Raw genomic sequence first — 71735 nt, 5'->3', positions numbered from 1 at the left:
GTTTGGACTATAATGATTCAGATTTAGTTTTCTCTCTCTCTCTCTCTCTCTTTTTCTTTTTTTTTTTTTTTTTTTTTTTTTCTTTTTTGATGCCAGGGATTGACCCCAGGGATGCTTAAACACTGAGTCACATCCCCAGTCCCTTTTTATATTTTGTTTAGAGACAGGGTCTCCCTAAGTTGCTGAGGTTGGCTTTGAACTCGTGATCCTCCTGCCTCAGCCTCCCAAGTTGCAGATTTAATTCGTTTAATACTCTGATTTTTCTATTCACTAGAGATGAGAGCAATACCTCTCACGCAGATTGGCTATGTTCTAATGTTTTTGTCATCCAGGGACTACTGCCTGAAAAGTTTGGTTGCCTGTGACTTGAAAAGTGATTTTTCCATTGAGCAAGGAGCTCCCAGGACTGGGTTTCTGGGTGTGCCTTTCTATAGGACAAGTAGCTTTAGCAAGGCCACCAAGAGTGACAACTGTTCCCTATCTACCCAGCACATGCCTGGCACACAGTAGGCCCTCACCAAATGTTCAGCGGGGATGGAGTGGGAGTTTGCACTTGGGCGGAGTTTCTGGGTTGTGAGGTCTTTCTTGGATGGACAGCTTCTGCTAGTGTCCTTTTGGAGACCATGCCTTCTGGACACAGAGCTTCCTTATACTCTGTAAGAGTCACACGAATGGGAAGAACCTATAGTTTGATAAGTGCACTGTACTGATCAAACTAGACTCAAAAATGTAGCCTCCAGGAAGATGACCTTGCCTTTAGTTCAGGAGAGAAGCGAGGAAGCTGGTCTAATGACAGCGGCAGAGGAGACAGCAGTAGAGTCCGGGCAGTGCGCCAGGCGCTGCACTAAGTGGACCCTGCCCACGTCCATCCGCTGGGTCCACGCCAAGATCCGGTTGCAGCCGGGTCAGCGGGGCTTGCCCAGGTCCTCTCAGCTAACCCTGGTGCTAGCTCAAGGAGCGCAAGCCGAGAGGCGCCGGGTTCATGGCGTGTGCCCTTACCGCCTTCGCCAGGCTTCACGCAGATACCTTGCAAAGGTGCTGCTTGTAAGCTCGGTGGGCTCGGCGGCGGGACCAAATGTAAGCTCGGCGGGGCTCCGTGAGCCGCCAAATAAAATCGGACAGAAAGTGGCAAGCTTTATTAGAATTTGGCTCTCGGGGGAAATTCCCAGACTCCTGGGGTACAGCTCAAGTAGGGTCCCGGAGAAAATCACAAGTGGCCCTGGCCCTGGCTGCCCCGGGTTTTTTGTTTGTTTGTTTGTTTGTTTGTTTTTGTGGTGCTGGGGATGGAACCCAGGGCCTTGTGCTTGTGAGGCAAGCACTCTACCCAGCTATATCCCCAACCTTTGCCCAGGGTTTTATAGGCTGCCATGGGAGGGGGTCCGGTTGAGTGACAGGTGGACGTGAAGTGTCAGTGGAACTTTCTAGCCCACTTGATGGTCACCTTTGACGGACTGGCCCTTGTTCCAGCTGCTCAGCTCTGCCCCCACAGTTGCCTAAATTTCCGACCTAACACCGGCTTCCCTAGGACTCAGAGCCACAGGGGGCCGCTTCCTGGAATGAAATGCTGGCATAGATACAAATCAAAAGCAGCTTCTCTTCTGAAAACTGGCGTCCAGAGAAAATGCACATTATTGTGGTACTTAAAATGACGCGAGTTAGCAGAGGCATAAAGAAGAGTCAGTCAACCTCACTACTGATGTCATATCTCAAAGAATTCAGAGCTAAATAGCTCCTTTCTTTTTTTTCACAGATGAGGAAACAGAGGATCTGAGGGTGTGAAGTGACTGGTCCAGGTATTATGGTTTGGATCTTAAATGTACCCAAAGGCTCAAATCCTAAAAGGCTTAGTCACCGACCTGTGGTACTACTGGGAGTTGGTGGACCCCTGGGAGGCGCGGCCTGGCGGAAGGAAGTTAGGCCATTGGGGATGTGCCTTTGAGGGGGATGCTGCGACTCCAGCCCCTTCCTATCTCTTTTTTGCTTCCTGGCCACCCTGAAGCGAACAGCTTCTTGTGCCACTGACTCCCACCATGGTGTGCTCTCCTGCCACAGTCCCAAAGCAACCATGGTGGCCAAGTGACTGTGGACTGCAAGCTCTGAAACTGTGAGCCAAAAACAACCCTTTCTTCTTTTTAAACGGTCTCTCTCAGGTATGTTTTCAGAGACAGAAAGCCAACATGCCAGTGTCACACAATTCCTACCAAACCTCAATGATAGCCTAGATATTCTGACTTCACTTCTCTCCAGGAAAAAATCTGCACTATTTTTTTGTCCCAAACTTTATTAATGATACAGCATTTATAAGATGTTTACCTAGGTTATTTTGAAGTGAGAGTCAATTGGAATATTTTTATCCCAAAGATTTTTTTTTCAGTAAACCAACAACAACTAACAAACAAAAAACTATAAAGTTTTCACTTGCTCATGCCATAACTTCTGACTTATCCTCGATTCCTCGCCTTCTGCCCCACCTTCACCTCCAACATCTAACCTGTCGAGAAGTCCTGTTTGTTCTCATTTAAAAATGCATTTCAATTATGACTTCTGTAGGTAAATGAATTAGGTTGGAGAATATCATGCTAAGGGAGATAAACCAATCCCAAAACACCAAAGGCCGAATGATCTCTCTGATTAGAGGATGATGATACATAACGGGGAGGGGGGAGGCAAGAATGGAGGAAGGATGGACTATAAAGAGGAAAAAGAGGGAGTGGGGGGAAGGAAAAATAACAGAATGAGACAAACATCATTACCCTATGTACATGTGTGAGTACACAAATGGTGCAACTCTACTTTGTGTACAATCAGAGAAACAACAGCAGTACCCCACTTGTGTACAACGAATCAAAATAAATACATAAATTAAAAAATTCATTTCAAATTCTTCTCCCTCAGTACACCTACCTCTGTAGAACTTTGGTTCTAGGCCATTTCTTGCCTCCCCTGTTGCAAAAGCCTCTCATCCATTCTCCATATATTTTAATCTTGAAATCATTACAGATTATAAGAAGTTACAAAAAGGGGAAATTAAGAAAAAAACAATATACAGGAGAACCCATGTATTCTTCCCCGAGTTTCCTGTCAATGTTAATATCTTGCACGACTATAGATCAATATAAGAACTAACTAGGAGATCGATAGGTGTGCCACCCAGAGAGTTTATCAGATCTGTGTGTGGTTCCCCATACCAATGTCGCCCAAAGGTGTCGGTGTGGGAAGCCTGGTCCCCAGTATGCTAACGTGGGAGCTGATGGAACTTTGACAGGTGCAGCCTAGGGGCAGGTCACTGGAAGTCCCATTCTCTGAAGGGCTTGACAAGGCTTTGGGGGACCCTGGTTTAGGATCTGCACGTTGTCCATGCAGGCACCTTGTCAGCTTTGTTCATGGCTGTCTTTTCAGAATTGATTCCAGACCGGCCACCCTGTGGGATGAGGAAGATCCAGGCCACACCACCTCTGAATGCCGAGTCGGCAAAGGCAGCTCCAGGGCAGGATGGACTTGATGGGAAAAGGACCAGAGCATGACACACACAGAGGGAAACCTCGTGTTTTAAAAGGAAGAGTTTCCTTGTGCTGAATTCGAGTAATACTTTAAGACTACAAAGCATAAACCTTTGTAATTCTTTTTACAAGTTCTTATCCCATACTTTGAGGTGCTGAAAGGAAAATTGTACTTGCTCTTCTTTATCAAATTGCTTTTTTGGTAAATGTTTAGGATAATTGTTTCTTTTCTGGGTTCTATTTTCTATCCTTAAAAAGGGTTTCAGACGCATCTCTTCATACATAAACATCCCAAATAATGCGATGCTGCGTTGAGGACCAAAGTGCATGGCCTCGTTTGCCTCCATTTCCTTGGTTACTTCTACGCAGGAGGACTTCATGACCAGGGACAGCTTTTGGGTTTAGTCCTGAATGAATGGCTGCAGAGTGCCCTTTAGTTAAGCAAACACACTGAGGATTCTGTGCTGATGGCCCATCCACAGGAGATAACAGCAGCCAGCATCCATCAGACCCCCATAGACCATTTTGTCTTCATCTGAGCCCTCGGGATGCATTCATATTGCTTTAAAATATGGAGCTTAGTACAACAATTTCCAGCTTTTCTCAGTTACGCTGAAAGATGCACTTGAGTAGTCAGCGTATTTAGATAAGAGCAGTTGAATTATCTTAAATGCTGCTCTTGTACCACATGGAACACCGGATCCACCTGGAAAGAAGGTTTTTTTTTTTTTTTTTGGTAAAACTCAATACAGGAGCCCTGTCTACAATTAAAAGTGGCATGTTTGTTAATTCCAGTTTCATTTAATAACCTGTAAGGCATGTAAGTTGAAGTTTTTGTTTTTTTAAATTAATGGGGAAATTTAATTTTTTTAATATATGGACACAATACCTTTATTGTTTTAAATTTATCTAGCACCTCACACGTGCTAGATAAGTGTTCTACTACTGAGCCACAACCACTGTCCTAGTGGGGAAATTTTAAGATGAGGAAATTCTTAGGCCTTGGTTTAAATCTTTCATGGCATTGTGATTTCCTCCTATGCATATTGTTCTAAGCAAAACTCGTCAAATACCTCTTCCTGAAAATTGCAAAGAGAAAAAACATATAAACTCATTTTTCTGTGAAGGCCGGATGAGGTCCTGCCATTGGGTTCACCCCTCTGCAGCGGGGCTTGGGCTGGGGGGACAGGCTTCCGTTTACACTTGGAACTGAAGTAACACGGGTCAGCAAACCGGGGGTCCTGTGAAGGGTTGCAGGTCATGTCCCCCTAGTGGTCACCCTTCTGTGTAGGAACACTCTGGAAAGACTGAGAAGAAGGCTGCCCTTCCGGGTCTACACATTTCCCACTTCCAGGCTGCGAAGAGGTCGCTCATGACTGTCTCTTCCACCTGGTCTCTGTCAGAGGCTGGCGGGCTCTGGTCAGCGGTAGCGCTTCTCGAGGCAATCTGGACTTCAGAGCTAATCCATTATTCCATTAAACATCCTTTAATTGATGCTGTTGTGGGTCTGGCATTGTGTGAGAGCCTGGAGATGCGAAGATAAAGGAGATGGAAGTTTAGGCCTTCTAGAAACTTCCAGGCCCAGCAGGGGGAGTGCAGGTAACGAACAGGGAATTGCAGTAAGACTGGTGCCAGCCCTATGTATATTATGCAACCAAGGCTCACCGAGTTCGGTCCCAGTAAAGAGGAAAAGGAAATCATTGTGAGCTCTCGAGAAGGCAAAATTATGTGAGCAAAACTCACAGGTGGCAATTAAGAGCTCGTGCAGACAAGTTCTGTGACAGACTCTCTGGGGGCCAACCTCGCCCCTTTCCTCATGAGGCAGCAGGTACAGCAGAGGTGACCAGGGAGTAATGGCAGCTCTTCCCCAAGTCTCCTCAGCCCCCCATGGAGGGGCTTCTCTCTTGCACTTCCACCTCCCTGATAAACTCCAGATGTGGCTGCAAGGACAGGAAGCTCAATTGGGGCCCAGCAACCGCCAGAGGGGTCCCCGGCTGCGGTCTCAGAGTGTACCACCCTCCCACCTGGACCAGGTTCCACCTGCCTCCTCACAGAAGCCTCCTTTTGCCACGTCTGGGTTACCCCCAGCTTTATTTAAATATTCACACTCTGTCATTTATTTTATCTACTTAAAAATGTTTTCTTAATTGGAATTTAAAAATTAGTAAAATGTAACCTATTCGTTCTCCCTTTCTCCTGAAAAGGAACTATTGGTAAAGGACTTAAGCTCTCGCCCAACACTGCAATTGCTCTCTGTCCTCCAGGGTGTGAGATTTCACCGAAGATAAAAATCTCATTACTGGGAGTAAATCGTTCTTTTTCTCTGGCTCAGGTCATTGTGTGCCGCAGGGACAGCCAGGGCTGCTCAGAACGTAGATGCACCAGCATCTTCCCGCAGGCATCTCAGGGGAATTAGGAGACTCCTGAGGTTGAGGAAGAAAGAGGAGGAGGAGGTGCCTGAGACGGGGCTTCTGATGCTGCATCTGCCCACCTGACCTGGCTCTCCCTGACTTTGCTCAGCAGCGGTTTCCTCGTCTGCAGAATGGGGCAGTTAGGGCCTGAATGACAGGGAGGGTCTAAGTACCTCTGTGGCCCTGAGCCCAGAGCCTGGCACCAGCCGTCTCTTCTGAAATGCCAGCTCCAGTGCTTATTATCCAATTTGCTGTTCTTAAATGTGGACAGAAGGTCAAGTGGAGACAAAGAAATGCTAAGATCACATGGAACGCTTTCTACGATCATCTCTGCACCTAAAGAGAGCATCACAGCGCTACCGAGCCGCTCCTCCCCGGCCGCGCTACAGCTCCAGGACTTGGCTTCTGCCTTGGTCTTGGCATCCTACCTTCTGGGCGATAATCCCATCTGAATCGGCCCCAAGCCTTGGCAGCTCCTGAAGCCTCCTGGCCAGGGATGCTCCCAGGTGAAGCCATGCTGCTGGATGGACGAGGACCTGCTGTGTCTCCGCCGGAGCCAGGCGCCACTGTGGCCGAGTCTTCTCTGCATCTGAGCCTTCGAGTGAGCCTCCTTTTCGTCCAATCCTTGGGGAGGCCTCCGAACGTCAGTGCAGAACAAAGCTGCTCCTGTGTTCTTGCAGCACATGAGTCAAGTTCCTGCACCATACAGATGAGAAAATGCAAAACAAAGAAGGCCAGAGGCCATGAGCCCAGGCTGGGAGGGAGCAGCGCAGAGAGAAAGGGGAGTTTGGGAGGAAGGAGAGGCAGGCAGGTGGGGGCGCCCGCAGGGCCCAGTTCCAGCCGGAAGCACGGCTTCCTCCTGGGTCTGGCGGCCTGTCTCCTGGGCTGGGGTCACAAACAGTGCTGGCTGCCCTCGGCATTCGCATGAGAACCATGCGCTGCTTTCCTCATCTGCTTCCCTCTGGAGCTGCACGAATGGGAACACCCCGCCACGCGTGGCCTCTGTTTTTGGGGTATCCAGTTGCGGAATTCTCTACACGTTGAAAAGCTGCAGCCCTCTTGCCATTCCTTCTGCAGCTTCTGCACTGCGGGTGCAGAGAAAGGTCCTGCCATTCTGTGGCACCTTTGATCTCAGCAGTGCCTTCCCCTTTCCCCGTCTGCACCTTCAGGATCCAATGAGCCAGAAACTCTGCCAGGATCCATGACTAAAAGAGAACTGACAAGTGGACAAATGTTCCCACTTGCACAGAGCTGCCATCATGGTGGAATGACTAACGCTAAATATGCAGCGTCACTTGGTAATGAGTGCTAAGAATAAGAAAGCAGGGAGAGGTAAAAAGTTTGGAAGGGTTTGGGGTGGTAGCTGTAAGCAGGGTAGTCAGACAAGGCCTCACTGAGGGGGTGCCATTCAAGCAAGGGCTTGAGCGAGGGGATGAGGAGTGAGCCTGCAGATACTTGTGCTAGGAGACATGCACCTCTGGTCAGAGACACAGCAAGTGCAAAGGCCCTGAGGTTGAAGGGAACCTGGCCGTTTCAAGGAAAAATCAAGGAGTCCCAAATGGTTGGAGCAGGGCAGAAGAAAGAGAGGACAAGGTTTAGCATAGGGATGGGAGAAGAAATCATATAGGAACTTGTAGGATTTGGGCTTTTCTTCTGTGTAAAATGAGAAGCCATCTGTGTTAGCTTCTCGTCTCTGTGACAAGTACCCAACATAAACAACTTAAAGGAAGAAGGATTTATTTTGGCTCATGGTTTCAGAAGAGTCAGTCCACTGGCTCTGTTGCTTTGGGCCTGAGGTGAAGCAGAGAGCATGTGGCAGAAGGTTGTGTGGAGGAAGGTCGTGTGGAGGAAAGCTGCTCAGCTCACACAGCGAGGAAGCGAAAGAAGAGAAAGTGCAAAAGGGGCTGGGGATGAGAGATGCCCCTCCACTAGCAGGTCCCCAGTGACCTGCCTCCTCTAACCAAGTCCCACCTAGTCTCCACGCCCCAGGAGTCCACTCACTTAGCAGTGGATTAACCCACTTATGAGGTCAGGGCCCTCATGAGCCAGTCACTTCCTGGAGCCCCACCTCTGCACACTGCTGCGCTGGGGACCTCGCCTTCAGCACGGGAGCCTCGGGGGACCTTCCACATCCAAGCCAAAACACCACTGGAGAGTTTTGAGAATGTGGTAGTTTTGAGTTAAAAGACTCACTGACTGGCTCCCCTGAGAACAGACTGGGCAGCCAGGACAGAGGAGGGAGAACGGGTGGGAGACTCTTGCCTGAGGATGATGGTTGGACACGCGTGGGATGGGAGGTGGTGGAAGTGGGTTAGCAGGTGCCACTTCATATGTGGTGAGAGGGAAGGAGAGAGGGAGAGAGGGGGAGAGACAGAGAGAGAGAGGGAGGGGCATGAGAGAGAGACACAGAGAGAGAGAGAGAGAGAAAGAGACAGGGAGAGGGAGAGAGAAAGAGAGGGAGAGAGAGGGAGAGAAAGGGAGAGAGAGGGAGGGGGAAGAGAGAGAAAGAGAGGGAGAGAGAAAGAGAGGGAGAGAGAGGGAGAGACAGAGAGGGAGAGACAGAGAGGGAGAGAGAGAAAGGGAGAAGGAGAGAGGGAGAGAGAGAGAAGACAGGGAGGGAGAGGGAGAGAGGAAGAGAGAGGGAGGGAGAGGGAGAGAGAGAGGGGGGAGAGAGAGGGACAAAGAGAGAGATGGAGGGAGAGAGAAAGAGAGGGAGAGAGAGAGGGAGAGAGAGGGAGGGAAAGGGAGAGATGGAGAGAGAGGGAGGGAGAGGAAGAGGGAGAGGGAGGGAGGAGAGAGAATATTTCCTGGGGTGGTGCAAACTAAAGCAAGAGCAGTTTGGGGCACCCAGGTTTCCGTGTGGCCCTGTTTGAAGAATCCCTGGGCTTCCCCAGGGAGAAGCCTGGAAGGCCCTGCCTTACACAAGTGGCACTAAGAATGGCCAGTGTGTGATGGCATCTGAAGCCATGGAGCATGCCCTGATCCAAATTGGAAATGCATTAGGAAGGCAACGCTTTAGAAAGGCAGAAAAACAGCAAACAAACAGAAGAAGGCTGCAGAGAGAACGCCGAGCGCGTGGCGTCTGGGGGGCTCTCTTGAGGTTTGGCGGTTCCATCTTTTCTGCCATCGTCGGTGCCTGCTGTCTCTCCTGCAGTGTTTGGAATTCTCTTCCTCTTATTCCAGGAGGAACAGGGGAGAAGAGGATTGGAGACAGTCAGAAGGAGCGTGGGTCTGGGTTCTTGGTACATTCGTTTCTCTTGGTACATTCGTGAACACAGAAGACAACTCTGCTTCGAGGAACGAGAAAATGGTTTAGTCTGAGCCAAATGAGTGGCCATGGCCTGGGACACAGATTCCAGGAACTTGAAATGCCCTGGCTTTTGTGTGGAAGAAAGTAGGCGGGTGTGTCAAGTAGGTGGGGCGAGGAAATGTCTACCTAGGATCTAGACGTTGTCTTTGGCAAGGTGGGAAAATCCTTTTAAAGGATTCAGATGTTAGCACATTCTTAGCTGTAGGGCTGGTGGAGGCCAGGGGTCCACCAAGCCTGGTGTACATTGCAAGAGTTTTGTCTAGCAGTCACAAGAATGCTGGGTCAGATACAGAGGTGGATGATGAATGGCTATTCCAAGGGACTAAAGTAATAGACAGAGATCTTGATCCTTAACATGCCATCTCGCCACAATCACACCGTCCATCGGTCAAAGAGATCAAGGTCAGCGGACTCTCCAGTACAGAGGTGGCTTCTATGGAGAACTTCATTCTCAGACTGCGATACCTTCAGCCTGATTTTCCTGTGGAAGTCCTACAGGAAACCGAAAAATGACCTCGCAGGTTTATTGAGCACCATGAATTTTGATTTTCCTTTTCTTTCTCTTTTGGTGATGTCACTATTTAAAATGTCCCCTGAAGTGCTGTCCGTTGTTGCCATATCTGGGAAGGCAGTCCTGTGCCTTATGAAGAAATCACAGGCCTCAGGTCAGCTTTGTTCAGGCATGAGTGATGGTGCCCTTGGCCCTGAGTTCAAGGTCAATGAATCGAAACTATACATTCAATAAGATGCATTTAAGCAGAAACACATAAAACAAGGTTATGTATTGGCCGTTCCTCAAAAACTGTGTGGTTAGAGAGTCTCAAGAACCTAACCCTGTACTTCCTGTAGAGTGGGGTATTTGCTAATTCAGTGACTTTATAGAACATGACTGCATAGTGGGAATTGGCTAGAGTTGTTCTACTCAATCGAAAGATTGCTGCAAAGGTCACATGAGAATAGTGAGTGCAAACTTGATTTCCAAACAAGAGGAGGGAGAGGAGGCACCCTGTTGGGGTGTCCACGGCCTACCGAGTGCTGTGACATTCACCGTCCCACGTGATCTCCACCGCAACCCCGTGACACAGGGTTTGTTGTTCTTATTGTTGTGAATGCTCCAAATATTAAAAACAAAAACAAAAATCAGGAGCCAGGAGAGGAGAGGGGCCTGCCGAGGGCAGCGGAGTGATGGATGCGCTTGTGTCTCGCATTTACTGTGCCCCTCACGCTGGCCCTCATCCTCCTGAGGCCTCCACCCGCCTGGGTCGGGAGGACTGGCAATGGACGGCAGGAAAGCAAAGAGGAGGTTTTTCGCTGAGTCTCTGGATTTCCTCTTTTGGGGTTTTGGCCGTGAGGAAGCCATCTGAGATGACAGAAGTCAATTGATTCTGACCTCTGACTAATTCGGGAACTGGGGAGAGGCTGACTTACATTAATATGGAGGCAGGCAGGGCTCACGGTAGCCAGTGAACGAAGACTCTGAGGAATGGCTTGATTTTTAAATTTATTACTATTATTATTATCATTATTATCATTATCATCATTAGCAGTACTGGAAGTTGAACCCAGGGCCCTGTGCATGCCAGGCCAGCATTCTTAACATTGAGCTACATCCTCACCCATTTTTAAAAATTTCATTTTGAGGCAGCGTCTTGCTAGGTTGCCCAGGCTGGCCTTGAACTTGTAATTCTTTTGCCTCAGGCTCCCAAGGAGCTGGGATGACAGGTGTGTGCTCCCAGACCCAGCTCGGGAATAGTTTTATCAAACTTCTGACGATGGTTTGGAAGACTCATGTGTTGAAGTCCCCCGTGTCGCTGTGCTCAGAGGTGGGGCTCTTGAGATGTGATTGGGTCCTGAGGGCTCTGATCTCATCTGTGAGTTAACCCACTGATGGTTCAAAAAGGAGGGTACCCTTGGGAGGTGGTGGAAAATGTAGGAGGCGAGAGTAGATCGCTGGGGGAGCGCCGTGGAAGGGAGTCTCTTGTCCCTGTTTCCCTCTTCTCTTTCTCTGCTTCTCCCTCTCCACTACATTCTCCCACCTTGTTTCTGCCTCATCTCAGGCCCAGAGCAATGAAGCCAGCTGACGGACTGAAACCTCTGAAACCACAAACCCAAATAAATCTTTCCTCCTCTAAGTTGCTTTTCTCAGGTATTTTGTCACAGTGATGAGAAGATGACTAAAATATTTCCTGAGTTCCTAAGGTGGCTTAGGTAGGCTATGGGCCCTGCCAGAGGAGAACTCTATTCCCGGGGCCACAAGATGTGTTATTATGGCTATGTGACCACAAATAAGGCCAAGTCTTCAGGTCTCTGAGGGGCCTGCTACAGTGAGTTGTGAGGTGAGGATGAATAGACCAGGGACAAGCCAGTGACAAACCTCAGCGCTAAAGGCCCCAGGGCAAAGGGGTGGGGCTTACCTAACAAGGTCAGTGTTTTTATCAGAGAGTGATCATTGCCCCAGAGGGCTAGTCCCCGCATCTTTACAATTTCATGTGTAGGGAGGTCGCCAGATGATCTTACAAATGAAGATTCTGTTTCAGTAGGTTGGGGACAGGGTCTGAGACTGGGTGCAGACCACACTTTGAGTAGCAAAGCTCTGTGTTATGGGATCAGATTACACTTACACTGGACTGGAATGTTGGTGGTTTATTTTTCTTTCTATTAAGTAGTGGAGAAGACTCAAGAGAGAAAGAGATTAATCCACCCAGAATAGAAAAAAGGTATATATTTGCATTCACTGGGATTGTTCAGAGAAACATAAACCTTGGGGATGTATAGAGAAACATGAGTTAAGATTTACTACGGGCTTTTTCCCATCTTGCAAGATGGTGGGTGAAAAGGCTGAGAAGTCGGACACCAAGGAGAAGAAACCTGGAGCCAAGAAGGCTGATGCAGTTGACAAGGTTGAAAAGGATAAGAAACCCAAGACAGGGAGGCCCCACTGCAACCGAAACCCTGTCCTGCTTGGAGGAATTGGCAGATACTCCCCATCTCCTATGTATTCCTGAAAGGCCCAGCACTGAAGGAAGTACTCAGCTGCTACTGTCACAAAACCAGTCCGCGGTGACAAGAATGGTGGTACCAGGGTGGTTAAGCTTTGCAAAATGCCTAGATGCCATCTGATTGAAGAAGTGCCACCAAAACCATTGAGCCACGGCAAAGACCCTTCAGTCAGCATGTGACAAAACTGCGAGCCAGCATCACTCCCAGGACCATCCTGATCACCCACGCTGGGTGCCACAGAGGCAAGGGAGTGGTTTTCCTGAAGCAGCTGAGCAGTGGCTTGCTACTTGTAATGGGGCCTCTTTCTCTCAGTCGAGTTCCTCTGCGTAGAACACACCAGTGTGTTATTACCGCCTCCACAAAGATCAGTATCAGCAAGTGAAAATCCTGAAAAAACTCACTGATGCTTACTTCAAGAAGAAGTCGAGGAAGCCCAAGCGCCAGGAAGGTGAGAGGACACAGAGGAAGAGAAATAGGAGATCACAGAGCAGCCCAAGGTGAGCAGAAAGCTGGGACTCACAAATTTCACCCCAAATCAAAGCCATTCCTCAGCTCCAGGGTGACATGTGATCCATTTTTGCTCTAATGGAATTTTCTCCTCACAAATTGGTGTTCTAAATTTCTTACCAAGAACCTAATTAAATAACTGAAAGGAAAAAAAAAAAAAAGATTTACTATGGGAATTGGCTTATTCAGTCATGGAGGTGAGAATATGTAGTCTGCGAGTCACAGAACCAGGAAGGAGAAAACCAATGACCCGGGAGAATTTCCTCTTTCTCTGCCTTTTGGTTTGAGTGGGGCCCTCAACAGATAAGATGTTGGTGAGAAAGGATCTTCTTTACTCAGTCGACTAACTCAAGTGCTTATCTATTCCAGAAATGTACTCACAGATGCCAAAAATAATGCTTTGCAAGTGATCTGGGCATCTTCCAGCCTAATCCAGTTAACACAACGATGAATCGTCTCAAGTCCACCTCTTATCAACTGGGCACCAAGATGCATCTCCTACTAACAGGACCATAATTCCTCCTCACTTGATATAATAACACAACCTTCAGATGAAATGCACTAGGCCCTGCTGAGGAAGAGTAGGTAAAGTCTGTGAGTGAATGCTGTTCTTCTGATATCCCATCACTTAAATGCTGTGATGTAAAATCAACAGTGCTGAAATCTTGATATAAAGTCATTCTGTCCTATGTTATACAAGGAGGGCATAAGAAAGAAAGGAAAACACAGATCTTCGCTAAACACAAGTACACCTGTAAATGGGTTGTAATTGCACAACCGGCCATTTATGCTTCCATTCACTTGGCCTGAAACTTTTCTGCTTGTCGAGATCAAGTAAGAATTTAAATAGGCTTCCGAGCTATCTCACCAGTGGGGGCACCCCCACCGTCCAGCCAGTGCCCAAGTCTGAGTGCATCAGACTCTATCGAGTGCTGTCCATCCCATCGAGGTCCAGTTCACCATTGGTACTGAGTGCTGTCACTGCCACCAGGATCTAATTACTTGTATTACATTTAGAACGTTCAGCTGAGTGGTTATGGTTCCCCCTGGAAGGTCTGGTCCCCAGAAAAGACTTATGACAGAGCTCTCCCAGCGTGCTGGGGCTCCCTCACAATCTAACTTCTCAACCATACGTCTTCTGGACCCTCCCAGTGTGGGTGAGTAGGTCTCAAAATGACAAATCCACTCCCACCCTGTGTTTCCTCTGCTCTCACAGCACAGAAGACTTCTGTGACCCAGCAAGCCAGCAAGCTGTTCTGCAGCAGTGGACACCAGTTCTGACACCAGCTACCTGGGGAGAGCGTCAGATCCCACAGGCTGAGGGCTCTGTCCCCAGGGCTGTCCACCCCCCCACCACACACACACAATACACCATCTGCTGCTCCCAGGCCCCAGGTTGCTTTCCCTGTGTTTCTGACCCACAACTGTCAATCAAGTTCCCACAACCACACCTCAGTTTCAGCTAATTTGCTAGAATGACTCACAGAACTCAGGAAGTGTGCTTACCAGTTTATTACGAAGGATACACATGAAGAGCGGCATAGGGCGAGGTGTGGGAGGAGAGAGGCACGCCCTCGCTGGCCTCACCACTCTCCAGAGACTTTGGTTATCCAAAGCTCTATGGAGACTTCATTACCTATGCATGAGTGATTAACTCCTTGGCTACTGGTGATCATCTTCCTCTTTCTGTCCCTTCCCCTCCCTGGACCCTTGGTGTAGGGTTGAAAGTCCTAACCCTCTAATCCCACCTTGATCCTTCTGGTGAACAGCCCCAGGCTGAAGTTGCCTAGGGGCTTCCCGCCACCCGTTGACTCATTAACTTGGAAAGACTCTATCATTTCGGAGAGCCTAAGAATGTTAGGAGGTCCATGCCAGGAAACAGGAGAAAGACCAAATTTGCTTTTCACGGGATCACGCTTTCCCATCTCCCAGAGTGTTTGAATCCCTTCCTCTACAGGAAACTGAGGGAGACGAGCAAGTGTTTCCAACTCACAATGGGCCTCTTTGATTCATGGTCCCGCCAACCAACCAAGCGCACCGTCGGCGCCCCGCCTACTCTCAGAGCAGTGATGCTAGACGCAGAATCCCTTCTTAGTGGGCCCCTATGAGGAAACTTGGCCTGATCCAACTTCAGGTTCCTCCCCCAAGTCCACCCATTCCCACACACATTCCTTGGTTTCCATCTGTATAGACTGAAAACCCCAAGTCCCTCTTTTGCAGGATAGCACATCTCATCACAGATCACACTTGGTACCTCCCTCGGGGGACTTGGACTAGACTCTAGTTACAAGCCTAGAAGCCAAGAGAGGGGGCAGTGGTCCCGAGGAGAATCCCTAGTGTCTTACATGGCAAACTCCTGAAAGAGGTCATTACCATGTGCTCTGGGGATGTAGGGTGATCTCAGAAGAACTGGAAAGGCTGACCCACTTGGAGTGAGAAGGCCACCTTTTCTGGGGTTGGGAAGCTGCTTCTGCTGGAGGCGGGGCACACACTTCCACCGGCAAAGATTCATCAGGATTTAGGGGCTTGAGTTCCCCAGCTTTGTCAGGGTCTTCCCACACGTCCCCATTCCAACCAAAACCTCCTGCTCTTTCTTAATCAAGCCCCCCCCTCCCCAAACAGTGGCCCCTCCCCCCAGGGGGAGTTCAGCTTGCTTGTGATTCATCTGAGCGCTGTACTCCCAGCCAGTTGGGCCTGCTATTTTTTATGGATCTTTTTTTTTTCTGTGATTCTGGTTGGACAAGTGGGCTTCACGCTGAAAGTCAAAGGGGCACAGGTGTAACCTCTGTCCCTCAGTTGTGCCCACATGGCCAGCTCTAGGCCCAAGAGCAGGGCTTCTCAGTGCCAACTCCACATTCTTTCCACTCCTCTGGACTGGCAGGTTCTCAGAGCACAAGGCCTGGAGGCATGCCAGACTCCTGTCAGTCCAGGAAGCCACATCCCAAAGGGAAGGACCCAGGAAAGAGGTCAGAGAGGAAGGGTGTCCTCACGTCAGGACTCGATGGCTACAAGATGGCTATTCTTGGTGATGAAACCTCAATCCAACAAGCACTTGCTGAGCCCCTTTCAAGGTGTGCATGCTCCCAAGTGCCATCGATCCATGCAGGACACAAGGATGAGAGGAGACGGTCCTGCCCCAGGGGTGTCCTACCAGATGGGGCAGATAGGCACGGAAATATTCACACGTCCAAGTTCATGTTTATTTCCCCTTATTCAAACCTTTGGCAAATGAGGTTATTTAGATAGCCTTTTATAAGACCATGTAGGGTCAACTGTCTAACAGGGAATCCTAGAGTGGACAAAGAAAATGTACACTTCTGTATTTCATGGAAACTGTCACAGCCTGATTTGGCCCTTATTGTACCACTTGCGCCACCTGGTGGCCATTTGTTTGAATTGCAGTGTCAGTTCAGTGAAGCCCCTTGGAACTGAGTCTGCAAATCTAAATGTATTTTGAAAGGTTAGTAAACACCCTGGAGGACTATCTACTCACTCTTGAATGGGGCATCTTTCTCACTTTGGAACCTGGAAAACCCATCCCTGGCATTTTGCCCATCTTTGTTGAAATTGTGAAAATGAATACATTTTGGCTTAGAGTTCAGTGAACTGATGCTTAAAGAGGAGAGAGGTCTCATTCATATTTCTTTCCAACCATGTTTTGGTGAACTAAACTGCCAGAGAGGGGTAAGGAGAAAAGAGGAGGGATGGGGGTGAATTAAACCTAATAAAATACAAAGAGTAAAAAAAAAAAAACAAAAACAAAGAAAAACCTCACAACTATTTCTGAAAATACTAAATCTGAAATAGCATAAAAATAAAATATATTGTCCCATATATATGGAAGGAAGTATACAGCGATCCCATTTTGAACTTCTTTAGATTACTATATAGTCATTTGATCAAAATGTTTATTAAATACTTTATTTAAAATAAAGTGAATGATGAAGATTGTGTTAATTCTGAAGGCTTAAAATAGCAATGTCATCATTAAAATTTATCATTATTCTGGGAGGGAAGGAACTGAAAAATTCAGCAGTTTGTTTGAGGTCGTAAGTGGAGGGAATGAGAACTTAGTTCCAGTCCATGCCAGGGACTGGAGCACAGGGGCCCTGGCTTGCACGGCAGAGTCCTCTTCAGTCAGTGTCTCCATTCTGTGATGTTGACATTTGATATTTTGTCCCCAAACTCAGCTTCAGGTCCTGTCTTCCAACCTGTCTTCCAAATGGTCGCTTCTAATTCTCTTCAATGGAAATTTTAAGGCTACGGACATTTCGGCCTTGCCTAACACCACTTCTAGAAGTCAGCCTAAGGTCTCCTCAATACTTGCTCTGGGATGTGATTTTGGGCCCCGAAGAGAGCTAGCAGGAGGACTGAATCTAGCAGGAGGACTGAAGAACTCTCTGGCAGGTGGCTGCCGCTTTGACAAGGTGCTCATCACCTGGGTGAATGAGCTAGTTAAATCCACTAGTGGGCCTCACAGACCTGCCAGTCACTGAACAAAGCAGCCATTCACGGTGGTTAGCCACGTGGTCTGTAAGACCAACACTACAGTCGGTTTCCTTCAGCTGGAAATTCCATGCAGTTCAGATTTCTAATTCCCATGACCCTAGGACTGCAGTCCAAAGCGAGGTCAAAAAGCAGCCAAGATTCCAGGTGGGAATGCATAATTCATACGTAAAACAAAGCCTTAGTAAAAAGAAGAGAAGGAAATCATCTGAAAGGGCCGGGTTAACCATAGCACCCACAAATGAATCAATGTCTATCAAAATGTAGCAAAGAGCTCCTGAGTGCAGCCACAAGAAGTACAAGAAGCTGAGGGAAAACTTAAAGATGGTAAAGAAGAAGGTTGTTTACTATGCAGTAGGAAATATATATCTCATTGATAGATGACAGATATAAAAGTTAAATCAGGTGGGCTCACAGAGAGAGAAGAGCTGAGAGCCAGGAGAAGGAAGGCAGGGTAGCTCATTCATTCATTCATGCATGCATGCAGTTCAGCATTTGAGTGCCAAATTAGCTGCAAGGCAAGAGTGATATCAAAACCAGTCTCTGTGTTTGTGAATCTTACTTCCTAGATGGAGAAGCAGGCACGCAAATATTATGTGTCAGCTGGGGCAATGGCTACATGGGAACAGGGGTTATTACGCTGTGCCATGAAATTACTTCTCAAGGGACAGATGAACCCAGAAAGGTTCTTGAGAAAGTGACACTTGAACTGAAAGGTGTTGATTCCTAGAGAAGAAGGTAAGAGTCTTCCAGATAAAGGGAACAGCATGTGCAAAGGCCCTGTGGCATGAAAAGCCCAGTGAGCACCAGGACTGCAGAAAGATCAAGGTGGCTGCAGTGCAGAGGGGCAGGTGGTGCAGGTCAGTGGAAGTGTGTGGGAGCTGGAAGAGTGGGCTCTGGGGTCATGTGGGGAGTGAGTGGATGGTGTGCTATGCTCCCCTGCTGCCTTTCGAGGGGCTAGGAGCGCTCTTGTTCATCCCTCAGAACAGGAACGTGATGAGGCAGAGGGCAGAAAATAGCTGGCAGGGCTCTTCCTGGCTTTGGTTTCCATAAAGATACTAGGGAGACGCAAGGGACCTAGCTCAGGAGAAGCTCATAGGGGACATTTTCAGATGAAGATGTTCTTTCCTCAAATGGGAAGTTTCCTTGGGGACAGAGCAAGGAAAAGAAGGATGAGGAAAGGGGACAGGATAATGGGTATTGAGGATTCTTTCCACAGGAATTCTGCTTTCTTCTTTTCAGATAGGAGCCAGGGATGGGCAGGGGGCCCAGGAGAGCAAGGGAATGCCCCTGGCAAGTTCAGGGGGCTGGGGCCTAAGGCCAAGAGCCTCTGGGCCAGGAGAGCACCTGGTCCCATTTGAGCAAAATGGTGGACACCTCAGAGGTGACCTGAGTGGACCAAGACAGTCTGGGCGTCTGTCTGGACCCGTCCCACCCTGGCTGGACTCCAGGCCAGGGGAGGCAGAGTCGAGGTGTGAAATCTCTGGAGTAACTGGAATTTGGTTCCTACAAATGCTACCAAGATAATATAGAAGAAGAAGCGCGTGCGGGGGAGCAGCTCCGCCCTCCGCGCTGTTGGAACTTGCGTCTTAGAGTAGCTCTGGAGTGAGCGGCAGGTGGGCTGTTCTGCCCTTTGGGAAGGAGACGTGTAACAAGGGAGATAAACTTCTTAGCTCCTAGTCCTTTGAATTTTATGTCACATGCTTCTCTTCCCTGTTTTCAATAATGCGCTGAGTGTGAAAAGGTCTAACACTAGGAAAGATGGATTCATATGCTTTTGGTGAGGTGCTTTGTTTGCTTTGGCAGAAAAAAAATTAGAACCTGGTGTTTTCACCAAGCGCCACCAAGCTGCCTTTTCTGGGGACAAGGGCATATTACTTTAGGTAAAATCTGGTCCCTGTCCTCCTCAGTTTAAGACCTTACTGTATCTTTGTACCTATGTCGTTGGAAAGCTGTTTCAAATCTTTTTGTCGAGAGTGGCACAAAACCTAAAAGAATAAGAATATAACTTAAACTTTCTAAAACATTCCCCAGCACCACCAGGAATATAAATGTATTCTCATCCAAATCAAAGTGTGCTTCAAATCCTTCAAAAGAAATAGGGGATGCTCGACTCTCTCATTTCTCAGTACCACTGTGGTGGATGGCATGTTTTATTTTTGATACTTAGTTAATTATACAATATTCAAATTCTCTAGTTAAAATGGAATAGAGGAAAGTATGTCGATGGGAAATGCTGAGAAACATTCATGGCGTCAGGAACAGAGTTTGGCACCACTGACCTTTACAGGGTTGGAACCTTGGAAGGACAGGCTAGGAGGGACAGGTCACTTGTGCCGGGGGTAACTGATGGTTGGTGTCTAGTGACGAGATAGTTGGACAGACTCCCCTTGGATGGGGGCCCAGATGATTTAAAATATATGGACCTTCATCTTGGATGAAACCTCCAGAGTTTAAGTTGTTTGCAAGTGACATCAAAAAGTAGGCTTTGGATCCCGTGTAGACTGGATTGTGGCCAGCTCTGTGTCTGCTTTGACCCTGCCGTGCGGGAGCAATCTCGTAGCTCGTGAATGAGCCTCCATAGCTGCCAGCGTCTCCCTGCTGCTGGACTTAGCTGTCCTCTGTCGTCTCATCTGAAAGAAGGATCCAACAAGATCACCTTGCCTTCTTCCATTAAACTTCCCGTATTAGGGCTGGGGACGCAGCTCAGTGGTACAGTGCTTGATTCACATGCATGAGGCCCTGGGTTTATCCCCAGCAATGCAAATAAATACATAAATAAATAAAATAAAAACTTTATGAAGGAAATCATAGTCTGTAGCTGAATTTGTTATTTGGAATTCCACAAACTTCAGGGCTGTCCTGTTGTGCCATTGAATGAGACATGGGTGAGGGGTCTCTGAGTTCTCTTCTAGTGTGTATTAAGTATATTTAAATTCTGAATGCCGTCCCCCCAAATTCATATATAGTCAAGCCCTAACCCCCAGCACCCCAGAATGTGACTCTAATTAGAGATAGGGCTTTTAAAGATGTAACTAAGTTGAAGCAGATTCATTAGGGTGACCAGTATACCCAAGTGTCCTGATAGGAAGGGGAACTTTGGGCAGATAAGTGCACATGCAGAGGAAGGACCCTGTGAGGATGCGGTAAGAAGATGACCTTCTAAGAGCCAAGGAGAGAAACCTCAGAATGAACCTCGCTGACACCTTGATCTTGCATTTCTAGCTTCTAGGACTGTGAGAAAATAAATTTCTGCAATATCCAGGCAGTGGTAACTTGTTATAGTCGCTCTGGCAGACTAATACACCTTCCAACACTAAGATTCATTTATTGTAGAAACCCTTCCCCACCGCAGTAAATAGTACAAGAATACATTTTTATCTCCTACCCAGACACACAAAAACACGTAATTGTTTTTATCCAACTAAGAAACTACTAGAGAGTCCTAGCTGTACCTGGAATCCATGGGGTCTGTAGGATTGTTTCTGGTTTAAATTGATGCAGTATCATACCAACTTGGTAAAACCAGGCATATTATGGGATTCTGTTGCCTTCTGGCTTTTTTTTTTTTTTTTTTGCAGCTCCTTCTACTAACAAGCAAGTAGGTGGAACAACCTTGAGCAATGGTAAACAGAACATACCATTTGTGTGTGATTGCATGGCAATTACTGGAATTGATATTCCAATTTGATGGAAATGTATGACCTTTTCTCTCCCTAAAAATAGATGTCTTCCTCTAGAGCAGAAGACCAAGTATAAGAATAAAAATATTGCCAGTACAGGTGGCACATGCTTGTAATCCCAGCAACTCTGGAGGCTGAGGCAGGAGGATTAGAAGTTGGAGGTCATCCTCCGCAACTTGGTGAGACCCTGTCTCAAAAAAAAAGAAAAGATAAAAATGACTGTGGATATAACTCAGTGGTAAAGTGCCCCTAAGTTTGATTCATGATTCTATTTGGCTCTATATCTGTGGATTTTCTATTTGCTCTTAGGATCCAAGGAGGGGTCTCAAGAGTCTGTAGTAAAATGATGGACACCAGGTTAGTTGTGCAATTCATTTGGGTTTCAAGTAGACATTTTAAAAAACTAGTTTCATTGCTAAGTAATTTTAATCGTGAATATTCCCTAGTCATTAATTTATTCCATCAATAAATACTTACTGATGCCTGTTGTGGCAGGTGCTCTGCTAGATGGCTCCCAGCTCCTCAGTTTAAGGGGTATTCAATCTCAGTCTGGTATTGGAATAAAAGATGACACAGCAATAATGCTTCTTTATTGTTGCATGCTTTTAAATGGAAACTATTATTGGGACTCTTTTGCAGAAGGGAAACAAACTGGAGGAGGATGGTTGGCATCTTCCAGTAACTCTCCTTGCTCTTACATTTTGGGTTAAGGTGCAAGTCTGGCTAGAAGGATGGGCAATGGAATCCGTGGTGTAGAAGGTGGCCTTATGTCCTCCATGCTTTCTCTTTTGCCATTAGGCAGGTGCTAGTGGAGGATGGAGGCTTCGTAGAGGTGGGAAAAGGGAAGTGGTGCCATGTTCTTTTCAGGAATTTTGATAGCAAATCTGATGGAATCAATTCTGATGTATCTGCTGCCCAGCAGCCGGACATTCCTAACCATGTCAAACTCCACACAATAAGATCTTAAAAAAAAAAAAAAAACCCAAAGATTGTGTATTTTTACTACTGTCTTTCTATCAGGAACTCAGGAACTCTGGGGTCTACCATTTTGACACTTATCATCTGCAGAAGGAAGCCCCACTGTCGCGAGCAGTGAGTAAGAGAGGAATCAAGTGTGGTTCCAACAAGTGGGTTTTATTCAAGCAATGCACACCCAACTTAACATTCCTAATAATAGCAAGTCACAAATACATTGAAGATTCATTCCCTTGTTCACCTAGAGTCCAATCCCCAAGGACTTACTCAATGCAACATCTCTTAGCCAAGAAGTCAGTCAGCAAGACCAAGGGGATTCTTCTCAGCCGTAGCCTCTCTCAGCTCCTCGGATGTCTTTGGATGTCCTTGGGTGTCTGATAAGCCGGAGGCTGGGTGGCAGTCATCGCCGCAGGAGAGGTGGTCAGTCATCTGGCCTCAGTGACAATGGTCAATCAGCAATCAATGATAGAGTGGACAGCAGCCGGGGCAGTCAAGAGACAGAGCAACGTGGAGTCCTCTGGTCACAGTGCTGCTGACAGTTTGCTCCAAAAGTCCAGGGGTTTAGGTAGTGATTCTCAGCCCAGTCATGCTCTGGTCTTCATGGATAAAGACCAGAACACGGTTATACTAGGAGCCTCCACTCAAATCATAAATAAAGGATCATATTGGCATTTTTCAGGTGTGTCATCCTGCCACACAGCATTTTGTCACCAGGTGCCTTTAGTTTTACAAGTTCAGGCAAATACCAAATACAGCTTATTATTACTGCATAACACATGACTACAGCAACTCCTTTATTTCCTTGTCTCATTACACCCACCCACAGAAAGGAAGTCCTGTCCACAGAAAGGACGTCTCACAATCGACTGAACAACCACTCTGTGAGGCCAGAAGAAAGAAAAGCTTTTACCCTCGTCTTCATTTTATGAATAAGAAAATGAAGATTGGAGAGGGTCAGTGATTTGCCCAAGGTCATGCAGCCTGAGGGTGGTTGAGAGGAATATAGTTGGGGGTATGATGCAGGTCTCAGGGGAGGACACTGACCTGGGATCAAGGGAGCTGGTCAGTGTTTTAGATCTGCCTGCAGCTACTGGACAAGTCCACTTGTCAACTGGAAGTAGGAAGTTGGGTCCATGAGAGATCCCTCAAGTTCTGTGCTTCTCTCTGCTGGTGGGAAGTGTGTCCATTCATTTTCCACCTCCCAATATCTCAAGGTATGGGAATTAGGACTATAGGTTTAATAATTTGCAGAGAGCATACATGGCTTTCCTGTAACTACAGACATAAGAACAATATAAGGGAATCATCAAAATCCCCCAGTATTCCCAAACCTCCTTAAGTAATTTGTGCCTCTTAAGTCCAAAATTAAGCTCTGGCTTTGTTCTAGGCTGCTGGCAAGTGTCCAAATTACAATCTGACTGGGATCTCCTCGGTCTTGCAGAACTACTAGCTTTACCTGCAATTCATCTCCCAGTGTGAGCAATGAGCTGGTGTTACAAAGGCTGACCTCTGGGTATTGTAGATACTTTGGACTTAATGTCACCTCCTGAAGTCACCTCCACATTTTCTTTGGTAACTTTCCTGTCAGAACGTATGACCCTATGAATGAACCTGTTCCCCACCAGTAATGAGATTCAACTCCCCAAATTCCTTGATTGCTATGGTAACCCACCCACCAAGACAGGAGAAACAAGGAAAGGAATACATCCGCAGCATCTAAACTGTGTATCAAACCCGTGGGAAGAAATGAATTTGTTTGGGTGAGGCAGCCACCGTCCTCAGTTCCCTGGAGTCCCTGAGTGCCACCTGTCCTCAGCAACACTGCCTCTTCTCCTGGGACTGCCCTGCTTTGAGCATTGACCTGTCATTCCTTGTTTTACTGCAGAGTGGTGACAATTGATGTTAATGCCCTATTCAACCCACAGAAGGATGAGCCAGAAGCGTTTTAGTTAAAAGACAGTTCACTTCTGTCAGGCTTGTTGGAACACACTGCCCTCTGATTTAATTTCATTCTGCTGGAATCCAAGGGATGACCACTCTGGATTCTCAGCTGTCATTTGCAAGGGTACGCTCCCTAGAAATGAGATAAGTCCCCTCTTGGGCCCTTCATTCCACACAGATTAGGTTTGTGAGGTGAGGGTCTTAGGAGTTCTCTGTTGCCAATAGACAAATGGGTGGTCAGCCTCGTTGGCAGGTGACAATAGAAGGGAACAAGGCATTATTGATAAAAACCTTTAAAGGTACCTAGCTAGACTCGCAGGTTCCGCTGCTCACCCTCCAAAGAAAACTCAGGAGACACAAGTTGGTAGAAGAAAACAGGTGTATTCAAAGTCAGCCCGAGGAAGACGGGAGACTCTGTGCTCCAGATCTCTGTCTTTAGGGGCTCTTTGGGGTGTGACCAAAGAGAGGAGAGGAGGCAGTGTGGGACAAAAGGCAGGAAGTCTGCCTATGTAGATCCAGCCAGGCTGTGGTAGAGAATTATGGAATGATTCTTGTTTTTCTACCCTGGCTGGTGCCCACCCAAGGTTTTGGGGACTGTTTCTCAGTTTCCATTCTCGGCATAAGGAAATTGGGATGTAGGCAGGCAATTAGGAAATGAGGAAGCAAACAAAACAAAACAATTTGGGGCTTTTAATTTTAAAGGGGCCCCATTACAGTATAGAAATCTGAATGGATGCCAGAGTCCAGACCTCTGAGCGCTACAGGGTTTTCTCTGAAATACGAGCTGAGTGTCGGGCTTCTTCCTTTCTGCAGGGACATCTGAATGTAGACTGATATAAGAATACACCAAAGAATAGGTAGAAAAGGGCCCAGAACATATATTTGTTAGGATCACTTCTTCTAAGTAATATTCGAGGTTAGCGTGTCTCCAACCATTGACGTCCCAGGCCTTTGGGATGCTTTAGAGAAATTGTTATTTTTTTTTCTTTTTTTTTAGCATATGAAAAAACTAGTTTTTAAAACTTTAAGATAATTATAGATTCATATACAGTTATAAGAAATAATACAGAGAAATCTCATCTACCCTTTACGCAGCTTCCCACAATGATAACACTCTGCAAAAGTCTGTGGTACAGAGCTCCAATCAGGATATTGATTTTTTTATTGATCTAATTTTTTAATTGGTGCATTATAGTTGTACATAAAACTGGGATTCATTGTGATACGTTAGGACATGCGCATGACATGGTTGGTGAATTTTATTCTGCTATTCTCCCCTTTCTCATCTCTCTCCCTCCCCCTCATCTTCTTTGTCTACTCTATTGATCTCCCTTCTATTGTCATGAGATTCCTCCAGGCCCTTTTTTAAATTCCTTATTTCTCTCTAGCTTCTGCATATAAGAGAAAACATTCAACCCTGACCTTGGACTTTCAGAGTTACTCTTTTTTTAAAATATTTTTTAGATGTAGATAGACCTTTATTGTATTCATTTATTTATATGTGGCGCTGAAAATCGAACCCACTGCCTCACACATTCCAGGCAAGTGCTCTACCACTGAGCCACAACCCCAGCCCCTCAGAGTTACTCTTGAGAGAGATATTCATTTCTTGGGGCTGCTATAACAAAGTACCACAAGCTGGGTGATTTAAAACGAGAAAAAATTATTGACTCACATTTCTGGAAGCTACAAGCCCCAAATCAAGGCATCGACAGGGCCATGCTCCTTCTGAAACTTGTAAGGGAGAATGTTTTCTTGCCTTGTCCAGTTTTGGTGACAGCTAGCAATCTTTGGGTGGTTCTTGGTTTCTGTCTGCACCACTCCAGTCTCTGCCCCCACCTTCACACGACTGTCTCCTTGTGTGTGTGTGGGTGGGATGTGTCTCTGTGTCTTTTCCCCTCTTAGAAGGATACCACCATATTGGATTTGAGGCCACCCTACTCCAGTATGACCCTATAACAATGAATTAGAAACTGCTTTTGCTAAAAGCACTGACTCTTCACCAAGGCCTGCCAATGCCCAGAGGGTAACTAAATGCAGGGCAGAGCTTGGCATCTCTGTCTTCAATTTGGGTTCCAGGAACAGCAGAGCCTGGCAGACAAATCACCCCATGATATCATGCCACCGAATAGAAGCACTTACCCCATGGCAGGAATCCAGACTGTCTCCCCAAGCAGGACTAGTCGTCTCCTGGGAACCAGAGTGCCCCCCACATGATAAAGACTTCTCCAGAGCCACCTGAGACAACGACCAACCAGACCTTGGTCCCACCAGGATGACTTGCTCTGCCAGCCATGCACACCCCCAGCCACGCAAGCCCCAAGCCCTGTCCAGGCACACCCCTATTTTATATAAAGCGTCAAAGTTTCTGTCAGTCGATTGGAGGCAGGTCTTTGGTCACTGGACCCCTTTATCTGTTGTTTCCAATATGGCCCTGCTGACTGGACCTCCTCCCTGCCCTTCACCGCTGCTCCTCTCTTTGATTGGCACATGGGAGGGGCACGAGAGCCTGCTCTGTTGGGCCCACCACTGCCGGGGGTGTCACCCAAGCTCTTCAGTGACGGCCTAATCTTAATTGACCTAATTACATCCGCAATGACCCCATTTCAACATCAGGTCACATTCTGAGGTACTGGGGGCTAGGACTTCAGTGTACCTTTTTAAGGAACATAGTTTAAATCATAATAAAAGAGAATACAGAATCCAAGGTTTCCTGGACTTACGTGTCCAGAGAACTTTCTGATCAAAGAAAATGCGTGGCACTGCTGTCCTGTGGAGCAGGTGGCATGCGCTCCCGGCCCTGTGCCACGCAGGCGCGAACTTCTCCAGCTCACCTCGACCATTAGCCCCAACGCTGCCCCCAGGTCTTCAAGGCTCTGACACTAGGATTGTTCAACTTGAACTTGCTGGAGAACCCTGGCACTTGCCGCCTGGAACTGCTCCTGCCAAGTCTGCTGACTCCTGCTCCCAGCTGGCAACGGGATCCTCTCTAGATTCGTGTCTGCCATCTTGTGCTGGGGTCCGGTTTTCTCATTTTGCTTGTTGTTTTAAAGCAAAATAGAGCATTTTACCTCTGCTGAGGTTGATGCTGCATCAAAGCCCAACTACCTGAGGCAGCTCCTGACTCCGCTGCCGAGCATGCTCCGGTCTTCATGCTGGTCTGCGGAAGCCTAGCCTGTTCTGTCCCTGCAACTTAGGGGTGTCTCTGACCCACTGACTACTTTACAACATTACCCTCCCTCTGTTCTGTGCTGCTCTTAGTTCCTTCTTGGGACATCTTTTCCTGGTTCTGACTATCTAACCCAACCTCTAAATGTTAGTGTGTCTTTCCAATTACCACGAGACCAGTGGCTTTCAAATTTTTGTGAGCAAGATTTACAGGAAGAAGTCTGCTTTTAATCTGGAATACATACAAAAATAGTTTAAGTTACTTTAAGTGTCATGAAACAGTATTTACTCCTACAGAGTGCCATGTGCACAAGCTTCTATTTTATTCTATTCTCGTTTGGGCTATTTCACTGACAAATGATAAAAACCTTTGGTCACTTTACTGCCTACTAAGAGGTTGCAACTTGTACCCAGAGGAGCAGTGGTGGGGATTGAGACAAGATCTTTCATCTACTCTTAACTTCTCTCCAGTGGTTTTTCACCCAGGGGAAAGGGCAATCTTTTCACAACCTAAATTAGATCAGGTCTCAGCACTTAAACCCTCCAGCCCACTTAAAATTAAGCTCAAACTCTTTACCATGGCCTGCAAGCTCACTGATGGAAAGATCCTGTGTTAGTCAGCATTTTGTTGCTGTGACCAAAACATTTGATCATAACAACTTAGAGGAGAAGTTTATCTTGGCTCTCGGCACTAGAGGTCTCAGTCCATGGTTGGCTGACACCATTGTACTGGGGCCTGAGTGAGCCAGGACATCATGGTGGAAGGGTGTGGCCGAGGAAATCTGCTCAGCTTATGGAAGCCCGGAAGCAGAGAGAGAAAGAGGATTAATCCACCGATGACGTTACAGCTCTCAAAATCTAGTCAGTACACCTCTGAACATTCCTACACTGCCTAATGTGACCTTTTGGGGGGACAGCTCATAACCAAACCATAACAGGCCCCCTTCTAACCACACTCAACTTGGCTTTCTCTCTTGCAGTGGGCAACCTTCTCTGTTTTGCAAGGTCCTGCTCTCCTTGGCTTCACCCTCTCTGATGATTTGTCATTCGGTGATCAACTCCAAGGTCTTCTCAGAGAGACCTTCCCTGACCACCCTATCACTTCCTGTCAGTGCTTAGCAGTTTACCCTATTTTATGTTCTCCCTAGTATAGTTGTCCGTCAGCATCCCTGAAGGATTGGTTCCAAGATCCCCTTCCCAGATACCTGAATTTGAACCCCCAAGTCCCCCATGTAGAATGGTGTGCAATTTACACATAGCCCAAGCGCATCCTCCCATCTTCAGTCATCTCTAGATTATTTATAATGCCTAATAGAATGCAAATGCTATGTAAATAGTTGCTCTGCTATATTGTTTAGGAGATAACAATAAGAAAGAAGTCTAGATCTATTCAGTACAGGTGGTTTTTATTCCCCGAACATTTTTGATCCATGGTTGGTTGGACCCAGGGATGCAGAACCCATGGAAATGGAGGGATGACCATACTTACTGTTTTGTTTCCCTCTGGCTCTCCACTAGGGTGTCAGCTCCATGGGAGGAGGACCGTCCTAGTGCACAGACCTTGACCAGGAAGAGCTCCTGGGGTCAGCAAGTGAAGGGAAAGGGCAGCAGGACTGGGCAGAGGAAGGTGTTGGGCCATGATCCCATCACACAGATGCTCCAGCCTCCTTGTAGGGAGATCTGAATTTGGGTGACCCCGTGGAGCTGTCCAGAACTAGGTGGACATCTTTTCTTTGGTGATCCATAGCTGGCTGCAGGTTGCCCCAGAAACGGGGTAGGATGTGGGCAAAACCCCCCAGATCTTCAGTTAGTCAAGACCCAGTGGGGATGACAACCGGGCTGAGTGACAGTAGCACTCCCTGGAGGGAGAACCTGTTACCCCATGACCTGGAGTTCCAAACAAATCCTGTCACCTCCCCTCCTGCCACTTCAGCTCCCTAGTTAGGTCTCCATGACCAGCCTCAGTATGCCCTTGCTCTCTCCAAGATGCCAGCATCTTCCCTTGAATGTGACCCTACTCCCCTGCTAGCCACCAGCTTTTAAGGTCAGGAAGAGACGCTCCCAACACCTACCTCAGGCCCGGTGCTAGGATTCCTGGGCCGGCACCTAAAGGTGAACAGTCCTCTCTGTTCCAACAGCCCTGCGGCCCTTGACTCTCCAATGCCTTGTGTTGCCAGCAGGGGTCGATGTTGCTTCAAGGGCAAAAGAACACCACGTTTCAGTGAAGAGTAAAGTGACTTTATTTGGGATTTATTAACATCTCATTGGCCATGATATTTAATAATAATACTACCTTTTTATGATGATATTGGTGCTGACAATGCACATATTTTCACAGACTGACACGGCTGGGTAGGTCACATCTGACACTGGGAATACTCTAAAAGGTGTAAGGCCAATGGTCTCTTCCTTTACAAACAAGTAGCATGACTCTGAAGTATGGTGGAGCTGGGGTCTTGGTGGGGTGCAAGGATATGTGGGGAGGAGGTAGTAAAAATGTAAAAGAATGACAAGAAATGGGCCTTGCTTGCAAGGAGTGTGCAATCTAGGGTGAACTTTATCTTCCTGTTCTGTAGAACAAGAACTATCACTTCCATAGGACTTGCTCCGTGCACTTTACCAATATCAACCCAGTTACTCTTTGCAATAAGCCTATGGCCTGGGTATTGCTATTACCCCTGTTTTACAGAAGAAGAAACTGAGGCATGAAGAGGTCAGATCACTCAGGGTCATCCCTGCTGAGTGAGTAATACAGGACAGGAACCCAGGCAGTATGGCCCCAAGTGTGTATGACATGATACTGTCTCTCTTCATAAACGGTTCCAGACCCTACCATGCTACTGAAGGAATTTTTAAGAGAAATATATTTTTAAAACTGGGGATGTGGTTCAGTGGTAGAGGGCTTGCCTTGCATGTGTGAAGCCCTGGGTTTGATCCCTAACACCAAAAAAAAAAAAAAAAAAATCTTAGTTTTTAAACTTTATAGAAATATTATGTATTGATTGTTGAAAATATGGAAGATATTAAAAAACATAAAAAGGGGCATTAAATATCAAGAACTACTCAGAGCTCACCATTATTAATACTACACCTACTCTAGCTTTTTCCATGCATATTTCTAATGCTTACATAGCATTTGCTTTGAATTTTGATACTGTCCTAGAGGCTGAATGTCAAATGTTTCAATGTGATTTTTTTGCACCTAATGTTTTCAATTGAATGTTAATTTATTTATGTAATTTTCCATTCATTTTCCTGTTATTAAATATTCCTCAAGACATAATTTTAATTTGTTTTTTAATAATCTATTGCAACTTATTCAATCTTTTTTTAGGATTATTGTCTTCAATTTTCTGCTATTTCAAGTGGTATCACACACACACGTAAAAGAAAACCTCTTTTGTGTTTCAGATTCTTTCTTTAAGGTTTATTCCTAAAAGAGAAAATTTTGGTTTAAAATTACTCTTCAAAAATGCTTATGAATATTGGAAATGTTCTTTTTATCAAAGTTTTAGCAACTTCCATGCCTCCCTTGTGGATAAAATGAGAAAGGTCATTTGTGCTCTTGCCAGACTCGAGTCCTGCAGTAAATATGATTCACTGTCAGGGAGGGGGATCTGGTTGGGAAATACTGAGCAGGGAAATCCAGTATGGATTCTGTGTTAATTCACATTTACTTCCTCACTATGGAGATTAGGCCTGTTTTATATGTTTATAGACTAATGTTATCTGTCACTATTCTTTTATCTGTTTTGCTGTTGTGCTATTGGTTTTCTTAGATGAATTTATATAAATTTTAAATACATAAAATATATTTTCTCTGTCCTATTTAACTGTGCTCTGATTTGTCTTCAAATTCCATTTATGCTATTTTTCATATGCACATTTTGAATTTCTATGCCACCAATTTTATCACGTTCCCCTTTTCACTCTAGTGCTCTTGCATAAAGAGTGTGGGTGAGAGCCCCTCAGCGCACTGCATCCGGCCCTCCCAGTTCCTTCCCGCCCGGCTCTCAAGGATACTCTTCAGGGCCCTTATTGCAGAGGGGGTCCCTACAGGGCAGGGTGCTGGCAAAAGGGTTCCAGCTCAGCCACCTTCTGACCCTTCTACTTGACCCACGGGAAGCTCACCCATCCAGGCAAAGCTGCTTTGAGTGTCCCCTGTGATGGCAGCGTCACAAGTTGATGAAGATGGGCATTCATTAACAGAAACTCCTGTGGACAAAAACTCAACCTCAGGCTTTCCTGAGCCCCCCACTTGAGTAGGTCTGTATTTTGGACTGTCCTTGGCCGGCTTAGTCCAGTTTTAGCAGGATCCTGCTGAGTCAGTTCAGTGAAACTCCCCACTCTCAAAACCTGACAGAACCCGTCTTCCCCCACTCTTGGTGTATTATCGCCCTGGCCCACCTTCTGCATGAATCCTGTTAGGAAGGTCAAGCAAGAGCCCCCCACCCCCACCCCAGCCACCCCCAGCCTTGATGTTTCCTCTTAGTAATTTTCCATCCTCTTGCCCCCAGTTTCCTCTTTGGCTATTAATCCCCACTTGTCTTTTGAAGTTGAGGCCAATCTCTGTCCTCTGTATCAAAACCCCCATTGGAGTAGAGTTTTGAATTCAGTCCTCTTTCCCGTCTTTAACAAGTATCAGAACTAATTTTTGTCTTTAAGGTTACATCAACTAGTAGGATTGCAAATAGATCTACACTCAGACATCCTGTTTGGCATTGTTTTATGAAGCAGAGCCTCTGTTTACCTGTGGCTCAGCAAGTCCCCTTCACTCTTCTCAGGGGCACTGGGGCCACTGCTGTCCCACTGTAGAACAGAAAGTTGTGCACCGTGCACTGGGAAAGGTGCCTGTTCACATCACAGGTGTTGGTGTGAGCTCAGGGACCTGACATGGAGACATAATCAAGGAAGTATGTGTATGTTGCTTATCTCTTGAATCTCAATTTCTTTTACAAAATAAGTATCAAAAATGTACCCACAGTGGGGCTTGCATGTGACTGTTAACCACATCTCTCTCTGCTGCTCCAAGTTCAGACATAGGCCCAGGAGTTAGACAGGTCAAACCAAAACATTAGTTTTATTACGGATGAAGCTCACTGGAGAATGTGGCTGAATCAAATTCCTACTTATTCTTCCTCCAACATCCAAAATTCTGTTCCACCTCCTCCCATCACCACCAACCCCAGTTCTGCTCCATCCAGTAGGCTTACCACTTGGAGGATCAATGAATGGACAAAGCGACAGGAAAACAGAGGTTCAGAAGCTTGTGAGCCACAGGAGCACCCAGGAGGGTGGGCTCCTTTGCTAAGCCGTGAGGAATGGGAGGCCTGGGCACTGAAAACTCAGGGCACCGTTAGCGGACAAAGCAAGCTTTATTGGAATTTGGCTCTTGGACGAAATTCCCAGCCCCGGCCACTCCCCCCCCACCCCCCCCCATACAGGAGCAGGAGAAAATCACACGTGGACCTGGCTGCCCAGGGTTTTTATAGGCCAGAATGGGAGGGGGTCCTGCTGAGTGACAGGTGGATGTTAAGGGTCAGAGGAATCTTCCAGCCCACTTGATTGGTCACCGTTTTGCATGTTGTCCTTTGTCCCCGTTGCTCCACTCTGACCCCTACAGTCACCCAACTTCTGACCTAACAGGCACCAAGAGGAAATGCCCTTCTATTCGTGTGCAAATGCGGGGGGGAATGCTTTGTGACACCCACCTTGAATTGAGGATTAAATGCTACACAGAGATGACCACAGTGCCTGGCCAGGGGGAAGGCTCAGGGAGCATCGGCTACCATTTTGTGTCTATCCTCATAGCTGACTAAGCAAAGCCAGCTACTGTCCCCTTTGCAAATCTCTGTTCAAACCCTCTCCGAGATGATTTAAAATTCTCCACACTTCTAAGTTCTTAGAGTACATTTCATTTTGCGAATGAATGTTCTGGATCATCACAGTTTAACTAGTACTTATTTAGCATGATTTAGCATTATTTAACTAGTAGGATTTTTAAAATGTATTTAAAAAATTGAAATGTGCCCCTTTTGGACTTCAGGCCTTCTCAGAGCCCAAAGATAGATCTAGACCTTGAAAATGGGAGGGGCTTTCCTCGTCCAGTATCTGTATCAAGCAATCTCAAAGTCCCAGATGAACAGGCTGGCCACTGGTGCATCTTTGCCCTCAAAGGGAACAGATGACAGACAAGTTGGTTGAAAGAACATCTTCACAGAGATAAAAATGGCTGAAATTCTCCTGCTTCCTCTATTGGCATCAGATCTGCTATTTTGCTGCTGCCATTATCCTCCCTCCCCCACACCACTTTACAGCCCAGATTGTTAGCCCTTGAACTTCCTAGTCAGTCATTGGTCCAGCTTGTTAGCGCGCAAACCTCCTCGCTAGTCATTGGTCCATTGTTATTAGCCCCGGAAATTCCACTACTTAAGAATGGCTCCACCCTCATTCTTTCTCCTCTCTCTCTCTCTCCCCCCTCCGCCTTGCAGGCAAACACTCTGCCTGTCCACTTAATAAAATCTCTTGCGACAGTTCCCACATGCAGAGTAGTTTCTGGGTGCTTTCATCCCTACTTTACAATTAGTAAAATCTGGAGACTCTATATAATTGGATTAACATTTCAAAATTAACATATCCTCAGTAAAAAAGGGCTGAAGTATTTTACCTTTATCTTACCAGGTGTAATGGGTTGAACCATGTTCCTGAAGAGATGTGTTCAAGTCCTAACCTCACGCACCTGTTAGATTGACTTTTTTTTGGAAGTTGGGTCTTAGCAGATACAATCAAGTGAAGATGAGGTCATTACGGTGGGGCCCTGATTTAACATGACTGCTGCCCTCCTTATGGGATTCTGGCACTGAGAGACAGGGCACCGACATGTGCATTCGGTCAGAAGCAGTGTTCATCAGTGCCAGCACTGATTTGTATCCAAAGGCTGAGCACCAAATGCAAGAATTGTCTTATATATCTTTGTGAGTTTCCTTTTTCACTTGCCAGATCTTTGTCTCCCATACAAGGTAATAGGCATTCTGATTGGGCATTCTATTTCTATACTCTAAAGTAGCGACAATGTTACAGCTGAGTTATAAAAGGCTTACATTGATTCTGATGGCACCATGTTGTCTTTCCTCTGTTCTGAGAAAGTCTCTACCACATCCTTACAAGGAGAGAAGAGCCACAAAGGGATGATGATGTGAAGGCGTGCAGGGAGAACACCATGCAACCACAGAGGCAGAGACTGTGGCCCTATGTCTAGAGTCCAAGGAATGGTAAGGATTTCCAGCAAACCCCAGGGGCTGAGAGAGGTGGAAGGGATTTTCCCTCAGAGCTCTCAGAAGGACCTAGACTGTGAATTTCTGGCCTCCAGAATTGGGTGAATAAATACCTGTTGTTTTAAGCCAGTTTGTGATATTTTACTACAGCAATCCTAGGAAACTAATATACCTTAGATGCCAAGGCACCAACGCTTTTATAAAGAGCATTGTGTTTCATGAAAAATATGCCTCATAATTTATTACTAAAGGCGAAATGCCATGGAGAGATAATCACCAATTCTGATGGTAATTAGTATTTTTTATTTGCAGAGACGCAATAATAAATCTCTAAAGACAGCAAATACAGTATTGATAAATGCTAAGTATCACTGCTTTGGAGCATGCCATTTTTCTATTTTGGAAAATGTGTGACTAATACCACCATAGGGTTTCTGCCCTCCAGTCTAGAATGCATGTCGACTCATTTGTGGCTGAGCTCTTCCATATAAGGCATTGATTTCAAAGGATAACATAAAAAGAGTTTGGAGAATTAACATCATTTTCCCTGTGGGCCACAGCCCATGCATGGAGCAGCACTGTTTGGGTACTGCTGGAGAGACAAAGCACCTGGGAAGTCCTCCAGTCTCAGAATTAATGTTTCTTTAGGAGCGAAGACAGTCTTGCTTGATGACTCGCACTCTTGCACAATCCCCAACTCTGAGCCCCACATGTTCTGCCAAGGTTTTTTCATGAGAGCTCTTTAGTGGAGAGCCTGCCCCTTGCAGAGCCCATAAACGAGTCCTCTTCGATACTCACTGGCTTATCATGCAGTAAGCCTGTGAAATTCCAAATTCTTTCCCCAGAGAAAGTAAGGAGCGAGACCAAGTACAGATTGGAATACCTGGTTTGTTTCCTGGAGAAAGAGGGATGTAGCCGTATCTGGACATTATCACTCTCATCAACACCAAATTCTGTGCAAACAATCCGTCTACACAGCTGCACAACTTTCTTCCCAGAAGACCCCTGCTAGCTCTCACCTGCACTGCCCAAGTGGCCTTGGACTGCTTTCCTAGTCACAGGCTTGTTGGCCCCTGATTTTATGGGCCAATAATAATTGTATTAAGATTAATCTTCATATAATTTTAACAATATCATTTCCATTTTTAAAATCTTCAGTTCATATTTACTGGGAATTTATTATCTATAAAATTCTTTGTATAATTGAGACATCCCTTAAAAAATGTTTCAGTATTCATTTGGTATTTAGAATGCTTTATTCCTCTGGATGGTGCAGGGGCTTGGATTTGGGGGATCAGAATTTGGGGTAAAATGGGGGATGTGAGGAAAGAGTCTTTCCTCTAGACTGGTGGTCCTCAAGCTTTAGCTACCATCAGAATCGCCTGGAAGACTTATTGAAGCAGACTGCTGGTCACTGCGCCCAGGGTGTCTGACTCTATAGGCCAGGGGCCGGACCTGGGGACTGGCATGTCTAGCAAACTCAGGACGCTGCTGACGTCACTGTCCAGGCCCGCACTTTGAGTCCCTCTTTTTATCTCTTCACGAAGCGTGTACAACATGTACAACTCTTCATTTCCTCTTTTCTTCAGGGGAGTGCAGTGTCCTCTAAAGTGCTTCGTCCTGTGAACTCGAAAGGATAATGTAGAGAAAAGTCAGCCCAGTGCTGGCACAGAGTAACTCATGACCAATGTCAGCAGCATACAGCAGGCCACAGTCAGGGAGATCATGAAGACCCTCTGGTGGGATTGGTACTCTGGTGTTGGTTGGTTATAGGTGAAGCCAATGAGGTTTAGAAGCACTTGTGAATTCCTTGTGTTTTTCCAGCTTCACACCTGAACCAAGATAAGATTCTGGGGTGAAACCCAGGCCTATTTTGCATCTTCAACTTGAACCCTTGACAGCACTTCACACTCGATGTAAATGCGTGATACCAGCGCGCTAGTGTGCACATTAGAGCTGCGTTCGCTCACTCAAAGCCCCAAGCGCCTTTCCTACAAAGTCCTCTATCAAACTTGTTTTACTCCTGCAAACAGACATTTGAGATGTTGGGAAGCAGGCAGCAGGAAGCTCTGTCACAGAGCTCACTAGGTTTAACATCAGCGCTGAAAGTTAAAAACTATGTATATGTGTTTGGGAAATGTGTCTTTTGGGACAGTACCGCCTGCAATGTAGTTCACAGGCTGGTGGATGGTCCCCTAATGATTAAAATGGACAATAAGTCTCAAGTGAGTAATGACAACTAACAACACTCAGTGTCAAATGTCTCACACCATCTTCCCTTCCTCAGGGCTCCTTCCCTTTCCTAGGAAAATAAACTGAGAAACCAGTAGCCCAGGGTGCTTTAGAACTACTCAGAATAGAGGCACATTTGGGCCTTCCAAATTAGCAATATGGCATCTCTTTGACCCCGGGCCACAAGCTGTTTCTCAAGTACCCTGGCCTGAAACCGTGGTAACAGCAGAAAGCTCTACTTCAAGGCTTGGTGGTGGGAGAAGGTTGCTGTCTTGACATCGTCATGAGTGGGTGGCCTGGCCATGGAGATGGTGTTGGACGTGGAGGACATGAAGACTCGCTGGGCCCAGCTCAGTTGCAGGAATTCACAGAGAAGGGTCATGGCCTCCAGGACACCCAGGAACAGGAGCTCTGGGGAGCGGCAGTGTGCTGAGACCTGAAGGTACCTTGGGACAAGAGGGGGAGTCCCAGAGCTCAGGCCTGCCGTCTCCAGCAGTCACCATTCACGGCCTCAGTCGTTCGCTCTGCTCCTGTCACCCTCTTGCTGGCAACAGCTGCCACATTCTCCCCTGTGCTGTATGTACTTCTAAACCCCCTTTCTGTGTGCCTCCTAGCTGCATGTGAGCCTCTGGAAGCCAGTGCTCCCACCTTCCACGCCCACCCAGGCTGGTTGGACACCAGCAGGCAAAGGGTTCTCCTGGCCCTGCGGAATCAACAGCATGGGTCCTTTTAGGCACACACACTGGGGCTATTTCTGGCCTATTTGTAATACTGACCTTAGGCATGTTATTTAATGTGCCTGCACTTCATTTTCTTAATGTGAAGAATGGGGCTACTTACGGGATCAACTCTACCGGGTTGTTGTGTGTGATGTATTTACAAGACAAGAACCAGCACCACATGGTAAGCACTCCATGAGTGCCAGCTCTCTCTCTCTCTCTCTCTCTGTCTCTCTCTCCCTCTCCTTTCTCTGCCTTGTGAGGACATAGGGTGATAGGGTGAAGGCTATCATTTATAAGCCAGGAGAACTGAATCTGCTGACAACTTAATTTTAGATTTCCCAACCTCCAGAAAACATGAGAAACACATTTTTGTTATTTAAGGCACCCAGTCTATGGTATTTTTGTTATAGCAGTCCCAACTAAGATGTTTGCTAAAACAAAATACACACACACACACACCTGCTTAAAGTTATTATCTAATAAACCATTTAAATTTTTTGTATTACTTTTTATGAATTGAAGCTGTTCTATAATGCAAAAATGATACTTTTTTCTTGACCCCATATTATAGATTTTAAATGAGCATAATTTAAAAATCATTTCAGGGCAGTGCCTCGACATATGTATGCCCCTTAAAATGCAGGTTACTAGGCTTCTTTACTGGAAATTTCCTTTCGGCTGATCTGAGTTGCTACCTGGAAATCTGCTTTTTTAAAAACAAATTCACTAGGTAGTTCCTTGCTTCATGTGAGCTGAGGACACTCGTGGAGAAAAGTTACACAGCAGAAAGATGAAATGTCTTTACCACTACTGGCCAGAACTAGAGCTTTACTGTGTTTACGCAGTTCCTGGAAATTACGTCTGGGAATGTGTTGATCGAATACACAGTGTTAAAAAGTGAATGTGAGGCGGTGCATGACCAAACCCAAACCCACCCATACGTGTGACCGTGATCTTTGCTCCTTTGCAAAGTCCGCGGAGTTGGAGAGTTCTGCACTTTGTTCCTTCCCCTGCGCTCCTCCCTCTCCTTCTCTCCTTCCTCCCTCTCCCGCTCCCCACACTCCTGCTCCTGGCTGTTTAAATACCAGTGTGGGAAGTGCTCGCCCTCAGGCTCCAGCCACCAAACATGCTTCCTCTGACTCCGGTCTTGGTCGCGGTCGTCTGCATTCTGATTGTGTGGATCTTTAAACCTGCTGACAGAAGCCTGCAGAGGAAGAAGCGGGAGCCTGGAGCTCGGCCCTGGGTGGATGAAGACCTAAACGACAGCACGGACCTCCACCAGGGGCAGGAAGGTAAAGACCGCAGCCACCCCAGCTTCCCCTTTGGGCACATGTGATGGTGGTGGCAGGGCTTATTGACCAGGGAGGCCTGAAAGCCAGGTTCGCCATTGACCTCTGATGTGCAAACAAATCCACATGTGACGGAGGTGTGACAGAGATCCGCTGTCTCTCAGGCAGTCAGCTTGTCACCTGCTACCACCCTGCCCCTTTATTCCTACTCAGCTAGAAGCGGCTGAGGGCTGGAAGTTTCCCTGGTTCTGACCCTGTTCTGGCTGTCACCGTCTTTCTAAAGGTTCTCATCACAGTTTGGCAGTGAGCATGGGGTTCTGAGCAAGACTAGAATCGACAAAGTGGCAGCTCTCTGGGATTTCTACTTTTTATTGTGCCAGACCCTGTGGGTTAGCGTCAAGAGTGGCCTCTGTCCTCAACAAGCCGAGGGTCCCATTTAGGAGACAAGGGAGTTCAAAGTGGGTGGAGCTATTACAAGGTGTTGAAGGCAGGCCTGGGGGCACATGATGGGACACTAGGAAAGTATAAAGCTGCCTGAGGATGAGCAGCAAGGGGAGGGGCTTGTCAGCCAGGAGGACCAGGGCACCAGCACCAGGACAGAACACCCTGGGGAGATTCTTAGCTGCTGGGAGGGCCAACTGACCAGGGAGAGGCAGTCAGGGCAAGACAAAAGTCACCTCAGGGACAGTGGCATAACAATGAAGGAGGCAGGCAGGGAGAGAGGGAGGGATGGGGGGTACAAAGGATGGATTCCATCTGGAAGAGGCTGTGGGATTCTAGGTGAGGCTCCCATCTCTGAACAGAGGCTGCCTGGAAATGGAAAAGGAAATTGTGAGTGTGTGTGTGTGTGTGTGTGTGCGCGTGTGTGTGCATGTGTCTATGTATTGAGTTGGTTTGGGGCAGTGCAGGGAGTGGGGTGTCCCGTTGGCCCTCAGTGTTTGGAGCCAATAGAAATGTTGAACGTCCCACCCGGGAGTCAAGCCCAGGCAGCCTCTTGTGGGGGGCTGCCCAGTTTGCTCTTCTGCTCTGATGTTGAAGGACACCCCACCCAGAACACCAACGGTACAGATGGTTCTCCACCTATGCTGGCTTCACATCTGGAAAAGTTCATGGTAACTTGAAAATATCAGAAGTTCAAAATGCATTTAATAACCTGATCTACCAAAAACCTTAGACCAGCAGCCCACCTTACACGTGCACAGAACACTTAGCTCAGCCTGGAGTGGGCCAACCATCGAACACAGCCCATTTCATAGTAAAATGCCAAAGATCTCATGCAGTTTATGGAACACTATACTGCAAGTGAGAAACAGTGTATATGCTTCTGCATCATCATAGAGTAAAACGATTGCTAAGTCCGTCCATCTTCAGTTGAGCACTATCTATACCCAGGTGGGGAGCGCTTCCCATCAGGGGATATCTGTTCCGGTGCCGTGGGGTGATTTGTCTTGGCAAGGATGGCTTGGATGCTGCTGCTGGTGGAAATGCAGGGGTGTGAGTCGAAGCGAAGGTAAAGGAAGAACAACAGACTTTGGCGATAGAGTAGATATTGGGAGAAGAGGGAGAAAATGATTTGGAGGCTGGGAGAGTCATAATGATGCTATCAGACGTGAGTGAGGGGGAGGGGATCCAGTTTAGAGAGAAGGACAGTGAGTTTCCTTCGTGAGTGTTATAATTGAGATCAGAGTGACCTTAGGAGAGGGATCCCAGTCGCAGACTCTCGTAGGACAGTCACCAGCAGTGGGTGATATTTGGAACTTGGAGAACTAATGAATCCATGAAATGGGAACATTAAGAGAGAAGGCTGAGGACAAAGCCTGCAGATAAGAGGAAGATGGTGGGAAAATGTTCTACAGAAAAGACGAATGGGCGATGGGGCTCCAGGATAGGAACACGCCTTACATGGCATTGACTATAGCCTCTCAGGGTTGTGCTTTACATAGAGTAAAAAGTCTTCATGACAATACAGTGAGGTAGGCATTATTATTATCCCTGTATTACGGGCAAAGAAACTGAGGCTCAAATAGGTAGGTCGCTTGCCCAGGAAGGTAGTGGTAGAGGCAGGATCCAGGCATCCAAGTGTTTGCTGAGCAGTCTCTCCCACAGGAGAGTTGCCTAGAACAGAGGAGGCAGGGGAAGGCCAGCAGGTTCTATCTCTGAGAGATCAGAGGTGGTGTGCATGGAGGAAAGGCTGCTGGATTTGAAGGATGGAGGATAGACCAGGGGTTGGTGAAGCTGGGAAGGAATGGGGCCTGGGGCTGGGCCTGAAGGTAGAAGACACAGCAGAGATTTATGGCCTTCCTCTGGTGTCCACCCAATCGCTCATTCTTGCAAAATCCTCTGCCTCTTCATTCTCTGTTCCCTTCCATCCACATCCTTCTCTTATCTTTACAGAGGAATGAAGATAACTGTCTTAGTGCTAAGTCTTCGGATAGAGAAGATCATTAGTCAGTGCACATCTAGCCCGAATGTAGCATTCACAGATCTCCCGATGAAATGTTTGTTGTTTACATAAATAATACATGTGAAAGTCATATGGGTGACCAGTGAGAATGAGCATTTAAACCTGGGCTCCCTGCTCTTAGCACAGGATGGGTGGACACGGCCACACTCCAGGTTGAGAAGGCATTGAGCAGGGGAGAGTGGGTGAAGAAAAATTATTCCATTACCAAAAACTGTTGAGATTGTTTTGATGACTATGGAGAACAAATTCAAATCATTTAGAATATTAATATAAATATACAAAATGGTAAAATAAACATTCTATGCTGTTCTGGTGTCTGGTAAGGAAGATGTGGAACCGACCCAAACTCCTCCAGTCCTGATCCACAAAGCACTCTTGCTCCATGCTCATAGATGGGAATCAGCTCGTGAAACGGGCGTGGAGAAGACAGAGGAGATCCTGGTGTGGCCAAGCTTGTAAGCTATATCTTCTTTGGTGAAGGTCAAGTCCTATTAAGACTGTCAGTCTGGGGGGCTGGGGATACAGCTCAGTTGGTACAGTGCTTACCTCACATGCACAAGGCCCTGAGTTCAATCCCCAGCACCAAGACTGTCAGTTCCCTGTTCGCCTGGAACAGAGGTCTAAGAAGGAGAAGTTGCTGATGTTTATATCCAAGAGAAAACCTCAGATCAACCCTATAAAAGGAACTGAAAATCCAACACACAAATTGTCTAGTTAGGCCCAGATTCATGGAAGTTCATAGAAATGGGTAAAAGAACAAAGGCATAGGAAACACACCTCATCAAGACATGTTCGTTTTCCTGTCATGGGGATGTTTTTGCACTTAGTTTCATTGGTCATCAAAACACTTCGATTCTAATTGAAATAGTGATACAATGTCTCATGTCGGCCACTTTGCTGAGAAAGGCCTGTATTGAAATTTTTACCTACTGTTGGTAACACCTGAGAATCAAAATGTCTATACCAACTTGGAAAATGACATATCATAAAGTACCCTGATCATGACTAGCCATCAGAACTAGTTTCAAACCTGTTTAAAGGATCATTGACAACTAACTTAAATAACAGTTAAACAAGCTCACCAATGGCAGCCTCTCACTGCTGTAAGTCAGCCAACCAGGGGTGGATTCAGGGTCCCCAATCTTCAACGCTCTCTCGCTGTATCCACAGAGGATGTCAGTCACTTATACCCTTGAGAGCACTCCAAACCCTAAACACCATGCTTCTGCACCAAATGGTGGGTTAGAGCTAGCCTTTGGGGACTAGCAAGAGATAGTTCTTGAATATTCAGTATTGTGGATCAGTTGTTAAATCATCAGTAACTTGAAGTTTACTGAGATCCTTCTCAGTGACCCCTCCTCTTCAGAGATCAGGATGTCTTTTCCTAAAGGGAGAGCAGTCTTCCCATGAGGGTCTAATGACCTGCTTCAGTAAAGAGTCACAAAATCCTTCCCAGGTTTTATGATCTGCTTCAGGGAAGAAGGTCGGGGAAGGTCCAAGAGCTCTTCCTATTCCTGCTACTTCCCATCATGCTAACATGGCATGTTTTGGGGTCGCATGCCTGAGCCCCACCAGCTTCAGGATAATGTGACTCTATCTGAGGTCTCTCCATCTGGGCATCCCAGGCTCCCCAGCTCCACCCACCTCAGTGCTGGGGTGAAATAATGGGTCAGTAGTGCAGCCATGGGGTCAAGTGACTGAGAGGTCAAGTTAGCAGCTGAGTCATGAAGGGCATCTGGGAAAAGGCATTCTCATGGTAGATGCTGAGCCCTGAGGTGGCTTCCCTGCCCCTTAGGCATCTGTCTGTGGTGACAGGTAGCTGCTTCATCCCATCCTCAGTATCAGGGAACCTCCAGAAAATTGCAGGGAGAGAACCGGGTGATGTGACACAAGTTGTCCTTGCTTTCATTATTAGAAAAAATTTGACTCATTTGCAAAGATTTTGAAGCAGAACTGCAAAAACAAAGGTAATTTATTTAGAGGTGCAGCCAGAAAAATACCTCCCTGTGAAGCAGGAGAGAAGTGACCTAGAATTTCTTGGCTGGCTAAGCCTAATTAGGGAGACGTTTAGGGGTTCCTTGGTATAAAGCCATGATGCAGGTGAGTTGCTACTGGCATATGCAACACACCCCAGGTGTGGCCACAAAGGACTGCCACTGAAAAGCAGACCGTTCACTGGAGCAGGTGGGCCTTAGAGCCCGAAGGAGTCTCTGTGGCTCTAATGACTCTAGTGTGGAGGCAAGGAAATAGGAGTGTACAGAGGCTGCTTCTTCTCTCTTCAGGGCTACATTCCTAGGGGCAGTCAGGAGTTCAAGGGTGGAGAGGTGCTACCTTCCATCTTGGCTCTCTGCCCCATAGTTCCTCTAGTTTCTCCAGAGCTCTGTGGAGCTCCCCGGGCTCCAACCTGGCCTCCATGCCAATGGCCTTCTGTGCTGCCTCATTCCCCAGGTGGGATGGAGACCTTCTGCCCTGTGAGAGGCCATAGGAAGGGCAGCCCCACAGTGCAGGGTTCTTGGGACTGCCACAGGACAATCCTATCTGGAGGTGATAAGGACCATTTGTTTGCCCTAGTCAGAGAAGACAGCTGGCACTAAGAAGGGTCAGGCAACCACTTACTTCATTGGACCAAATTAGAAGAGCCTGCTTGAACTTTAAAAGCTGCAGAAACTGCCAAGTCATACAAATAGGCTGCCTGTAGTTTATGCAAACACTGAATGACTTTTAAGAGTTGGTAACTTACCATTCAAATGCTCAGGAAGCACCTGATGCATTTCCTCCTATACCAAGGACAAGCTGCAAAGGGCCTCAGACTTCATTGCAAATGGTGGGAAGGTATCATTGGTGCAGCAAGTCTTTATCACATCTTTGATAAAGTTCACGGTTGTCATGACATTTCTGTTGTCTGCATTTAGTTCAGAACGATTGCTAGAAAGCTGATAGCTACCCATTAGCACTCCCCCATCACACCCACTTTCTTTTAACTAAGTGTTTACAGTCTGGCCCCAAGCCGCTCCTGCTTATGTAAAAAGGAGTTTCCTCAACTAAAGCTCTGAGCAAACTGTGGTACCCACTGAGAACACTGTAGTCCGGGATTCCCAGTCTCTGAAGAAGGCCATGTGTGGGTGTGAGGGCAGGAGAAGGCTACTCCCCTGCTGGGTTCCACCTGGAGAATGGCAGGGTTCCTCTGGGCCAGGCCTTGGGCCCTCTGGCTCTCTTCCTTGTGTTCTAGTGTTCATGCACGCCTTCACGGATGGGCTCCCAGATTGGCACGTGGCCTTGTGGACTCACACATGGTTGGGACCCTGGACTCCTGATCACTCCCAAGTGCTTTCTTCTTCCACCTCATGCCAATCATGTGGAGATCTCCACCTCCCACACACTCAGAGGGTCAGTGTTTGACCAGACCTTTCTTCCTTCTAGAGGCCTCTCCAGTTGCTATCACCTACAAATGCTATATTTGATTATAAAAGGTGTGTTTCTTTTTTATACTGTTTAGCATTTTCTGGGCCTCGTAAATCTATAGATGTGGTATATTCCATCAGTCCTGGAGAAATCACAGACACTATCTCTTCAAATATTTCCTCCACCATACTCTCTCTTATCTCCTTTTGTGAGTATGGAAACTGCGTATTAGATATTCTTGCTCCGCTCCATTTTCTACTTAATTCTTCTATGTTTTCCATCTTTGGTTTCTACTTCCCCCATTCTAGACATTTTCTTCTGTCTTATCTCCCCATTCATTAATTCTTCCTTAGGTAACTTCACCTCCTAGCAGATCCATCCCTTAAGTTCTCCATTCTATTATTTTTCTTACCTAGAGATTATATTCTTTCATATTTCCTCTGTCACCTTTTGTTCTTTCCTGTACTTTATAGATTTATATGTTTGGTTGTTTTTCCCTCTAAACATACTAACCCTTAGTTGTTTCATCTTCTGGATCTGCTGATTCCAATATTTAGAGTTTTTAGGCATCCTACTTTATTTTTAAAAAATGATTCTGCTGTTTCTTGCTCAAGATGTTTCGTTTCTTTATGTGCCTGATTGTATTTAGTGGGTTGCTAGCAATTGTACATGAAATTATTTACACATTGCTTTTGCTTCTGCTAGGTAATTGAGGTATTTTCATCCAGAACCAAAAAATTCTCACTTTCCTGTACTCTTGGGGGCCCAGAATTTTAAATTCCCACTGTGAGGAGCTGGGATTGTAGCTCAGTGGTAGTGCGCTTGCCTAGCATGTTTGAGGCACTGGGTTCAATCCTCAGCACCACATAAAAATAAGTAAATAAAAAATAAAGGTGTAAAAATTTTTTTTAAATAAAATAAAATAAAATTCCCACTGTGTATAAGCCTGGGCTTTGATTCTGGTGGCCCTTGACCCCTGAAAATATAAAAATGGAAATTCCAATGTGTAGGTATAGTGGCTGTAACCTGGGAAGTGTGATTTTTGTGCTTATTGACTATAGGGTCATATTTTTCCTTTGATTTCAGTCTGGGAATTTCTTATTATGTCATTGGCTGAGTTATTTTAAAAGGACTCTTAAAAACACCTGATTTAGTGATCTGAGTATTTTCCAGTGGATGGGAGATTGTTTCAAATTACCTAGTCCACCATGAGAGAAATTTGAAAGCCTCATCATTGTATAGGTAAAGATTTCTTTTTCTTGATTTACAACAAGTCTAGAGTTGGAAGAATAGTCAAGATCAGTTGTCAGAGTTATGTAGATCGATCTCTCCCTCTTTTTTCTTCCTTCCTTCCTTTCCCCTTCCCTCCCCATCCTCCTTGATATTTTTGTGCTTACATAACTTTATAGACAGTGAACCAAGAGAGATCACTGAATTTGCTACTCTGATTGTTCTTATTTGCAGATGCAGATGAACTGCCAGAATCAGAGGAAGATGTTGAACACATCCCATTCTCCCACACCCGGTATCCTGAGAAGGAAATGGCTAAGAGGTCGCAGGAATTTTATGAGCTTCTCAATAAGAGACGGTCAGTCAGGTTCATAAGTAATGAGCAAGTCCCAATGGAAGTCATTAATAATGTCATCAAAGCAGCAGGTTTGTAATTGCATGTCAAGACCTTGAAAATGTCAGCTCTCTTACTGGTATAAAAGTAGTGGGAAAGTGAATAAAGCCTAGAGTGATATATTTATAAAATCTATAAAATCTGTGCATGTGTGGAATTCTAATGACCTAGTATGTGTAGGAATGAACTTGTAGGTACAGAGGTCTAACAGGCTCACAAAAGTTACCCATGTGAATTTACACAGTAAACCAAAGCAAGACAAACTTATTTCCAAAGTAAATTATATCATCACAAAGGGGAAAAATGAAAGCTACAAAAAAGGGAGGAATTATAAGAGAAAACCTCCTGTTTGAGAGTCTTCTGTCATTCCTACCTCAATTGCATTTAGGTTCATTTTAAAAATTATTCCATACCCATTTGAACCCATTGTCCAACTTACAGGGAAGCAAGAATCAAACACTTCATTTCAGTTAAAGATACAAGTGCACTAGATTGTTGAGTCCTTTAACTGACAGCAGTTACTAAATTTCCTTTTTATCTACATATCTGTATACATACGTGTAATATAGTATGTTAAAATAAATGTGGTATAAATGAAAACAGTCGAGAAAATTAATTATTATGTTTAGAGCTACAGATATTTAGTGAATGAATAAAATGGGTACAAAATTAACTGGAATCACTCTCCAGAAATGTACTCTTCCTCTTCAGTTTTGACTATTATTTCACAACCAGTCATGACTTCCAGTGCTGGAAGGGGTGTGTGGCAACCAAGAACCCCAGCAAGACTCCACAGGCCCCACTCCCTCCAGAGGTAGAGCTTATTCCATTAGACTACTCACTAGGAAGGAAGAAATCATTGCTTCTGGAAGATTCCCCCTGTGGGTCACTGTGGTTCACCCTTAAGAACATCTCTAGGAATGATGAGACACCCACAGAAATTGGCCCTCAGTTCTTCCCTGGAATCTCAAAGGAAACTCTGGCCCCTTGGACAAAGGCGGTGCTCCATGAAGTTTTGCCCCAGAACACTGGAACTGATCCAGGTGTAGGCCGAGGGTTCCCCAAGCCCACCAGAGTAGAAAGACATACTACACACAGGGACAGGAGTTACCAACTCTTGTGTGTCCCCAAGGTCACAAACCTTCTGGGGACCCACCCAGAACTTTCGTAGAGGCAGTAGCCTTTTAAGAAGCGCCTTGAAAATCATTTTATCGTTGACATTTTGCCATTACCGATAACCCTCCTGGCTTTACCCTTTTTGGAGAATGATGTTTTGGAGAATTTGGCTGTCAGAGCTTCCCTCTGGACTTCCTTAGGGGTCATGTTGCGGATACTGAGGGCTGTTTTCTCCCTGGTGATTGGAGCAGCAAGGGATAAGTCCCCCGAGTCCTGGGGCTCTTGGTCTGGGTCTAAGCTGGCAGGTTGAGAGACACCTAAAGTGAAGCAGAGCAAAATGGAGGGGGCAGCTACAGGCCAGAGTCCGTGCCAGGAGCCTGTCTTCATTTTGAGCAAGAATGGCTACTTATGCTTCTTCACAAACAGTCCCGTGCTTTCCTGCAGCCTTAGTTTCTGATGTTACTTCATCCTGTGACAGGAACAGCCCCAAGCGGGGCCCACACAGAACCCTGGACCTTTGTGTTGGTGAAGGACCCAGACGTGAAGCACAAGATCCGGGAGATCATTGAGAAGGAGGAGGAAATAAACTACATGAAGAGGATGGGACACCGATGGGTCACAGACCTGAAGAAACTGAGGTACGAAGTCGGTGGAATTAGGGGTGTTTGGTTTGACTTTTTAAAATGAAATAACCATCACTGCAGTTTCCTGGTTTTGTAATTTTTAAACTACTTTATTTTGGATTAACATAAAATGATTTTACCTATTGATGTGCTTCAGTATGATGTTTCAACATCATATAACACAAACTAAGCAAATTCTACACTGGTTTGGTTTTTAGTGTTATAATGTTCAACTCCGCTTCTGGAAAGGAATGATGAAAATTAATTCAGGCTTGGTTCCCAGATAGCCTCTGACTCAAATAATTGCTTCTGAAAAAAAAAAAAAAAAGTCGAGGAATGACTTCACTTTTCTTCCCTCTGGAACGTAAGATTATAAAATACTTTTCAAGATCTTGAGTGAAGCAAATTGCATTTTAATAAAATGATCAGGTCTTCCATTTGGTTTTATCAAGCAATATTTAGTTTGAGGACAATTTAGTACAAGTATAAGATCTGTCGGGTGACAGGAGCCTAAGAAAGGATGGTGAGATGGCAGCCTTGGGGCAAGGTGGGACTTGCACAGGAGTTAGAGCTTGGTCAAGGACGCGTGGCCCCCTTGGCCCTGCTCCTGTTTTATTTATTGTCCCCAAAGAACAGTTTTCTTCTAAGATATTTAAACTCTGCAAGAACTGTGTCTTAAGGAGTTGTCTGGAACAAGTAGAGGACATTAATAATAAATTTATGAATCTTATTGCATATTTATGAGAAGTGGGAAGGGTAAAAATGAAGTTGAGTTTCCTACTTAGATGTTGGACTTCTAAGATGGACACAGTACCTACAAAAGACTACACCCTCTCACTTGCCTCAACTGAGGCAGAGTTGATTTCTGTCATCCGTGTACCTAATGTACCTCATATACACCTTCCACATGCCTAAATGACCCTGACCACATAGCATTTTAATTATTGGTTTACTTTTCCTCTCATTTTGTGGACCGATATTTCAAAATCCATGTTGTACACCAAGATACCCTTGAGAATCCAATTAAGTTATACTTTCTCAATCAATAATATGTACACACACACACACACACACACACACACACACACACACAGAACTCTGGGAGTTCAGGGAACCCAGGTTTAAAAACTCTCATATTATACTATCCAACGCCTTTCTGATGCATGTAGGCAACTGAATAAATATTTGTTAAATTGAATAGCCAATAAACATACACCATGTCATCCTGTTTAAGTTAACTCTGAAATCAAGAACTGTAATTAATTCTCTATGTGCAATGTGGATTCAACATAGCTTCCAAATCTTGCCTTCCCTGGCTTGCTGGCAGGAGCCCTCCACCCTAGGCAGAAGGTGCCAATTGGCCTTCTTTTATCAGTCCTTGTGCATTGCTGTCTTTTTGTTAACTCTAATATGATGTCATAATAAATTTGTGTGAAATCGAATAAATCACAAATAAATTAAAATGATCTGATACCAATGCATGCTTAAGTACAAAAATATTTTTAAATGCTTACCCTGCCTCAGAATATAGGTAAACTGTTTAATCCTAATCTAATATTTTTAGAATTGACATTATTTGTTCTCTCACACTTATATGCTTTGAAATTTTCTTTTAATAATGTAAAGATCAGAATTTTAGATCATGAAACTATCAACACCATAATGCAAATTTATGTAATAGAACCCATGTGACCCAGAGACGGTTGTTGGGTGGTATGAGAGCTTTTATAAACCTGGGGTCCCTGAATCCCCAGAGCTCTGTGTGTGTGTGTGTGTGTGTGCGTGCGTGTGTGTGTGTGTGTGTGTGTGCACAAGCACGTGTGTGTACATATTGTTGATTGAGAAAGTCTATAACTTAATGGTCCTACAACCGTCTCTGGGTCACATTCAATCACCGAGGGCAGCAGGACTGCACTGGCATGGTGGAGAGCAGCATCCTGGATCCATCAGGATGGGACGGCCACCTCAGTGTGTGTTACAGAGAGATTGGAGGGCACTGGAAGTCAAATGAGTCAGGAAAGTGGATTACAAGTGGTTTTCCTGTACTGACATTTCCATGATTTAAAAGTTCGTTGTTTGTATTAGTAAAGGCCACTTCATATATTTTTATTTATTTCACTCTCACTGTTATCATATAAGGAGGGTGTACAGTGGTTCATTTTATGTAGGAGAAAACTGAGCTGCGAGAGTTCCAGTCTGGCTCCAGAGATGATCTTCTAAACCTCATCTTCATAAGGAGAAAAGAACCACTAAGTCCAGCATACTACTACGTTTGTTGAAGTATGAAAAAGTGACTTTGAAACTGTAACCTATACTCATTACAGTGCAAGAACCATCAAAAAATGCACAAATGAGTTTGCTGTGTTTTAAAACAGTGAAGCATAACTAGGCTACAAGTGAAGTGAATGGTAACCATCTCTTGATAATTAGTTTCATAAAGTATATTAAGGAAAAATTACAATATATTGGATTATATCTCTCCTTTGAATATCTGTTCTAAAATAAGCTTCTGCCAAAATGGATGGGACAGGGTAATAGAATGAAGAAGGATACGTTCTGAGCTGGAAACAAAAATCTCAACTCCACATGTGTGCCTCACGTGAAGGATCTCTCGCTCCCACAAAAGGCCCCTTCCTTTTTCCTGTAACCAGACTAAGGGCGTTTCCCTCTGCCCACCTATCATTTCAGTTGAGCCTCTCTGTGATGCCCTCTCCCCTGCCTGTTCCTGAGCTGGATTCCCTCAGCTCCAGCCCCTACACCTCCCCCAGTTCTCCTAAGCCTGGCCCTTTGGCCCACTCTCCTGCCTGGACCATTGCCAAGGTCTCTTGTCCAGTTCCCTCCTGACTTTGTAGTTGGTACTTTAAAATATCACCCTTGGTGATGTTGCTCTCACCTCAATCCACCTCCTTCTGAAAACAGGTTTGATATGCTTCCGCTTTCAGCCTTGACAGTGCTCGGTCACCTACCCCCAGAAGGCCAGGACCCGGCGGTATCTGTGTATAACCTGCCCGCCCACCTGTGCCCCAGCCTGTGCCCCAGCCTGTGCCCCGTCCTCCAGCCTGCCAGGCTTCTGGAGTTCCCTGGCCTGCCCGCGTTCTCCTCTGGACTCTGCCTTCACTCTTTCTCTTTACTCTGACTGGAGACACTGTCCCTATCCACCTTTTCCACCTGGTCTTCAGTGCTCAGCTTGAGGCCATTTCTGGGGTTTTCTTCTAATCTTCTTACTCAAAATTAACATTTCAGTTTTTGAAGGGTTCCCAGTCCGCTTGGTTTCAACATTTACCAGGCTTCATTTTGCTGAAATATTTGGCTTAGTGCCCTCTGGGATATAAGATGTACCTCTGCTGTCTTTCAGCATTTCATATACTCTGCCATACTAACACTTGCTAATGCCTGATTATTGAGTGTGTTGACCTTGGTCACACACACACAAAAAAAGGATGAGTAGCACATGCACACACAACACAGGCACACCACAAAACAGCAAAATGACAAATTCTACTTTTTTAAAATTAAAAATAAAGAAACAAGTAAATGTGTTTTTATTTTTTTTATCATTCGTAAGTTAAGGTAATAAAAAGCAGAGGGGAAAAAGTAAGAGTAAACATTCTCCTGACTCTCTTCCCTTACCAGAACCAACTGGGTTAAGGAATACCTGGACACCGCCCCTGTTTTGATTCTCATTTTCAAACAAGTACATGGTTTTACTGCAAGTGGCAGGAAAAAGGTGCACTACTACAATGAGATCAGCGTCTCCATCGCTTGCGGCATCCTGCTGGCTGCGCTGCAGGTATGTTGCTGCTCCCTCAGGCGCAAGGGACACAGTGAGAAGGGGGAGCCCAAGGGGAGACTTATCAGAAAAATTCAGCTCGGTTTCCAACAGTGTCTTTTGGAAATGGCTTAGTAAAGCAATCCCGCTGCCCACACCAGCCCGGGCAACCGCGGGGGGCACACGGTGGCTCAGCAAGCTGGAATTCTTCCTGGAAATCCACTCGTAACATCATCTCAGGGCCAGAAGTCTGTCATTGCGTTTGCCTTCTACTGTGACAGCACGTGGTAGTGTAAGGGTTTTGGCAGCTGCAAGAGAAGGTCAGAGCCTGAACGTGGCAGAGACTCACTCCCTAGGTGGCTGTCTGAGCTCTTGGGAGGACTGAAGAGCCCTGGTGGGCTCTGCCCCGAGAGCTTCTGTCCTAAGCAGCTGAGCTGCTTCAGGAAGAGGGCCCCTTCCAGAGTCCCCACCCAGCGCAGCGAAACCAGTGCAGACGGGAAATGGAGCAGAACGGAGCTGTGCCTTCAAACCCGCCACTCCTGCGCTTATTTTCTGAGCCCCTTCCAGGGGAGATCCTGGGGGGCACGGGGGAGATAGTTGTTCATGCACCACACAATGTGGGGGTCCAGGGTCCAGGTAGGGATGGTGTTTTAGTCAGTTTTTTTGCTGCTGTGACTAAAAGAATCTGACCAGCACAATTGCAGAGGAGGAAAGGTTTATTTGAGGGCTCGGGTTTCAGAGTTCTTCATCCATAGAAGACCAGCTCATTCCTCAGGGCTCGAGGTGAGGCTGAACATCATGGCAGAAGAGTGTGGCAGAGGGAAGCAGCTCATATCAGGAAGCAGAGAGCGAGAGAGACTCCACTCTCCAGATACAAAATGTACACCCCACAACCTTGCCCCAATTCCCACCTCCTCCAGCCACACCTACCACTTCAAGTAATCCCATCTGGGATTGATTCACTGATTGAGTGAAGACTCTTACAACCCAATCATTTCTCCTCTGAACCTTCCTGCACTGTCTCGCATGTGAGCTTTTGGGGGACACCTCACATCCAAACCATAACAGAAAGGGAGAGATGGCAAACACATAAAATAAATAAAGCGCAAGATTGTAAGAGTGAGTGATCCTATTTTCAAGAAACGATTTAAAAATATGAGGTTCACTATCTCAATGAACAATTTGGATGTTCAGTAGCACAACATAGTCACATTGCACCAGAGAGAAGGTGCTTTTAGGTCACTCAGACAATTGTCCTGCAGGAGCTGGCATTGGCCTTCCTTCCTGAATCTGCAGGCAGATTAATAAGGGGGTCTCTGTGCAGCGTCAGACCACAGGGCACCACCCTTTAGGGTCTTGGAGGCAGCAGCTCAGTTTGCCAACTACCCTGTGCGTCAGAAGGGGGCAGCGTGGTCAGTTTATGGTTGAGTTTGCTGCCCTCTAGCTTTACATAGGGATAATTGCACAGGTAGGTCCTGATGGGCGAGAGGAGGCAGGAAAATCCTGGAGCCCCGTGGCAAGCACAGTGTTGGGTGGAAAGAGCTCACCATGCGTGGAGCACAAAGACAGCTGCAGACCCTCTTCCTGGCCCAGGCTCAGAGGTCACAATCTGCCTGGAACAGCATGGGAGGTGGAGGGGGCCGCTGGGGAAGAGTCTGGAAAGTGCCCTTTGTTTTTACTTAGTTGTTTATTTTCTGGAGGCTTGAGGAGATACTGTTGGGGTATTTCTTCTACTCTCAATATCTCCTCTGGCCACCAGGTCTTCTATCATTGGACATGAGCATTTTCTTTCTTTCTTTTTTTTCTTCTTCTTCAGTACTGGGGATTGGATCCAGTGTTGCTTTACCACTGAGCTACATCCATAACCATTTTTAATTTTGAGAGTGTCTCACTAAGTTGCTTAGGACCTCACTAATTATCTGAGGTTGGCCTTGAACTGCAAGGCCTCCAGCCTCAGCCTCCTGAGTGGCTGGGTATAAGCATTTTCATTAGGGATGAATCACTGCTTCCATTGTTGGTTCTGTAATCATGGGAAATTCCTGAACCTGTTGCTGAGAATGAAATGTGCAAAATCTTTATTAATACATTAAATACCAAGATCTATCAGTCAGTATGAAATTTTAAAGTAATGAATATAATGATGTTTTAAGGTGTCTGTAACAATTGTAAAGTGGTATGAAATATCTGTGAATTTTATTGGTTGGTGACAAGTCCCAGATATTGTTAACAGCACGATGATTTGTTGCTTATGTTTATAATTAAAGAAATTGCTAAATTTCAGTCAGAGGTTAGGCAATATAAAGATGTATTTTCTTTTCCAAGTGCATGGACATGTTAAGTACTCACATCAATAGAGATTGAGAGATAAAATATTAATAGAAATCGGTTTTCTATTTAAAAGCATTATTTACTATGTTCTATATATTCACAAATTTCTACTGCTAAAGATGTACAAAACTCAGCATGAAGTAACAATTGTGTCTTGAAACATGTCCAAAATATAAAGTGACACCAGCTTAACATGCAAATGTATTCTCAGTGGAAAGTTCAAGATTTATATGTTCCAAAGTAAAATACTAGGCTAAGGTATGATAGGAAGAGAAATACCATAAGAAAGTAGAGACAATCTAAGCTCATGATGAAGGAAGAAATCAACGAATTTTTCAATGCACGTGTCTGAGAACAGTCCCTCAGGCAGTAGAACTCTACATGAATCAAGGTTCATGCTGATGTGGTCCAAGTGAGCTCCAGAGGAAGCCTTATTAAATCACTCCAGGTCCTTACACATCCATGGCATTAAATGCTAACATTATAGGAAGATATAACAAGCCATAGCCAGGTAACTGGAATTCAGGAAAGAATATTCAGTAGAAAAAGCATAGTAGATTGAGGGCTAGCCCATTGCTTAGAGGGACTGCCACTATCTTCAGGGTCATGCACCAGGACACAGACTGATCCCTTAGCTAGAAAGAACTCCTGGCTCTTTTTGTCACTCCTTTGGTGTAACTGGATTCCCCAAATTTCTTTGTATAAAACAACCGTTCATTTTGGTTGAACATGATTGAAAACTAAAATTAGCATTTTTTCTTCTTCCCACTGCTTGGTTAGAAGAACAAGCAATAAGCAGCAGGAGGGGAGGCGGGAGGACTGGAGGTGGGATCCGCCATCCCTGCTCCCGGAGCTGGCAGCCTCTGCTGTCCAGCTTCAGGGAGGCCCTGGGACCAGCAGGGATGAGAACGTCCCCAGGCTGGAAGCAGAGTCGTGATTCTGCCTCTGACTTTGAAATGCACCCTTTCCTCTCCTGTTTTAGAATGCAGGGCTGGTGACCGTCACGACCACTCCGCTCAACTGTGGCCCTCATCTGAGGATGCTCCTGGGCCGCCCCCCACACGAAAAGCTGCTGATGCTGCTTCCTGTGGGGTACCCCAGCAAAGAGGCCACAGTGCCTGATCTGAAACGGAAAGCGCTGGACCAGATCATGGTGACAGTGTAGGCCAGAGCCTGTCGGAGAGATGCTCAGACCTCTCCTCTCGGTTCTCCTGGCTGCCCTTTCTCTTGGGGTCAGGTCTCTGCGCTGCAGTTCACAGGGGCACCCTCTCTGCGTGTCAAGACACCGGTCCACATGCTCCAGCACTCTGGGTCCAGTAAGTTGCTCCTGATGGGCTGTGTGATCTGGGGAATGTGTGGGGCAAGAGACCAGCAAGCATTTGCACTTCCGTTTCTTACCCTCTTTGGAAATGCATGTGTATTTTACTAAGGAGATTCCCCAGGATTTAGGTTTTTAAAACTACTCTAGTAAATCACTGGTGATTTTTTCTTTCACTTAAAATTTTTATATGGAGAAAAAAGTCATCAGAAAATATAATGTAGTCCCAAGAATTCAGCTATGTGTTGATTTTTGTATCAAATAGTTTTCTGCCTTCTGATTGCTGGTGGCTTGAAACGAAGTGCTTTGGAGATGCACTCTTTCACTGACTCCAATGGATGTTCTGCCAGTTTTGAATGAGTAACTGTTGAAGTAACTAAAATGTCACACTCATATTATAGGACAGGGCATGACTGCTTGATAGGACTCTGACTGGCAGTCATTCAAGCAGATCAACAATGAGGAGCACTGTCCACTGGTGTGCTGGAGCTGGCTCACACCAGCTCATGGAAGCTGATGAATATCCAGGAATTGGCCAGCCAGTTAGGAAAACATCCATAGCTTGACATTGCTCCTGGCAGGAGCGTTTACACCACAGCCATTGGCAGATGCTCTGAGTGGGGCTTGCTTTCTTTTCTTAAAAACAACTCTTTACCACACACGGCACTACTTTCCCACTCGACCCCATGAAACACACTTCCCTTTTTCTCCAAATGACAGCAGGCTGTTTGGGGTTGATGGGGTCACAGACTTAGTTGGGGATGCCAGACCTCATCTTTCACCGGTCACCAGCCACCTACCCTCCCAGGGGCCTCGTGTACACAGGCTCATCCTCACAACTCAGGCAATTGCCCTTCAGCAACTCCATTGCTCCTTTTTCTTTTCCACTGTCCCTTTCCTCCTCTATTTTTAAAAACTCAGTTCCCTTGAGAAAAGTCTGTTTTCCCACTTTTCATTCCCATTTGTGAGTCACACAATGCAAGAAAAGCCCTCCATGTCATTGACAAGAACAAGAGTTGGTGACAAGCATTTCTTTGCTTTTACATACAATTGGACATTACAGAAATCTGTGCCTTTAACATTTAAAGTCTTCTGAAATACCCAGAAATTTCTTGTAGAACCTCCAAAATCTTTCATCCCAATCTTCCGTTTTTCTATAAACATGCTTTCCCCCAAATCTACACATTTTAATAAATACAAACTTTCTTATATTTTATTTGTATTCTTTAAAAAATATATTGGTATTGCAATAAGTATTTGTCCACCCCCCCAACTTTATTGAAATGAGCATTGTTTGAACACATTGTGACTTTAGAAGGCTTTTGTGGGCTGTGATATCAGCCTAACTGCTGCGTGGCATCTTGTTTTAAAGGAGAAGACCCTCTGGGTTCCAAATATCAGAATAATAAACATACTTTGGCATCATGAAATTGGAAACTGAAGCATGATTGAAGTTGTATTTATACACTTTTATTTCTAATGTCCAGTCCCTGAGCTCAGGGAATTCGTTGGTAGTGTTTCAGTCCTCCAAGCTGAGGAGGCCTGAGGGACAAAAGAGAACCTTGTCCCCTTTATAGGGCCTGGCCCATCCTCAGAGGAGTGGGAGCGTGGGTGTGGGGTGGAGAGGGAATCTGGCTCCTGGGTGCAGACAGGAAGGAGAAAGTCAAGCCTGCCTTGTGAGTCAGGGGCCCTGGAGCAAAACCTCACAAAGGTCTGTCACCTTTAGTTCACTGCCCCAGAAACAGCCCTGGCTTTTTCTAGGTTCTGAGCGGAGGTGCCCAGACGTAGGTTTTGAAGGCCAGGCTTCCGTGGGGGATGGAATGGGTAGTCGCTCTGCCTGGGGGCAGCAGAGCACAGACAGACCCAGATTCAAGGGCTCCCTGGTTCCCATCAACTGTGTAGCTGTGGGAAATCTAACCTCCCTCAGCCTCGATTCCTGCTTCTGTAGAAAGAAGATGAACACGGAACCAACCTCAGGTTTGTTGTGGCGTCTGAATTCAGTGACACACAGAGTCTCTGGAGTAAGGTACTTTCTCAACCCATGTTTCACATCCATGTGACAAAGGGGGTGTTGGACTAGTCGCGCAGACTGGGTGGAGGTCCCTGTTCTGCTGGGCTCCTAAAAGGAGAGGTTCTTATTTCAGTGGTGAACTTGAGCTGGCTGCCACCCAAGTCCTTCCTGAGGAGTAAAATGCAGTGGGTCAAACTCACCATCTTGGTCCATTCCAGGTACCACAGGTAGCCAGGTACCACAGGCAGCCAGGTACCACAGGCAGCCAGGTACCACAGGTTGACTGGCTGATAAGTCGCAGAAGTTTACTCCTCAGTTCTGGAGGCCGAAAGCCTGAGAGCAGGGTCTTCTGAGTTGCAGATGGCTGGCTTCTTATTGTGTCCTTGACGGGTGGAAAGAGGGTCAGAGAGCTTTCCGAAGTTGCTTTTATTATAGTACCAATTCCACTTAAGAGGGCTCACCTCCCAAAGGTCCACTCCTTAATATGATCACTTTTGGGTTAGGGTTTCAACATGGATTTGACCCACTCGTTTACCTTATAGGGTTTGTGATGCTGCTTGGTACACAATTCAACGCTCATAGATAGTAGGTGCCCTTATTGTGGTGGTGGTTATTGACATAGTCATCATTGTCAGGCAGCCCTGCTTTGGGATCCAGGCAAACGAAGGTAACAAGAATGGGCAGGAGACTCTCCTCTTTGGAAAAGCTCCATCATGGCTCAGGTAACAGCTGTAAGGCCAGATGGAGTTGGCCCTACCTGTCAGATAGCTCCTCAGCAGATGTCATCTCTGGAAACTCAAAATGCTAATTATTTCCCTGTGTAGTTAATATTACTAATTTGATACGCAATTACAATATTTGTGTTTTCAGTCACATTTAAGTGTTATTTTAAAAGATCCAATCATCACCTTAATCAAGTGATAAGGTCTTAGGCCACCTTTCCTAGTAGTAAGATAACTAATAGGATGAGATAGATAACTAATTCATTTGAAAGTTCTTAGCATGACTCAGGCAGTGTTCTTACCAAAAGCATCTCAACAGAAACCCACCAACCTCTACACCTAACATCCAGTTCATCACAAGATAAAGGATAGAGAGACAAGTCATTGACCTGATGGGATAATTAGAATACAGGTCATTCTACGAGAATGACCTGGACTCTTCAAGGAGTCAGTGTCCTGAGGGACAGAGGTGGGAGAGGGACTACCTATTCCTGCATCTAGACGTGGGTCCTGGGTGTCAGCAGCAGCCCATTCCTGGAGGGCTTGTTAGACCTAGAATCTCTCAGTCACCACCGAGACTGCTAGAGCCAGAATCCACATTTTAACAAGATCCCCAGGTGATCCATGTGCACATTAGAGATTGAGAAACTTTGTTCCAGGTGACCAGAGACCTAACAATCAACAGCGAAGGGTCAACCTTGATTGGATTTTGGTTTAGGAAAAACAAACAAACAGACAAAGAGATAACTGATGAATTTTGCATGTGGATTTGGTGTTGGGTGATACTATGTTAGTGATTCATGGTGGAGAGTTTGGGGATGAAGTACCATCTCTACATCTTACTTCAAAGAACAAGCAGATGTGTATGTGGTTGTTTATGTGTTCAGACACAGTGAGAAGAGAGAGTGCTAATATGGTAAAATGTTAGGTAGAACCATATTGTTTTCTTTATACTCTTTATATATATATTTTTTTATTTTATTTTTACAGACAGCATTTTGATTCATTGTACACAAATGGGATAAAATTTTTCATTTCTATGGTTGTACACAATGTACGTTCACACCATTCATGTAATCATACGTGTGCATAGGGTAATAATGTCTGTCTCAGTCCACTATCTTTCCTTCCCCCACCCTCTCCAGCCCCATTTCCCTCTACACAGTCCAAAGTTCTTCCATTCTTCTCTTACCCTCCTCCCCGTTATGTATCATCATCCACTTATCAGAGAAAACATTTGGCCTTTGGTATTTTGGTATTGGCTTATTTCACTTAGCATAATATTTTCTACTTCCATCCATTTATCTGCAAATGCCATAATTTTATTCTTCTTTATGGCTGAATAATATTCCATTGAGTATATATGCCACAGTTTCTTTATCCATTCATCTATTTTTAATAACTTTATTTATCCATTTATTTTTTTTTCAATATCTCTCTTTATTGAAATGATCTCTTGCTTCCCATATTTGCTCTTTTAACTGTTGATTGGTACGATCATTTAATGCCTGCATTTGCTCTTTCATCTCCTTCTTCAATGCCTGCATTTGCTCTTTCATCTCCTCATTTGCTTCCCTGATTGTTTCAATTATGTACATTCTGAACTCCCTTTCTGACATTTCTTCTGCTGTGCTGCAATTGGGTTTTATTGATATAGTATCTAGGTTTGTTTGGGACATTTTCTTCCCTTGTTTTCTCATATTGGTCAGATGTCAGTGGAACTCTGAGATATTGCAGATTTCCTCTATTGGCTTATAGTGTCCCTGTAGATTTCAGTGTATCACCTCCCAGCCTTCAGTAGCCTGAAGTCTTGGAGGAACTTGATAATGCAGTGCTTCCGAATAAAGCTGCCCCTACCCCGCTACTGGTTCCAGGGCTTGGAGCTGGCTCTATGTGGAAGGCTCTCACTGGGGGCCTGCTCCAAGAAACTGGCCGTGTGGGAGGAGCCCACCCCCAGAGTGCGCAGGGCTACCTGGGGAAGACTCTAACTGCCCTGCCCTGCTCTGATAAGCCGCCCCTATCCATGTGCCTGCCACCCAGGTTGAGCTTCACCCGGTGGGGGAGACTCACCCCGTGGCTCTATTTTAGTCCGAGTCTCTCAATGCCTTCCCTTCTTGAATCCTGGGTTCTGGAGCGACTGGAGATGCAGTCACCCTCTAGTCCACCATCTTGGATCTCCCTGTGGAAAGAGCCTGCGGCCAGAGGGGGCAGGGCTGCCTGGAGAAGTCTCTGGCTGCCCTGCCCTGATCCCAGAGGCTGTCCATCCATTTATTTTTGTGTGGCGCTGAAGAATGAATCCAGTGCATCACAAATGTAAGGCAAGTGCTCTACCACTGAACTACAGCCCCAGCCCTATACTCTTATTTTAACTGAAACTTCTATCTTAGAAGTACTGGTAAATAGTCCCTTTTTCTATTTCTTATTTGCTCCTCCATATGAAAGAAAAAGTGGTTTCTTTGACAGATAAAATTAGGGGAAAATGATTATTACCCATGTTCAACTCCCAACAAAGTGTACTCAATTTTAAGCCATATTTACAAATTGGGGGTGATGATTCACCTTAGAACAACGAGTCAGCAATTGATTTCTCTAAAGATGTGAGATTCTCAAGAGTATTCAGATTTATATATTTTACAATCTTATAAAAATATCCTTTAGGATTATAAGTAATTGGAAGATAAATGCATAGTGAATATTTTCCTGAGAAGCACAAGAAATGTAATTGTTATTTTGCCAGGTAGGAGCTAAGTGTTCCTTTATAATTTGTGTGAAGCAGCAGTAATAATGCTGTAATGTCTTCAATCCACACACAAGTGCAAGTGCTCACAGGTCAAGAACAAACGTTGCTCAGCTCTGCCTCAGTAGTGCCCGCTTCTCTTTACCACCAAAATAGTGAAGCCAGTGACCAGCTGCATTTGAGGTTGAGGTCAGACTGGCACCTGACTGGGTGCCCTTAGCTGACACAGGATGTCTGGGACAGGCTTGAGGGAGAACAGTGCCCAAAGCAGAGATCCTGCAAAGTTAAATGTCATGGTTCTGATGGAATGTGAAATGATACCATCCCACTTTGGGGAATTCCTAAAAAGTGACAAGGAAGGGGAATGGTATGTAACATTATCATGACTTGAGAGTCACTGCTCAGAGCCAAATGTTCAGGATTCAATTCAATAGAATTAGAACATCTTCGAAACATTATGTTAGCAATGTTCTCAGAATGCCAGCCGTATGCAGAACCTAATGAGGTCATACAGGAAGTTAGCTTACCCAAGGGGACCTGCCAGCACCTTCTACTCCAGTTGGCAACTGGAAGGCAGGTTCCAAAATCACATCCCTCAGAAGGATGCAGCTGGAAGCACCATGTTGTCATAGAAACCACAGAGGAGATGCAGGGCCCCTCACCCAGGGTCAGAATTCTGTTCTACCCCTGACTCAGCTCCTCTGATACATCCGCCACGTTGTGTTCATGAGCTGCTGACCTAGTAACTTTGAATTCATTGAGGTAGCAAATCTCTTCCTTTATTAAGCATGTGACTTTCCAAGACCAAATATTCTGGGAATATTTAAAATTAAAATGGAGTGATGAAATACATCAAATTCATAATCTTGATACTTTCGTCTTAAATTTAGGAATAATCTTATCAGGGTTTTCAAGATGGCAGAATAGAGGAGTTCACATTCCTGGCTTCTCCGTGGTGTGAAACAAGAAAGCAGACAGGCAGCTTCTCTGCAAGGTGGATGAACTAACAAAAGGGCGGTGGACTTTACTGGGGATTGAAAACTGTACATTCAAAGCCGATTGGGGACTCAGGAGTTTGGATATAATAAAAAGGAAGAAATCTCCAGCAGCACAGTTACTGCCATGGCCAGACCAGAAGCACCAGTCAGAGCTGTCCCTCTGTGAGCATAGTAGAGGGACAAGGGAATTAAAGGAACCTGCAGTTTTAGGAGACCCAAGGCACGTCTGGGTATGGAGCATTTATAAATCAAGGGCACACTACACAATATCTGCATGATATCTTTGTACAGAAAAGCCACCATCTCTCCCAGCAGCAGGCAGAGGACAAAGGAAGGAAACATTTTGCAACCATGGTGCAGGGGCTGGCAGCTGAGGGAGCAAATTCCTGGCAAACCCAAGTTTTACCCCAAATAAAGATCCAGTAAGCACACACTGCATGACATAGAGTATACTTAAGTATCAAATCAAACATGGAAAGAGGTTTACACAAGGGACAACTGGTTGTGGAAACCCATTGTTTTAGTCAGCTTTTTTGCTGCTGTGGCTAAATGATCTGACCAGCACAACTGTAGAGGAAGAAAGGTTTATTTGAGGGCTCACCGTTTCAGAGGTCTTAGTTCATAGAAGGCTGGCTCCATTCCTCAGGGCTCCAGGTAAGGCAGAACATCATGGCGGAAGAGGGTGGCAGAGGGAAGTAGCTTGCATCATCAGGAAGCAGAGACAGAGTTTCCACTCTCCAGTTATGAAATATATACCTCAAAGCCACACCCCAGTTCCCACCTCCTCCAGTCCCACCCTACCACTTCAATTAATCCCATCAGGAATTAATTCACTGATTGGGTGAAGACTCTAACAACCCAATCATTTCTCCTCTGAACCTTCCTGCATTGTCTCACGTGTGAGCTTTTTGGGAATACCTTACATCCAAAGCACAACACCCATCCAGGTCTACCTCTCCCCTCCAATCCAGCTGCTTGCAGAACAGGCAGGAAGTGACACACCTGACAGGAAACTCTGAAGGGAGAGATTGTTTAGAGACTGAACCTAAAACCAGGGAACATGGGGTATGCAGGGGACATGAGGGACTAATAATTGTCTCCCCCACCACATGAGTGAACCCTGGGAGATCCTGGGTTATAGGCTTCCAGCTTGGACCAGCAAGTACTGGGCTTTGGAGGTACATTGATTTAAGATCTCCAGACAAACTGGCATTCAGCCTAGGGCTTGGAGTTCACCTAAGCCAAAACCCTGCCTCCAGGAATTCTGCCTATGGGATTACCTCTCTCACACCAGCAATCCAGAGGGTAGAACATCACACTCCAGACGACCCCACCGAAAACTGCTAAGGAGAGAAGCTGAGAATCTTTTGAACTCCAATGGAAGAAAATTTAACTTTTCAAGATTTTTTTTTCTTTTTTCTACCCACCCTCCCTTTTTAAAAGATTCTCTTCTCTGTTTAATTGTGACCTTACTGGTACATGGACAGTAGTACATATTCTTTCTTTTTTTTTTCATTTTTAGATTTTTTTGCGGGGGGCAGTACTGGGGATTGTACCCAGGAACACTCAACCACTGAGCCACATCCCCAGCCCTATTTTGTATTTTATTTAGAGACAAGGTTTCACTGAGTTGCTTAGGACCTTGTTTTTTGCTGAGGCTGGCTTTGAACTCATGATCCTCCTGCCTCAGTCTTCTGAGCCACTGGAATTACAGGTGTGTGCCACCACACCCAACTCATTTCTAGCATTTTTGAAGCCATTTATTGTTGCCGCCCGCAGCAACAGTCATGCAGATATTGTTACCGCCTGCAGCAACAATTGCGCGGGTATTTATCGGAGGTGGACTGGAAACTGAGCTACTTCTACTATCTTTCTCTATAGTGCGCTGCTTTCTTGCTTGTTTGTTAGTTTATAGAGGAAGAGAGGCTTTAAGAGGAGAGAGAGAGAAAGGTTTTGCATAAGAGAAAAAGAGTCTTTGAGAGAAGAGAGAGAGGCTTTGCTTATCGGAGAGGCTACACTTTCAGAGATCTATATCTTCTTAGAGTCCTGCAACCTGCAAACTAAAGGTGCGTGCTATCAGAGGAGCTTCTTCTGTGATCTGCCATCTGCCTTCTGCGATCTATCAGAGGTGCTGCTTCTCTGTGCTTATCCGTGCTTATCCGGTTATCCAGTGGTGCTTCCTATAGGTGTGTCTTATATACCTAAGGCAGCCAATCAGCTTAGGATTAAGTAGCACAGTTGGAGCATGCACCACGGCACCAATCAAGAAAGAATGAGGAATATCTGTTGACCACTAGCACAAAGGAGACATTAACTAATTAGGCAAAGGTAGATCACGCCGTGTTAACATTAATTATGTGCCACCTCTTAGCTCAACGCCAGCCACCATCTTATGGTTACCCAAATATATCTTCTGCAATTTATTTTTCATGGATTAGTTTTTTAGGATTAGGATGTTTGATTAGTACATTTTCACTTTGTTTTCCTTTATTTTTATCTTTAATTTAAAAAAATGTTTACTATATATATTTTTTCTTACCTGTTTCCCTTGATTCTCTTTCTCTCTTTTCTTCCACAAAGAGTCAATCTCTATTGTTCTCTTTCATGCTTCCTTTAATTTTTTACTTCTATCTCCTCTCCTCCTCCCTCATAGTCATCACATCCTATATCACTTCTGTCCTCTCCCTGTCCACCATTTGAAATTATAAACCCTTTTGCAATATTGCTGTTTTCATTATAAGCAATAACTGATCATGTCTGTTTATTATGATAATTAACATTATAGACATCATCAACATTGGTTTAATGCTGTATATTGTTTGCATTGCTTGTTGTTATTACGTGTCTCCCCCTAAGTGGTGAGATACTGGAAACCTTCAGGGACACTAAAAGGCCACAGGGTAGAAATTCTACGGCCTCAGATCCATACTGTTAGGTGGGTAGACATATAAACAACATAAAAAAGCAAGGGAACAAATCACCCCAAACAAACCAAGATACTGCAATAATAGAATCCATTGCCACCAAAGTGGAAGAAATATCAGAGAAGGAGTTTAGAGTGTACATAGTTAAACTGATCTGTGAAATAAAGGACGGTATGAGAGGAATCAGAAAGAAAATACAGGAAGTGAGAGATTACCTCAATAAAGAGACAGAGATTCTGAAGAAAAAAAAATCAGAAATCCTTGAAATGAAGGAATCAATAAACCAAATTAAAAATTCAATGGAAAGCATCACCAACAGAGTAGTTCACTTGAAAAACAGAGTTACAGGTAATGAAGACAAAAGATATAATCTTGAGAACAAAGTTGACCAAGGAGAAAAAATGTTAAGGGACCATGAACAGAATGTGCAAGAAATATGGAATAAAATGAGAAAACCAAATTTAAGATCTATTTGGATAGATGAAGGATTGTAGATACAAACCAAAGGAATGCACAATCTTTTCAATGAAATATCAGAAATTTCCCAAACCTAAAGAATAAAATTGAAAGTCAAATATATGGGGCTCATACACAAAACTACAACAGACCCAAATTGAGACACATTATTATAAAAATGCCTAACATACAGAGGAGTAAGGATAGAATTTTAAAGATTGCCAGATAAAAATGACAGGTAACATTTAGAGGGAAACTAATCCAGATCTCAGCTGATCTCTCAACCCAGACCCTCAAAGCTAGGAGGTCTTGGAATAATGTATACCAAGCTCTGAAAGAAAAAGGATGTCAACCAAGAATCCTATATCCAGCAAAATTAAGCTTCAGAATTGATTATGAAATAAAAACCTTCCATGAGAAACAAAAGTTAAAAGAATTCACAGCGAGAAAGCCTGCACTACAAAGCATACTCAATAAGATATTTCAGGAAGAAGTAATGAAAAATAAGAAAAACAGCACAGGGAGGAACTACACTAAAAAATAGCAAATCAATGGAGAAACTAATTCAAATTAAAAACCAGAAATAAATCAAAATGACAGGGAATAAAAATCATATCTCAATAATAACATTGAATGTAAATGGCCTAAACTCATTAATCAAAAGACATAGACTGGCAGATTGGACTTAAAAACAAGACCCAACATTATGCTGTCTCCAAGAGACTCACATCATAGGCAAAGACATTCACAGACTGAAGGTAAAAGTATGGGAAAAAAACACATCATTCACATGGATCTTATAAACAAGCAGGGGTTTCTTATCCTCCTACCAGATAAAGTGGACTTCAAGCCAAAGTTAATCAGAAGGGACAAAGAACATTTCGTACTGCTTAAGGGAATTATACACTGACAAGATCTAACAATTGTAAATAGATCTTGATAGATCCACCAAACAAAAACTAAATAAAGAAGTTATAGACCTGAAAATAGAATTAATAATTTAGACTTAACAGACACATATAAAATATTTCATCCATCAATGACTGAATACACTTTCTTCTCAGCAGTGCATGGATCCTTCTCTAAAATACACCATATCTTAGGCCACAAAGCAACTCTTATCAAATTAAAAAAAAATAGAGATATTACCTTGCATCCCATCAGATCATAATGGAATGAAATTAGAAATCAATGATAAAATAAAAAATAGAAAGTACTTGGCCATTTTTCATGCTGGTACGAGTTCACCCTTCACAACCAAGCACAATGCTGGAAACATAATAGACACTCAAAAATATTGAGAAATACTGAATGTATGCAGAAGTATGTATGTATGTGTGTATTTATGTATGTATGTATCAATCTATTTAGTCACAAAACATTAGAATACAAAACTTGAGGATGTGGCAGTCTGTGTTTTAACAGGTGATTTTGCCAACCAGGTGAGTAGGGCAAACATGGTAAGCATTCTTTAGTCAGCACATCAGTCCCAAGACTATTAGTATCTTCCACCTGCAGGGTCTATACCTCCAGCCTTGACCTCACTCTTAGACTCTAAACTTACACCCAACTGCTTTCTATCCCTTTCTTGGCAATGTCCTTCAGGCAGCTCAACTTTCCATGCTCAAAATAGTACTTTCAGTCCTTCTCACCCCTTGCCTGGGTCAATTCATACGCCTTTGCGAGAAGCCTCAATCTAAAACTCATCTTATATTTCTTTCATTTTCTCATCTCCACATTCAAAGTCATGAACAAGTGTTACTGACTGTACCTCCAAACTTTGACCATTGGAAGAGAGCATGAAGAAGCAATGTGAATAGAAACTCATGCTGCCTGTGACTGTGAATAATAAAACCTTCTGCTCTGGCTCGGGAGTCTCGCATCTTCTGCCAGCACTTATGATACCCAGGCAGGTTACCTTATTAACTGGCAAGCGTGGTGTACTATCTCTGACCCTGCACAGTTCACACGCTGCATTAAGTTGTTCTCTCTATCCAAGATGCTTCTCCCCTAGATAATGTCATGACTGGTTCCTTCATGTCAGTCATGTTTTCAGCTCAACTGTGACCTCTGCTGTGAAGTATCCTTTGACACTCAATCAATAGGGCTCTTCGGTGTCAATCAGTTTTCCATTACTGTAACAAATACCTAAGGTAATAAACTAAATAAAATATTTATTTGATTCACGGTTTTGGAAGTTCTAGCCCACAATCAGGCAGTTTTTAGGTCCCTGGGGGACAGCCCATGGTGGCCCATGGTGGCCTGAGTGCTTGGCATAGAAGAGCTCTCATCTCATGTCCAGGAAGCAAAAGAGAAGAAGAGGAAGGAGGTGGCTCCCGTTGCCTGCTTCAAGGTCATGCCCTCAATGACCAGCTGACCTTCCTCTAGGCTCCACCTCTTAAAGTTTCTCCCCACTCCCAGGGGCACCACATGGGGGACCAAGTCTTTAGCACAGAGTTTTGGGGGGACACTTAAGATTCGAACTGTAGCAACGCATTTGTCAGCTTTTCATCGCTGTGACCAAAATCCCTGACAGAAACAATGTAAAGGAGGAAAGGTTTATTTTGGCTCATGGTTTCAGAAGTCTCACCCATGGTCAGTTGGCTCCCACAAAGAAACACCACGGCAGAAGGGCGTGGTGGAGGACAGCTGCTTGGCTCCTGCCAGCCAGGAAGCAGAAAGAGGAGGGGCAGGTAGGAGACCCTTCCCAGGCATGGCCCCAGGGGACCCTCCTTCAGCTAGGTCCCACCTCCCAGTGTCCATTCAGCCATCCATCGATGAGGTCAGAACCCTCATGATCCAGTCTCTTCCCCAGAAGCCCCTCTGGACATTGCTGCATGTGGACCAAGCCTTCAACGCAGGAGCCTTGGGAGCCCATTCCAGACCCAACCACAACCCGCTCCTCCCCCACAAAACGCCAGTCACTCCTAGTTTCTTCAAACACTTATTCTTTTCTGAGCACTTATTGTTTAATAAATGTTTAAAATTAAGGTAACATTTAAAATATACACATAGGGCTGGAGATACAGCTCAGTGGTACAGTGACCGTCCAGCACACATGAGGTTCTGGTTTTTCAATCCCCAGTACCACACACAAAAATAAATTTTAAAAAATACACACCAAAAAGAATATTAGAATAACTATGTAGCCACGACCTAGGTTAATGTGCAAACATCAATACCTTTGATGCCCCTCTTACTCTCCCCAATTTCATCCTCTTCCCTCTCTCCATAGAGGAAAACTCTAATGCTAATTTGGTGTTATTCATTCCCAGACATTTAAAAACTACTTTGCCTCTAAATACTATCTAATATTATTTTGCATATTTTAACTTTACATAAATACATCGTCCTTCACCTGTTTTTCTGGAACACGCCTCTATAAGTCACGTTTATGAGGCACAGGAAGTTCTAGTTCACTGTTTATGCTGCTCTACACCACTGTGGGAATGTGCTGTGCGTTATTCGCTACCTTTTGACATTTACATTTTTTCACATCCATTCTTTCTCCTTGTGTAAGTGTTTAAGAATTTCTCTAGGGTACACAGCTTAGGGTAGCATTGCTGGGTCAAAAGACATTCATATATCAACTTTTTCAGATATTGTCAAATTGTTTTGCAAATGGTTTTCTCCTTGAATTTTAAAACTTATTTCTAGAGTGTGTCCTGTGCAGGTTGCAGATTCTGCTGTGTTTTGGATATGGTTTGAGTGTTCTCCATGGGTGCATGTGTTGGCGCTTGGTCCTCAGGGCTGGATGGTAGTATGTGGAGGTAGCAGCACACTGAGGAGTTGGGGCCCAGGGGAGACTTTCAGGTCATCGGGGGTGTGCCCTCAAGAGGGATTCTGGTCGCTCTCATGCCACCCCTTGGTAGTTCTCCTGAGAGGGTGCTATAAAAGAAGAATGCTTAGTCCCTCTCTGTCTCTGCTTTCTGCTTCAAGATATGACCACTTGCTCCTATATGTGACTTTGCTACCATCTGACACCATACACTACCCTCACCAGAGGTCAAATCAATGTGGCCTACTGATCTTGAAATTTGTACTTCCTGAACTGTGAGCTAAATAAACCTTCTTTGTTAATAAGTACCCAGCCTCAGATATTTTGTTATAGCAATGAAAAAAATGGGACTAAAACAAATTCTATGGCATCTCATCAATCATGTCAATCTCTATATTCACAATGGCTGCTACAAGAATGTTTGTTGAATGACTAAACAAATGGAGGAGGAAGGGTGCTGTGACTTAGAGAGGGTCTCAAAACTATCTAGTGATCCGGTGGGATCTGAGTCATTGCTGCTCATTATGTGTGACTGAAAGGAAGAGGTTGTTATTAAAACAGCTGTGGTTCCGAAGCTCAGAGCCCAGGAAGAAAGTCTTGGATGAGCTCACGCTAATAACCAGGGGCCTTTCCCACAGTGTCTGGACTGGTGTGAGCCCGGTACATGCTTCTAGTGCAGACTGGAGTTGCAGTTCTAGAATATTCTCTAGTAGGTGAGGACCTGAACCCAAGAGTGTAGGTACAGAGCTCCTGGGGCCATGCCACTGCCATGGCTTAGGGATCCTGACGGGTAAAAGCAGAGGACGCGGGTCACTCCACTAAGCCAGCAGTCTCCCTCTGTAAAGGGAGGTCACATCGGTCTTTAGTTTAAAGACAAAGAAGGAAACACAAAGTGACCTTCTCCCCAGCTCTCCACACATCCTGGTGAGGGCAGCCTGGAGATTGCTCTAAGCCAAGATGAGTGTCCGAGAGGGACAGCTCAGATGCATGCAAAGCTTGGAAGCAGTTAGTCTGAGGTCTTTTCGTGTGTTTATCCTGGCCTTTCCTTCTAGCCGTTTGCACTTGATTTTCATCCCACACTGTCTTGGATCCAGCCTGGAATGTATAAATCACTTAGCAAGCAAGCAAACGGCAGGGCCACCAAAGGGAGGAAACCCCAAACCCCCAAAGTGGGGTTGAAGAAGGGTAACTGGAGAGAGCGGAGCAGGGAAGAGAACGGGTGGGGGTGGCAGGAAGGAGCTGGGAACAGGAGCTCACAGGGGCTGGGAGAGGGTGTCCTCATCCCCTGAGGTCTAGCTCTGCCACATCAGGCACCTGGAGACAGAGAAGAGACTGAGCACTTCTGGAGAAAGAACAGGAACGCGAACAAACCCGGAAACCCAGCTTCAGGGAGTTGGACCCTCACAGGGTCTGCTTCACTGCAAAGTCACAGGTAGTCAGTTTAGGCCATCTGCTGTGCCCTTCCTTCCTCGCTTGCCTCCCTGCCCAGACCCGGAACGCCCTTCCACATCTTCCTCCCAGTTTTATGGTTCTATTCTGTAAAGCCCAACTTGATGTTGTGTTGCTGAAGGAGTCTCCCCAGATTTTCCAATCAGACTTCAACAGGGCAAGACCAAAGCGGGCTTATCCCTCCCCTTGGAGACCTAGTGACTATTGTACACTGGATCTGCTGTGGGTCAAGCCTTCTGCCAGATCTCAGCTCCTGGAGAGCAGAGCCCATTCCACCCAGCTCTGGGTCCTCTGGGCACCCAGCCAAGGTCCTGGCACGTGCAGGTCCTGGGTAAGGTCTGTCTGATGGAGAGGACCCAGCAGAGAGTCCCTGATATAACTAGACACGTGGAAGACTTCACGGAAACCCCTTCTGTATTTTGGGTGGGAAACTCTTGGGGGAAAGGTGCTTGAGACTTAGATTTAGTAGCTAGATAAACCCACTGGAACACAACCCACATAATTACGGGGACTGTGGGGTAGTGTGGAGGGCGGGAAGGGATTGAACTAAGTGTAACCTTTACTCTTTCGCTTTTACTCTGGGTTTATAATTTAATTTCTGGTCACAAACTGGAATCATTGGACTGACTAAACATCTTGCTTTTGTAAATTTTTGGACTGAAAAAAGAATCAAAAGACTATTTCCAAGCCCATAAGCTACTCTTGCAGGGAAGAAATCTTCACCATGTTAAACTCTGAGAAAAGCAATATGGGGCATAACAGGACTCAGCCAGGGAGACAGACACCGTTCTATGTCTTTCCAGAAGAGGAATTTCAAGCAAGAAATCCACTGCACAGGTGTTGGGGCACAGGGAAGCTAAAGGGTCAGTGAGGTGATGGGTGGTTAGCCCTCGACCACCCTCCCCAAGTGCCGCAGGGACAGGAGGGAGGTGCTGAGACCATCTGGAGGACACTGGAGCCACAGCTGACCTGTCATAGGGGCTGGTGCCAGAGGGGTGCGGCACAGCCAGGAGAAATACCGTGTTTCTTCTTCCAACAGTACTTCCCCTCTACTGAACCAGTCGCCCTCCTTTACTTCCTTTCTCCTTACTTCTTTTCCTATTTTTGTTTAAGAAAAAAAAAAAATAAGAGAAAGGAAATGTTTACGGCTTGCTAGTAATGCTAGAAAAGAAAACAGCACACGAACAAGTAAAAAATATAAAACCCTCAGTAACCATGACGATGGTAAGGGATGGATGGTCACCTTCTCCTGACTTCAAAGTGCCGAGGGACTGCAGAAGAACAACATCCCCAGCCTAACTGGCTTGTGGAGGGACAGTGGCAGGCACCTGGCTCCACTCCTACCTGTGTGGCCTCCTTGGTGAGTGTTTCCACCTCTGCATCTCTCTCCTTGCAGAAAGGGGGAAATGGCAGCGGCCCCTACCTCACAGGATTGCGTTAAGGATTATGGGGTTTATTTGAGAACCTGAGAACAGCACCTGTGGGAGATCCAGGCTTC

The 71735-nt window shown here is 45.5% G+C and overlaps 1 protein-coding gene and 1 pseudogene across 2 annotated transcripts; both read left to right on the top strand.

Moving 5' to 3' along the window:
* The first annotated feature begins 12043 nt into the window (after positions 1-12043).
* LOC124989758 (60S ribosomal protein L6-like) lies at positions 12044-12839 on the top strand (annotated as a pseudogene).
* Positions 12840-38255: 25416 nt separating this feature from the next.
* Positions 38256-56577, top strand: Iyd (iodotyrosine deiodinase). Of its 2 annotated transcripts, XM_047558464.1 has the most exons (5): positions 38256-38521; positions 45849-46040; positions 47603-47762; positions 51381-51537; positions 54827-56577. In XM_047558464.1, the coding sequence occupies exons 1-5, from the start codon at positions 38356-38358 to the stop codon at positions 55007-55009; spliced, it is 858 nt and encodes a 285-aa protein (XP_047414420.1). In that variant the 5' UTR covers positions 38256-38355; the 3' UTR covers positions 55010-56577. The 2 variants fall into 2 exon arrangements, with proteins under 2 accessions (XP_047414420.1, XP_047414421.1); XM_047558465.1 differs by lacking the exon at positions 38256-38521 and having other exon boundaries at positions 45849-45972.
* Positions 56578-71735: the final 15158 nt, after the last annotated feature.

This window comes from Sciurus carolinensis, chromosome 7 (assembly GCF_902686445.1).
Source record: "Sciurus carolinensis chromosome 7, mSciCar1.2, whole genome shotgun sequence".
Taxonomy (NCBI): Eukaryota; Metazoa; Chordata; class Mammalia; order Rodentia; family Sciuridae; genus Sciurus; species Sciurus carolinensis.
The sequence above is the reverse complement of the archived record's forward strand: the minus strand, read 5'-3'. Positions and strand labels throughout refer to the sequence as shown.

What these genes read in the sequence shown, in the direction of transcription:
- Iyd (XM_047558464.1), top strand. Translation starts at nt 38,356, where the DNA reads ATGCTTCCTCTGACTCCGGTCTTGGTCGCGGTCGTCTGCATTCTGATT. An exon ending in TAATGTCATCAAAGCAGCAG is followed by an intron (nt 46,041 to 47,602) that starts GTTTGTAATTGC and finishes ATCCTGTGACAG; the next exon opens with GAACAGCCCCAAGCGGGGCC. An exon ending in ACAGACCTGAAGAAACTGAG is followed by an intron (nt 47,763 to 51,380) that starts GTACGAAGTCGG and finishes TTCCCTTACCAG; the next exon opens with AACCAACTGGGTTAAGGAAT.